This window comes from Rattus rattus, chromosome 2 (assembly GCF_011064425.1).
Source record: "Rattus rattus isolate New Zealand chromosome 2, Rrattus_CSIRO_v1, whole genome shotgun sequence".
NCBI classification, from domain to species: domain Eukaryota; kingdom Metazoa; phylum Chordata; class Mammalia; order Rodentia; family Muridae; genus Rattus; species Rattus rattus.
This window is the reverse complement of record NC_046155.1, coordinates 58,648,291-58,720,379: the sequence shown is the minus strand read 5'-3', so window position 1 is coordinate 58,720,379 and position 72,089 is coordinate 58,648,291. Positions and strand designations below refer to the sequence as shown.

The 72,089-nt window shown below is 45.8% G+C and overlaps 1 protein-coding gene across 2 annotated transcripts; it reads left to right on the top strand.

Moving 5' to 3' along the window:
• Nucleotides 1-22,798: 22,798 nt before the first annotated feature.
• On the top strand, nucleotides 22,799-60,592 carry Trub1 (TruB pseudouridine synthase family member 1). Of its 2 annotated transcripts, none has more exons than XM_032892248.1 (8): nucleotides 22,799-23,071; nucleotides 27,206-27,304; nucleotides 32,753-32,808; nucleotides 42,617-42,698; nucleotides 55,293-55,365; nucleotides 56,633-56,772; nucleotides 58,975-59,031; nucleotides 59,687-60,592. In XM_032892248.1, the coding sequence occupies exons 1-8, from the start codon at nucleotides 22,813-22,815 to the stop codon at nucleotides 59,944-59,946; spliced, it is 1,026 nt and encodes a 341-aa protein (XP_032748139.1). In that variant the 5' UTR covers nucleotides 22,799-22,812; the 3' UTR covers nucleotides 59,947-60,592. The 2 variants fall into 2 exon arrangements, with proteins under 2 accessions (XP_032748139.1, XP_032748138.1); XM_032892247.1 differs by having other exon boundaries at nucleotides 22,799-23,083.
• The last annotated feature ends 11,497 nt before the right edge of the window (nucleotides 60,593-72,089 follow it).

The window sequence follows — 72,089 nt, the reverse complement described above, 5'->3', positions numbered from 1 at the left end:
ATAACTGATCAATCATCTCATGCGGAACCGGATGTGCGTGTGGTTGAAATCGGAAGGGATATGCACAGCTGAAAAATAACTATGTTGCCTAAACTACTTTTACTAATATAAAGACCACCCAAAGTAAGCTTCTTCGTAACCAGGTCCCCCATCTCTCCTACCCCATGAAAGGCAACTCCAGACAGTATTCAGTGCTCTCGAAAATTCCTCACACACGTTGCCTGCAGTCTCCACAGCGTCCCTCTTTAATCTGCCCTTATCACTTTGTTCGAATTACCTTGCTTCTTTTGAGAATCTGTGTGAACCGTTATTTGCAATTCTTTGGATGAGAGGTCAAGAACCTCTGAGACATCCAGCCAACCGCGGGACGCACTTACAGAGCTGTAGCAGTTTGCCAGAGCAGGGAGCCAGCCGCTGAGGCCTCGCTGTGTGGAACACAGGGGAGAGGAAAAGGACACGCGGTTGGGTTATGCGACCGACTATGTGAAAACTTACTGAACATGCTCCTGTTCTGAAATCTTGTATCAGAACCAGAGGTCAGGAGAGGGTCGGTCACCAGGGACCCCGGGTATCTCCGCTTATTACACAATGAAAATCGACCTTGGGACGCAGCTTACTTCAGCAATTTAAGGAGCACATCTGGGACTCATCACGGTTTGAACGCAGAGCCAAATTCCGTCCCAGGTTTTTATAATGGACTGGGGATGAATTGTGTGAGTGTATGTCCGTGTAGGCCCTAATCTTTGTCACAGACAAAGGAGGATGACTGTAGGGGACATTTTCTCTCTCTCTCAAGTCTTGCCAGAACTCGGGAAGATTCATCACCGGCCCAGAATAACCAGTTGTTTTTACTGATAATTCTTTGAAACCTCTTGAAGTGCTACATTTCATTGTATCCCAGGACTTTCTTCCTCCCTTCTTAATTAGGGAGATTACTACTTGAAAAACGAGCGTGTTTTTATTGCAAGGGGAATTATAATAAATCTTATAAATTTAAACTAGGAATCAAAGCCCCACTGAGTTGGGAGGAAATCAAAGGACTATAAAATCTCTCTCATTCATTTTCCCCTGGGCAGCGCGACTCTTCTAATGTCAGCCTCAGCCTGCGCTCTGTCATAATGGGCTGAACTCTGCAGACTTGCAAAGCGAAACATTACATGTTCACTGCTAATGACACGTGCAGTGCCAATAGAGAAGAAGATTGTTATTAAACACCTTGGAGTTTATCAGCTTCCAGGGCTGAACGTCTTAGAAGGTTGTATCCAACTGAAGAATTTAATTTTTCAAAACTCCCAATTATAAGGGTGATAAGAAACTCCTAGAATTCAATATGATGGAAATTAGAATTTCATATAAAAACGAGGGCGGATTCCTCCATGCAGATGTAAGGCTGCATATTTTCTCTTACTCGTTCCTAGAAATAAAAGGGAATTATTTCAGAGAGCAGTGGTCATTCTCAATTCTATCCAGAGAAGTAATTACCATACTAAGTATTCTCATAGCATGGAACACGGTATCGTGATTGGGTGAATGTTTTGCTTCAACCTCAGCAAAAAGATGAGATTGTTCTTACTGGAAGTACTGAATCAAGTAGTTCCTTAAAAACCACAGAAACGCTTTCTGTGTAAATGCAAGAAAAGGTGATGGGGGGTGGGTGATGGGGGCGGGGGTGCATTGTAAATTTCTAGGGAATATTGAGAATGGCCAAGCCTGTGTCTTTCTTTAGACTCTAAAACAGAGCTTATCTGGTGGCCACTCCTTCCTACTAAAGGAGAGTGAAGAGAAGGCCATTGTTTTCATATAAGTCACTGGATACAGGTGCCTAGCTGTAGATTTTATTCCTTTAACTGCAAAGGACAGAGCCCAGTTTCATTCCCTATCACATCTGTGACCAGTTAACAGGGTTTGAGACAAGACCAAGTGTTCCAAGAATGCACACCCCATGCTCGAATAAACTACTCCTCCACCATCTCCACCAGCAGCCCAGAGCCATAATCAATAGCCTCGCTCGGCCAACAGGACCACTCTGTCTTCCGAGTCAGCTTGGCTCTGAGGTCCGACCTTGTGTGAGATCATTGATACTCTTTTTCAAAAAAGACTTACTTGTGTTTTTGTGCGTATGCATGTGTGTCTGAGTAAGACTGTGTGCACGGGAGCGCGGTTGCCTGCGAAGGCCAGAAGAGGCCTTGGATCCACCAGAGCTGGAATCGCAGGCAGTTACAATAGCCTGAGGTCGATGTGGGGAACTGAATCCAGGTCCTCTTAAGAGAGCTGTATACCTCCTCACTGAGCCACGTCTCCAGCCCCAAAAAGCCATGGACCGATTCTACCTTCTAAGGTGATAGCAAGCTATGGAATGGTTTTCTGTGGGGGTGCTCCCTGAGTTATGCTACACATGCTTCCTCTTCCTGATGTAATGCTGGCTTCATTACTAAGCACCTAGCCACAGACGGACCAATAGCTGCAGTGTGCTACCCAAGGCCAAATGGGAGAAAGTGGCCCCACTTCAACCTCTCATTGCCAGCCAAGGAATGAGCATCCCCTCTGCTCCTGCTTCTGTGCCTTACATAATGAAGCATTTCTGAGGATCATTAAGGAGAGCATTCTGTGCACGCTGCAACACATGCAGAGGCAAACACGTGGGTTTTCCCCACTACTGACTTAATGAGTTGTCATTTGTTTATACTTTTTAAAAGCTTGAGTCATTTGTTTACGCGTGCTTTTAACTTTTTTTGTGTGTATGTGTTGGGTGTGCGTGATGTGCGTATGTTTGGTGTATGTGCACGTGACTGTGTGATGTGTGCAGAAACCAGAGGAAGGCACCCAGTGTACTCTTTTATTGTTCTCTGCCTTCTTTCTTTGAGGCAGACTCTCTCCCTGAACCTGGAGTTCAAGTGTCGGTAGCTAGGCCGGAAGCCAGTGAGTTCCGATTCAGGAACAGGATTACCCGGCTGATGCGGGGCCACACCCAGCTTCTTATGAGCTGGGAGCTGAATTCTAGTCCTTGGGCTTGCATAGCAAGTGCTTTAAATCACTGAGCCCTATCTCCAACTCCTTTATTTGAGGTCTAGACTGTGATTGACCTTGAACTTCTGATCCTCCTGAGTCTTCGTCCCAAGTGCCGGAATTGCAGCTGTGCACCATCTGGCTAAGCTGCCATTTATAACAATGATAGTTCCACACCGTCCCGTTTACCTCATCCCATCTATATCATACGCACAATTACATTTAATCGTCATGGCAATCTTAAGAGGAAACGGCCCTGACCACGCTGCTTTCTGGAGTGGCTAACCAGCTTGCCAAAGGCAGCACGGCTAGTAAACAATAGGATGGGATTCAACTCAGGTCTGAACCAGAACCTATGTATATTAACCAACAATGTTCCAAGTCTATAATGGAAAAAATTGAGCTTGGGGTGAGTGGTGTTTACCATTCTTCTGCTGAGGAGAAAGTTCTGTAGGAAGGGTTTGCATCGTGTTAGTATGCTAAAGTTTGTACTTGAAATGCATGAGTACTTAAAGCAAAAAGACAGTAGTTTGGCTTGGTCAGTGCTGCTCAGAGCTGATCTGTAGAATGGTATCAATCTATGGTACTCCTGATATCAGTCTATGATGCGATGGAGGTAGACCCTGAGAATAAGCATTTGAGAACAGTTAAGGCAATACTTTGGAGAATAATGATAATAAATACAGCATTGTGTTTGGGCTTTACACCTTACATTTTCTGATAGTTCAAATATAGTGTATTTATAAAGTTATCATTTCTGGGGGTTCCAGGGATGACATAACAGTTAAGAGCATTCACTGCTCTTTCAGAGGACTGGAGTTCAGTTCCAGGCACCCACATCAGGAGGCTTACAAATGCCTGTAACTCCAGCTCTGGGAGATCTTATGCTGTCCGACGGCACCTGTACCAATGTGCACATAACCAGGAACATATATACACATACATTTAAGTAGAAGGATCAGTCAGTATTTTATCATGTTAGGCATTCTACACAAACACCCTTGGGTACATACATTGTCCAGGGTGTGTCTTCCAAGTACCAAATTTTACCTCTACATTCTGTCCCAAGAAGAGCCCTAAAAGAAATGCCACCTTGCTCTGTTCTCTGGCATACTCTGCCACGCCCTTCACTTGATAGTTAGAGAAGGATTGCTTTTGGTCATTTGGGGGTACACACACACACACACACACACACACACACACACACACACACACACTTTTAACAGGTTGTCAGTGTGATTTTCCAGTCACACTACTCTGCATCCCAGAATACATCATGTCTCTCTCCAGTCCTTTGACCACACCTGTGAGCATTGGACACACTGGAAGAACCCTTCCCTAGAGCTATATGTGCACAATGAAGTCTGCCTTCAGGAATGTTTGATAAATGTTGAGTGACCCATGGAGCTAGAAAAAGCATGTTTCCCAAGTTTTAATTTCTATTTTTCTTTCATGGAACAAAAGAAAAAAAAGTGTGGACATCCTGGCCAACCTGGCAACAGCGCTGACCACGGCACTCAGTGGAGAATGTTGGAGATATTTGGAGTGCTGTGATTTTTTTTTTTTTTAATTGCCTGTTGAGCGAGTATCATGGCTCCTCTTAGGGCAGAATACAGACATATAATCTGGTACTTGGAAGAGACATCCTGGACAATTTATGCACCCAGGAATCAGGATTGGCTTGTTCATGATTTCTCGGGGAAGCCATGCATTTAAAGAGTCAATTACTGTGACTGGTGATAAAATGCTGCCGCTGGCGGAAAATGTTCCTCTATGAAAGCTTTTAAAAGAATTCTTTCCCCACGCTCACAGGCTATTTCCTTATTTTCAGAGTTGTGTCCTGGCTGCAGAAACATCTGGGGACAGTGACACCTCCTCTGGAGTCGATAGAGTTGATTTTCTACTGGTTGGTGACAAGCATGAATGCTTTGTGACAAGAGTGGAGAGAATGCTGTCTTGCAGTTGGTCCTGTCTCCAGAAACCAGTATGAGAGCACAAGATGGGTCTTTTATGTGCACTGCAGGAGTTAACAGGATGGCTCAGGGGCCTAGGCAGAGGTCTCTAGGATGTCCTCCTTCAGAGTCTGAATGGGAGGAAGATGAATGGCTGGCGAAGTTACACTGCAGAGGATAATTCTCCCGGGGCAGGTTATAAAAGTCCACTGACAAACTCTGCAAGGTGTGGGGAGATGAGGACCTGGAAAGCAACGTGACTGCTTTCAAAGTCATTTATCAGGGGGAAAAGTACCACTTGGTGAAATGATGCTGTCCATTACATCTTGTGTGAAGTGTGCCTTCCCGACATGCGTGTGTGATAAGTAAACACTCGGCCCACATGTTTGATAAAGCAAGCTGGCTATGCATGCACTCAAGTGGATCAGGGCAAACGTTCATGTCTGAGGTTGTCTCTCTGTTGATGACTCACACGGATGGTTAATTAGTTCTTGTTTAAAGCAGGAAAGGGGGAAGTAACATTCATTTTGGACATAAGTTGTAGGTATAGTTCATATGTTATTTTTATGAATCCTATTGTACAGTCCATAAGGTAAATGTATATGACTCAGTGTTAAATTATAAACGCTAATTTTAGTATCCATATGCAAGCTTTGAGTTTATTTATTTTTTAATGAAAGGTGCCCATACTTAACAGCTCACTGCAAGAATCTAAAAACTAAGACATGCCTTGGCTCCGAACATGAGGACGTCTTCTTCCTTTCCAAACAGGCTCCAACGCTCAGATGGAATAGATACCAAGTGACAGAGCAGGAGAAACATCCAGCTCTCTCCCCATCCTCCCCCTAAGCCAACCTCACATTTTAAAATATGTAGAATATTAAAAAGGCGGATTATGCTTTTTCTAAATTCAATTAAGCAGTAATAGGGGAGGTTGAAGCCTTCAGGATCCGAGATAATGAATGGCGCAGGGCAGAGCCTCTCAGCCTCAGGCAGCCCGTGCTAAATAAGAGGTTTTCATTCAACCTGGTAACAGGAAGCATCCATCTCCCGTCTCAGAGCCCGGCCTGAAAATCTTCCTCAAGTGGAGAGCATTATTAAACGCTTAAAGAAGACTGAAGTCACAGAAAGACATTTCCCTGGCTCATGATAAAATAGATTAATCAATGGAGACAATTTGTACATTATCTTCAGAACGGGAATAGAGAGCGGCTTTAAACATCCCGGGTCCTCGGAGCCTACTTACAAATAATAGTTGTAGCACTGCCTCCGAGTTCTCCGTGAAAACGGCCCTGTGGGCATGCAGGAGTGATCCATATGTAAGCTATTTCATGTGCCGGTCAACAAGCATGTGTACAATAAATACACGAAAATGAGAAGACGAATACACATATGCAAATGAGAAGACGAATACATATATGCAAACAAGGTGATGAATACATATATGCAAATGAGGAGACAGATATACGCAAGTGAGGAGACAGAAGAATATTCACATGAAAGCCACCAAAAGGTAAAATACTGCTACATTTCACCAGCCCCATTAGTCTAACCAGAGGTATTTGTAATCTAACACATATATGTGGTTTATATTTAAAACTGTGTAGGAGCTGGGGAGATGGCTCAGTGGTTAAGAGAGAGCACGTGCTGCTCTTCCAGAGGAAGTGTTATTCCCAGCACTCACGCCAGGTAGCTCACAGTAACTTCTTTATCTGACTTTATCAAGCACGCTCACACCTGCCTGACACACAGAGAGAGACACAATACACACAATAAAAATAAAATTTAGAGACGTAAGTGCAAATGAATGAAAACTCAGCGTTTATAGTTGTTGTTGGATCTCTCAGGCCGTCCAAATATCCAGAGATTTGCTAATGCTGGACTGTTGGAGGGTTTCTGGAGGTTAAATACAAGTCAGCATTCCTTAGCTTGTGACATTGGCTCCCCACTGCCAAAAGGAGTCCTTCTCTTTATCTCGGAAGCGGGGAACATACATGGTGTCTATCAAAGCCCACCCCAGCTTCAGGCCCCTCACTATCCCAAAGTACCTGATATATCTCAAAGCCTCAGCCCTGGCACACTGGCTTCTCACATGCCAGGTATCCACTTGTTTACTATAAAGGCAACGTTTTCCCCCTCCCCAGGATATTGTTATTACCACCCTCTCTTCTTCCTCCCTCCCCCTCCTTCTACTTCCCTCTCTCCCTCTCTCTCTCCTTCCTTTTCCCTTCCTCCTTCTCTCATTCTTCCCCCTCTCCCTACTTCCCTCTCTCTCTCCTTCCCTCCATCTTTCTCCTTCCCTCCTCTCTCATTCCCTCCCTCTCTCTCCTTTCCTTTCCCTCCCTGTACCTTCTTTCCTCCCTCATTCTCTCCATCTGTCCCTCCCTCCTTCCCCACTTCTCTCTCTCCCTCCCTCCCTCCCTCCCTCCCTCCCTTTCTCTCTCATAGTCTCTTACTCCCTTTCCCTCTGGCTACAGGACTGAGCTCTGCTCTCTGTCTCTTGTTATCTTTCTACCTCTATTTCCCACTTTCCTAGCCTTGGCTGCATTCAGTCTGCTGACCGTGTTCAGTCTACTTTCTCTCTCTGCTCTGGACTTTTCCAGATGTCGCTGGTTTCTCTCCCTCTCCCTCTCCCTCCCCCTCTCCCCTTCCCCCTCCCTCCCCCCTCTCTCCCCTTCCCTCTCCCCCACCCTCTGCCTCCATTAATCTCCCCACAGAGCAATGAGAACCTTCATTGTGTCACTGAGTGGCTGGGTGTGCACTTTCTTTACTACACCCCCCTGGATACAGTAGTTGCATATATTTGTTTAATTGGAGACTTCTCTGTTACCTCTAACATCCTTTGATAGTGAAGTGTGCTTTGCTGGGAACTTATGGAGCCCTTCGGGTGAATGGTTTGGGAGCCTGGGAGTAATTATAGGTTTTCATCAAGGGCTCCCCAAGCTAAAACTTTAAGTACTCTTGTTTTATACATTATAAGAAGCTTTATGGCCCTAGACGTGTCTATGTTGTATGCTATCTGTTCTGCCTCTGTGCCCTTTAGAGTTCTCATCTCTGACTTAAGTGACTGGAGGTAAATAGTTATGGTTTGGTTAGGAAGCCTCCTCGCTAGTCTCAGTTTTTTGTCCCCAGCTGGCAGCACCATTTTGAGATGTCCCGGAAACTTTAGGAGGTGGGACCTAACTAGAGAAAGTAGGCCGCTGGAATTGGGACATTAAGTCCCTACCCTCTCTCCTGGTCTGCCATGAGGCGAAGGACACTTATGGTATCCTCCCAAGGCTCGCCACCTCATTCTACCCATTCCACAGAGTCAGGAGACTCCATTATCTGAAACTGTGAACCGAATCCATCTTTCCTTCCTAAAGCTGTTTGTGCCTTGAATTTTCTCCATAGCAATAAGATCCTCACCGCACAGGAGAAGGGACATGGCTCAGCTGGTAAAGCACTTGCTGCATACACAGGGGACCGGAGTTCAGAGTCCCAGAACTCATACATAGCTGGATACAGCAGCACACATGTGCAATCCCAGTCAGTGCTCCGTGGCGAGACACAAGGGAGGCAGAAAAGGAGAGTCCCAGGGGTTAAAACTCCACTCATCTGCAGCAAGGATCTCTGCTAGAAGGGTCTCTAGAAGACCAACAACTAAAGTCCTCTGACTTCCACATGTCTGTCTCTGTGGCACACAGGTGCATGCATGTGTGCTCTGACTTCCACATGTCTGTCTCTGTGGCACACAGGTGCATGCATGTGTGCTCTGACTTCCACATGTCTGTCTCTGTGGCACACAGGTGCATGCATGTGTGCTCTGACTTCCACATGTCTGTCTCTGTGGCACACAGGTGCATGCATGTGTGCTCTGACTTCCACATGTCTGTCTCTGTGGCACACAGGTGCATGCATGTGTGCTCTACTTCCACATGTCTGTCTCTGTGGCACACAGGTGCATGCATGTGTGCTCTGACTTCCACATGTCTGTCTCTGTGGTATACAGGTGCATGCATGTGTGCTCTGACTTCCACATGTCTGTCTCTGTGGCACACAGGTGCATGCATGTGTGCTCTGACTTCCACATGTCTGTCTCTGTGGCACACAGGTGCATGCATGTGCTCTGACTTCCACATGTCTGTCTCTGTGGCACACAGGTGCATGCATGTGTGCTCTGACTTCCACATGTCTGTCTCTGTGGCACACAGGTGCATGCATGTGTGCTCTGACTTCCACATGTCTGTCTCTGTGGCACACAGGTGCATGCATGTGCTCTACCCACATGTCTGTCTCTGTGGCACACAGGTGCATGCATGTGTGCTCTGACTTCCACATGTCTGTCTCTGTGGCACACAGGTGCATGCATGTGTGCTCTGACTTCCACATGTCTGTCTCTGTGGCATACAGGTGCATGCATGTGTGCTCTGACTTCCACATGTCTGTCTCTGTGGCATACAGGTGCATGCATGTGTGCTCTGACTTCCACATGTCTGTCTCTGTGGCACACAGGTACATGCATGTGTGCTCTGACTTCCACATGTCTGTCTCTGTGGCACACAGGTGCATGCATGTGTGCTCTGACTTCCACATGTCTGTCTCTGTGGCACACAGGTGCATGCACGTGCACACGCACATACAGAGAATTGTTTTTTCAAAGACTATCAAACTAGAGGGGCTATTATTTCTTTTTAATGCACAAATATGAAAACACGCTGTGTGCTTTCTGACAGGTGGGTTGTGGGAGCCAGCTGGTGCGCTGCTAAATGAGCTCTAAGCGCCAAAGAGTTGGCTGAGGCAGCAACACGACTTCATTTAATGGACGTGGACCAGACAAGCTGTAACTCGGTATTGTTATAACTTAATGGAACAAATTGTCAAGAAAATGTGGGTCAGGCCTGGTGAGGCTTGGCAAACAGCAGAGCGTCTCTGTGCTTACAAGCATCTCCCCTTGCCAATCTGGACGCTTGATGAGCTCTTGGCTTCCTGGACTAAAATGCAAATGCCTCAGCAGAGGAACCCATCGAACTTGTCACCGGTCTAAGCTCACTGGCATTCAAATGTTTTGACTTCACTTGGCTCACAAAATTCTTTACTGGGTGTCACACTGACTTATTGGGCTGAGGAAACAGGGCAGGAAACCTTCACAACAGGGAAAGAATACAAAAGATTACCTGGAGTCAGCCACATAGTCAGGGTCTAGTAACACCTCCCAGACAGACACGATTCTGTTATTGTTTCTAAGACTACAGTCAGACATAGTGGCTCACAGATGTAACCATGGTATGCAGTGGTTGAGGCGGGAAGATTGCTCTGAGTTCAAGGCCAGCTTGGGATATGTAGCACAATTCTGTTTCAAAAGCCAAGGAGGAAGGGGGGGGAGGGGAGAATGGGGGTAGAGTTGGGTGGGGAGGGAAAGCAGGTATGGGAGGAAAAAGGGGAGAAGGAAAGAAAAATCAAACTGGCGTTAGCTAATCTGATGACCCTTTTCTATTCAGATAAATCACTCATGAGCTCTTCATGATTGAAATTCCATTGTTTTATTTCATAGCTGATTCTAATCCATGCGTTCTATGGCCTGCCCCTGAAACCTAATTTTTCTCTTTTATATTCTAGAACCCTGTGGCTATCTCTATGTTCCATCTGACCAGGGCCTGACTGTTCAGTCTGTATGGGTAATGGAGCCTCGTGGACTTTGGACCCAGCACGCCCGGGTTCTACTAACTGTCATTCTCAGTCATTGTGCCGCCGGTGAGCGCTTAGCCCCTTTACACGTACATTTGCTTTGTCTTTACTTGACGATGCTATTTCCCGGGAGGTTGGATGAACTGCAAGGGGGTCCGCAGAGCTTTTGTGCTGATCACTCGGCACGGAATACGTGGTTTGTGCACAGAATTTATCTTCCTGTCTTCAAGTGCATTTCTTCTCTCTCCTCGCCTTCCTGTCAGAGACAAACCATGTACACATATCTTCTACATTCCTGTCCAAGTCAGCAATGCTCAACATTTGCATCATGACAGGACCCCTGATGCTGCCCGTTACACAACACTAGAGGTACCTTGTTTGGGTGGCATTGATCTATTAAGTGTCTCCATCTACCTCTTCTCACAATGCCCTCATTCACCGTGTCATTCTTGAGGATATTGTGACACGAGTCCACACAGCTTTCTTCAGCCTAAATAAAGCATGGTTACTGACTTCGTTCACTCTCCAGTCCCACGAGCCTCTCCAGCAGGAAGTGTGTTGTTAGTGTACCATGGCTTATTCAGAAGGAGCTCCGGATGCCTGGCAGCAGAAAGCCACTGAGTGTTTGCTGAATTGATATATTTGGTTTACTTGCTGGTGATCCCCACCGCCTTACCATCAGAGTCTGGATATGTTTGCTTATTGGATTGTTAAGGCCGCTCTGGATTTTCCTAATCGCTACTTCTTTTTCATATACCAGTATCTTCCTAGGAACCTCAATAATGTTACTAATGTCTATTTAATACTTTGCTGAATCTATCTTCAATTCATTCGGACATTTAAAGAAGATATTGTCCAAATTACATTACTGCAGCTTGTTTTGTTTTTTTGAAACAGAGTGTCACATGGTAGCCCAGGCTAGCTTTGACCTTGTGATCCTCCTGACTCTGCCTCTGGAGTGCTGGGATTATAGGGCGTGGTCCTCCCAGATCTTTGGTAATGGCCTATAGTGAGGCAGGCTCCAGGTCTCCTGTCAGCCTTTCTCCTGTGCAGTAAAGTGTTAACACAGCAAGCTTGGATTAACTCAAATCCTGAACATTCCAAGAAAAAACTGGCTGTTGGGAGAATCAGCCTTGGAGCTTTGTAATATCCTGCCTGACAAGACTATAATGGGGTGTCTCAGGCCTCAGGCCACTGCAGCATTGTTTTGACTTCTGGAGTCTAGAGACTGAGTAAAGTCAGTCACGCAGAAACCTTGTCTACATGACTGACTGCCAATAAAGACCGCTGGCACAAAGGCTCAGATGAGTTCCCACAACTGACTGATGTTTTAGGAGAGTGAAGCCCTGTGCTCGCACTGAAAGAAAAGGCTGGAAGCTTGACATAACTTCAGCCGTCTGCTTTGCCTCTGGCACATTTTGATGTGTACTTTTAAATACGTCAAACTTTAACTATGAGTATTAGAGGTTTCCTGAACCCCAAGTCCTTCTCATTAATTTGGCCTGAATTGCTTTTGGTGACTCCCAAAGTACCACTGACTCTATTCTAGTCACGGATCTTGGGTCAAATGAACTTCATTTAGGTTCATGTTCCTCATTTATAATAAGGGAATATAATTATCACCACCACCACCATCATCATTCTGTTTTGCGGCTGTTTTCTTCAAACTAAAGCATTCCCTATTAGAAATCAGAGGGAAGTTCATAAGATTCAGGAAGTAAATGAAACTTACAAGACCCAGGAAGCTTCAAAGACTTAAAGATCCACAAGGTTCTCTTTCCCAAAGGTTATCTAAGCGCTAGCAGTTGGTAAGGAGAGGAGACTCTCGCTGAATCCTAGATACTTGCAATTGTGCAGGGAACTCTAAGATGCAGCTTTCCTGATTCTTCACCCTTGCTGGAGTGGGCTGTCTAGTTCACTAAGCTCAACTTAAGTAGAATTGGTTTTAGGGCCTTATGTCTGAGATGAACTGACATCGTTCAGATGTCCCCAGGAAAAGTCACACAGCATCTGCTTTGCAGTGGAGTTGTGCTATCAAGTTATTTTTAGTGAGAATTATTATAGAAACGCCTGGAAAAAGCTAAGCGTCAGCACATAGCATGTGCAGCAGCTTTGGTATTCGACCAAAGCCTGTTTCCATAGCTGTCTCTCTCGTGGGCTCCATTCCCAGGACAGAAATGAAGTTATATTTGTTTGTCTGTCTGTATATTTATTTGTCTGAAGTTCTATTATTTATCTAGCTATCAATCATCTATCTATCTGAAGTTAATTCTATATCTATCAATCTATCAATCAATCATCTATCTGTCTATCTGAAGCTCATTCTATTATCTATCTATCTATCATCTATGTATCTGAAGTTCATTCTAATCATCTATTATCTATGTATCTGAAATTCATTCTGTTTATCTATCAATAAATCTATCGATCTATCGTCTATCTTCTATCTATCTATCTATCTATCTATCTATCTATCTATCTATCTATCTATCTATCTATGATCTGTCTACCTGAAGTTCATTCTATCTTATATTAATCTATCTATCTATCTACAGAGAGAGAGAGAGGGAGGAAGAGAGAGAGAGAGAGAGAGAGAGAGAGAGAGAGAGAGAGAGAGAGAGAGAGAATCTCATTAGAGCAGAGATCTTTTCAAGCCCCAGGACATTTCTCTCTCTTGCTCTTCCCATTTCTACCGTCTTCATCGTACACGGTACAACTCTCTCTTTCTCCATCTTTTTAAAAGTCCCCTTTGTTTTCACTGAACGTCCATCCTTGGGGTTTCTTCCTGTTCCCAAGTCAGTGGGCATCAGGTTTTTTTGTCTTTGCTTCAACATGTCTGTGATGCTTCTGATATTAGCCTTTTGTCACGGGTCTTTCTTTTTAAAAGAAAAAAACATTCTTTGCTTAATTCTAAGTCTTAGTCGTTGCAGTGGTTTTTCCTAATTGCAAAAAGAATGTGCAGTCAAAGTAAAACTCTTACCCATATTTATACCTTAGAAAGGTACGGGAAGCCAGGCGGCAAGCAGCAGGCTGACTCGGGATGCCAGAGCTTGACTCTTGAGCCACAAGCCACAATGCCTCATTGTATATCCCGACTGGCTTGGAACTCGCTCTGTAGACCAGGCTATCCTATATCCACAAAGAACTAACTTCCTTTGCCTCTGAGTACTGGGATTAAAAGTGTGTCACCACATCCCATAGAAAGAGCCCTCTTAAATGACACATATTCTTTTTCCCCCCTAAACTCTACACATATGAGAAGAGAGAAAGGCATTTGGACCCACAAATGGAGAGCTACACTTACAACACACATCTATTCTTTCCTATTCTTTTACTCTCATGGAAATTGTCCCCACCCTCCCTTTGCAGAGGTCTCTTTGGGAGCTGTCAGCAGATGCATTTGTTCATTTATGCAACCTGTTTATTGAGTGCCATATCTGATGTTACCCCAGGCCCTGGAGACTGAAATCCACAAAGAACTCTTGTACTCATGTATATTGTAACAAAGGAGGTCAGACATTGACAAGATTAGTAAAGTATGTGATATGTCAGTTGAGGAGGTACCAAGGGAAAAATTAAGCAGCAACATGAGCTGGTGTGGAAAGTCCTAAAACAAGAGGGCGAGGTGGGAGAGTATTGTCAAGATGGAGCGAAGGAGGCGCTGTGTTTAACAAGTGGTAGGGATCACTTCCTCCAGAAGATTTTGGAGGCTGGATCGAGACAGAAAGTTTAAGCCAACAGTGTGGAATGAGCTTTATTAGAAGCAGACTTTCTGAGTCAGTGCCCTGTTGCTCTGAAGAGACAGCACGGCCACAGCAACTCTTGTAAAGAAAACATTTAATTGGGGCTGACTTGCAGTTCAGAGGTTCAGTTCATTATAGTCGTGGTGGGAAGTATAGTAGCAGGCAGGCAGACGTGGTGCTGGAGAAGGGGCTGAGAGTTCAGATCAGCAGGCAGGAGGGAGAGCGAGAGGGAGAGCAAGAGCGAGAGAGACAGAGAGGCAGAGAGAGATGGATACTGGGCCTGGCTTGAGCATTTGAAACCCCCAGTGATACACTTCCTCTAACAAAGCCACACCTCCTAGTCCTTGTCAAATAGCACCACTCCCTAAATGACAAAGCATTCAAATCTATGAGCCTACAGGACCATTCCCATCCAAATTACCACACAGTTAGAGACTGAGGAAAATGGATTAGAGTGTAGCAGAAAAGAAATATGTGGGTGTCTTAGTTAGGGTCTTACTGCTGTGAACAGACACTATAACCAATGTAAGTCTTATTTTATTTTATTCTTTTAATTTTTTGTTAGACATATTTTTTACTTACATTTCAGATGTTATTCCCCTTCCCAGTTTCCTGCCCATAAGCCCTCATTCCCTCCCCTCCCCCTCCCCCCGTATGGGTATTCCCCTATACATCCCCCTTATTGCCCCTTCCCCATATTCCCTTGTACTGGGGATCCAACCTTGGCAGGACCAAGGGCTTCCCCCCTCCACTGGTGCCCCAACAAGGCTATTCTCTGCTACATATCCAGTTGGAGCCCTGGATCAGTCCATGTATAGTCTTTGGGTAGTGGTTTAGTCCCTGGAAGCTCTGGTTGGTTGGCATTGGTTTTTTTTATGGGGTTGCAAGCTCCTTCAACTCTTTCAATCCTTCCTCTAATTCCCCCCAAGAGGGTCCTGTTCTCAGTTCACTGGTTTGCTGTTAGCATTGACCTCTGTATTGGACATGCTCTGGCTGTGTGTCTCAGGAGAGATCTATATCCAGTTCCTTTCCACATGCATTTTCTAGCTTCATCAATCTTATCTAGTTTTGGTGGCTGTATATATATATATATATATATATATATATATATATATATATATATATATATATATATATATATATATATATAGGCCACATGTGGGGCAGGCTCTGAACAGCCATTCCTTGAGTAACTGCTCTAAACTTTACTTCCATATCCCCTCCTATGGATATATTTTTCCCCTTTTAAGAAGGCAGGGAACATCCGCATTTTGGTCATCCTTCTTGAGCTTCCTGTGGTCTGTGGATTGCATCTTGGGTAATTCAAACTTTTTGGCTGATATCCACTTATCAATGAGTGCATACCAAGCATGTTTTTCTGTGATTGAGTAACTTCACTCAGGGTGATATTTTCTAGTTCATTCCATTTGCCTATGAATTTCATGAAGTCATTGTTTTTGATAGCTGAGTAGTACTCCATTGTGTAGATGTACCACATTTTCTGTATCCATTCCTCTGTTGAAGGGCATCTGGGTTCTTTCCAGCTTCTGGCTATTATAAATAAGGCTGCTATGAACATAGTGGAGCATGTGTCTTTGTTGTATGTTGGAGCATCTTTTGGGTATATGCCCAAGAGAGGTATAGCTGGGTCCTCAGGTAGTGGAATGTCCAATTTTCTGAGGAACCTTCAGACTGATTTCCAGAGTGGTTGTACCAGTTTGCAATCCCATCAACAATGGAGGAGTGTTCCTCTTTCTCCACATCCTCGCCAGCATCTACTGTCACCTGAGTTTTTGATCTTAGCTAATCTGACTGGTGTGAGGTGGAATCTCAGGGTTGTTTTGATTTGCATTTCCCTGATGACTAAGGATGTTGAACATTTCTTTAGGTGCTTTTTGGCCATTCGATAATCCTCAGCTGAGAATGTTTTGTTTAGCTTTGTACCCCGTTTTTTAATAGGGTTATTTGGCTCTCTGGAGTCTAGCTTTTTGAGTTCTTTGTATATTTTGGATATTAGCCCTCTATCAGTTGTAGGATTGGTAAAGATCTTTTCCCAATCTGTTGGTTGCTGTTTTGTCCTAATGACAGTGTCTTTTGATTTACCAAAGCTTTGCAGTTTTATGAGGCCCGATTTGTCGATTCTTGGTCTTAGAGCATAAGCCATTGGTGTTTTGTTCAGGAAATTTCCCCCAGTGTCCATGTGTTTGAGACTCTTCCCCACTTTTTCTTCTATTAGTTTGAGTGTGTCTGGTTTGATGTGGAGGTCCTTGATCCACTTGGACTTTAGCTTTGTACATGGTGATAAGAATGGATCGATTTGCGTTCTTCTACATGCTGACCTCCAGTTGAACCAGCACCATTTGTTGAAAATGCTATCTTTCTTCCTTTGGATGGTTTTAGCTCCTTGGTCAAAGATCAAGTGACTATAGGTGTGTGGGTTCATTTCTCTATCTTCAATTTGTTCCACTGATCTGTCTGCCTGTCTCTGTACCAATACCATACAGTTTTTATCACTATTGCTCTGTAATACTGCTTGAAGTCAGGGATGGTGATTCCCCCAGAAATTCTTTTATTGTTGAGTATAGTTTTTGCTATCCTGGGATTTTGTTATTCCAAATGAATTTGCAAATGCTTTTTCTATGTCTATAACGAATTGAGTAGGAATTTTGATGGGGATTGCATTGAATCTGTAGATTGCTTTTGGCAAAATGGCCATCTTTACTATATTAATCCTGCCAATCCATGAGCATGGAAGATCTTTCCATCTTCTGAGATTTTCCTCAGTTTCTTTCTTCAGAGACTTGAAGTTCTTGTCATACAGATCTTTCACTTGCTTGGTTAAAGTCACAGCAAGATATTTTATGTTATTTGGGACTATTGTCAAGGGTGTCATTTCCTTAATTTCTTTCTCAGCCTGTTTATCCTGTGAGTAGAGGAAGGCTACTGATTTGTTTGAGTTAATTTTATACCCGAACACTTTGCTGAAGTTGTTTATCAGGTTAAGTCGTTCTCTGGTGGAACTTTTGGGGTCACTTAAGTACACTATCATATCATCTGCAAATAGTGATATTTTGATTTCTTCTCTTCCAATTTGTATCTCTTTGACCTCCTTTCACTGTCTGATTCCTCAGTCTAGGATTTCGAGTACTATATTGAGTAAGTAGGGAGAGAGTGGGCAGCCTTGTCTAGTCCCTGATTTTAGTGGGATTGCTTCAAGTTTCTCTCCATTTAGTTTGATGTTAGCTACTGGTTTGCTGTATATTGCTTTTACTATGTTTACATATGGGCCTTGAATTCCTGACCTTTCCAGGACTTTTATCATGAAGGGATGTTAAATTTTGTCAAATGCTTTCTCAGCATCTAATGAAATGACTATGTGGTTCTTATCTTTGAGTTTGTTTAAATAGTGGATTATATTGATGGATTTTTGTACACTAAACCATCCCTGCATCCCTGGGATGAAGCCTACTTGATCATGATGGATGATTGTTTTAATGTGTTCTTGGATTCGGTTTGCAAGAATTTTATTGAGTATTTTTGCATCAATATTCATAAGGGAAATTGGTCTGAAGTTCTCTTTCTTTGTTGGGTCTTTGTGTGGTTTCTGTGTAAGAGTAATTGTGGATTCATAAAAGGAATTTGGTAGTTCTCTGTCTGTTTCTATTTTTGTGGAATAGTTTGGACAGTATTGGTATGAGGTCTTCTATGAAGGTCTGATAGATTTCTGCACTTAACCCATCTGGTCTTGGGCTCTTTTTGGTTGGGAGACTTAATAACTGCTTCTATTTACATAGGAGTTATGGGGTTATTTAAATGGTTTATTTGTTCCTGATTTGGTACTTGGTATCTGTCTAGAAAATTGTCCATTTCCTCCAGATTTTCCAGTTTTGTTGAATATAAGCTTTTGTAGTAGGATCTCATGATTTTTTAAATTTCTTTAGATTCTGTTGTTATGTCTCCCTTTTCATTTCTGATTTTGTTAATTTGGATACACTCTCTGTGACCTCTGGTTAGTCTGGCTAAGGGTTTATCTATCTTGTTGATTTTCTCATAGAACCAGCTCCTGGTTTTGTTGATTCTTTGTACAGTCCTTTTCGTTTCTACTTGGATGATTTCAGCTCTGAGTTTGATTATTTCCTGCTTTCTACTCCTCTTGGGTTTATTTATTTCTTTTTGTTCTAGAGCTTTAAAGCGTGCTGTTGAGCTGCTGACATATGCTCCCCCCTGTTACTTTTTGCAGGCACTCAGAGCTATGAGTTTTCCTCTTAGTACCGCTTTCATAGTGTCCTATAAGTTTGCGAATATTGTATCTTCATTTTCATTTAATTCTAAGAAGTCTTTAATTTCTTTCTTTATTTCTTCCTTGACCAAGTTGTCATTGAGTAGAACATTGTTCCACTTCCATGTATATGTGGGCTTTCTGTCATTATTGTTGTTATTGAAGACCAATCTTAGTAAGTGGTGATCTGATAGGATGCATGGGATTATTTCTATCTTCCTGTATCTGTTGAGGCCTGTTTTGTGACCCATTATATGGTCAGTTTTGGAAAAGGTTCCAGGAGGTGCTGAGAAGAAGGTATATCCTTTTGTTTTAGGATGGAATATTCTATAAATATCTGTTAAATCTATTTGGTTCATAACTTCTGTTAGTTCTTTATGTCTCTTTTTAATTTCTGTTTCCATGATCTGTCCAGTGATGAGACTGGAGTGTTGAAATCTACTATTAGCGTGTGAGGTGCAATGTGTGCTTTGAGCTTTAGTAAGGTTTCTTTTATGAATGTAGGTGCCCTTGCATTTGGAGCATAGATATTTAGGATTGAGAGTTCATCTTGATGGATTTTTCCTTTGAGGAATATGAAGTGTCCTTCCTTGTCTTTTTTAATGACATTTGGTTGAAAGTCAATTTTATTTGATATTAGAATGGTAAATCCAGCTTGTTTCTTTGGGCCATTTGCTTCGAAAATTGCTTTCTATCTATCTTTACTCTGAGGTAGTGTCTGTCTTTGTCTCTGAGGTGTGTTTCCTGCATGCAGCAAAATGCTGGGTCCTCTTTACATATCCAGTCTGTTAGTCTATGTCTTTTTATTGGGGAATTGAGTCTTTTTATTAAGGAATAGTGATTGTTGCTTCCTGTTATTTTCATTGTTAGAGGTTGAATTATGTTTGTCTGTCTCTCTTTTGGTTTCATTGCAAGGAAATTGTATTCTTGCATTCTGTATGGTGTAGTTTCTCTCCTTGTGTTGGAGTTTTCCATCTATTATCCTTTGTAGGGCTGGATTTGTAGAAAGATATTGCATAAATTTGGTTTTGTCATGGAATATCTTGGTTTCTCCATCTATGTTAATTGAAAGTTTTGCTGGATATCAGTAACTTGGGCTGGCATTTGTGTTCTCTTAGGGTCTATATGACATCTGTCCAGGATCTTCTGGCTTTCATAGTCTCTGGTGAGAAAGTCTGGTGTAATTTTTATAGGTCTGCCTTTATATGTCACTTGCTGCTTTGTTTTATGCATTTGGTGTTTTAACTATTATGTGACGGGGAGGAGTTTCTTTTCTGGTCCAATCTATTTGGAGTTCTGTAGGCTTCTTGTATGTTTATGGGCATCTCTTTTTTTAGGTCAGGGAAGTTTCCTTCTATAATTTTGTTGAATATATTTACTGGCCCCTTAAGTTGGGAGTCTTCACTTTCTTCTATACCTATTATCCCTAGGTTTGATCTTCTCATTGTGTCCTGGATTTCCTGTATGTTTTGGGCTAGGAGCTTTTTGCATTTTACATTATCTTTGACAGTTGTGTCGATGTTTTCTTCTGCCCCCGAGATTCTCTCTTCTATCTCTTGTATTCTGTTGGTGATGCTTGTATCTATGGCTTTTTTTCTCTTCCTTAGGTTTTCTATATCCAGGGTTGTCTCACTTTGTGCTTTCTTTATTGTTTCTATTTCCACTTTCAATTCGTTCACCTGTTTGGTTGTGTTTTCCTGTAATTCTTTCAGGGATTTTTGTGTTTCCTCTCTAAGGGCTTCTACTTGTTTAGCTGTGCTTTCCTGCATTTCTCTAAGGGTCTTTAGGTCTTTCTTAAAGTCCTCCATCATTACCAAAAAATGTGATTTTAAATCTAAATCTTGCTTTTCCGGTGTGTTTGGATATCCAGTATTTTCTTTGGTGGGAGAACTGGGCTCTGATGATGCCATGTAGTCTTGGTTTCTGTTGCTTAGTTTCCTTCACTTTCCTCTAGCCATTGGGTTGTCTCTGGTGTTTGCTTGTCTTGCTGTTTCTGAGAGTAACTTGACCCTGCTGTAGGCCTCAGTGTAAGCACTCCTGTAGAACTGTTTTCCTGTTTTCTTTCAGCCTTTCCTGAGAACAGGTGCTCTGCTCTCAGCTGTGGTGGTGCTCCTGAAGACTGTCTTCCAGCTCTAGAAGCAGGCAGGAATCAAAGGGTCCTTCCCCTGATGGCTCGGGTAGGTCCTGGCACCCTGAGGACACAGTTGCCACTATGCGATTCCCTCTTGGGTCTGGACTGTTGGCAGAGGGTAGTCTCCTCTGACTTCTCAGGAGTATCCACACTTCTGAGGGTCCAGCTCTCTCCCCTATGGGATTTGGGTGCAGGGAGCTGTTTGGCCCTGTGCGTAGACCAGAACCGCAGGTACTTGTGGCTGTCTGTTCCTATATCCCTGTGTCCAGAGGCACTGTGCAGTTTCCCCTTAGACCAGCGATGTGGGCTGAGGTGTGTAGAGCTGGCAGTCCCTCCTGCGGCCTCAGGATGTCTGTGCTCCTGGGTGGTCGGCTCTCTTCCCCGCAGGATTTGGGCTCAATGTAAGTTTTATAAAGGACAACATTTAATTGGGTCTGGCTTACAGGTTGAGAGGTTCAGTCCATTATTATCAGGCGGGAGCATGGCAGCATCCAGGCAGGCATGGTGCAGGAGGAGCTGATAGTTCTACACGTTCATTGGAAAGAAGCCAGGAACAGTCTCAGCATCCTAGGAGGAGCTGGGAGGAGGGTCGCCAAGTCCACCCCACAGTGACACACTTCCTCTAACAAGGCCACACCTTCTAATAGTGCCACTCCCTGGGCCAAGCATATGCAAACCATCACAATGGGGATAGGGGAGAGAGAAGGAGAGAGATCTCAGACTATCTTAGTCCGTCTGAAATAAAATATTAAATAAAATGACCTGTGAGTTAAAGGCTTGCCCAATGTGTAAGATGTTGGCTACTTTAGAAAATCAGAGTTAGGTGCTTCTAATGCCCAGAACACTGTATTTGTTATAATTGTTTTGACATATATCTGTTGCATGAATGGTAGAAATGTGAATGGCATCTCCTGACCAGAATCATTAGGCAAGGAGGCATCATTAGGAAAGAATGCTAGTCTCAGGGAGAACTATGAGAAAGAATGGCTGAAAGGCAGTGTGGAGAAATGAGGAAGACAGAGTGGCTATCCCATAATAGCCACACTGCCATTTATTGTGTCTGAGGAAGAAGTAAGGTGTTCCCCCCCTCTATTTTGCTTTATTTTAGGATCAAACTTCTGCGGTGGATTGAACTACTCTTAGAGAGATGGTCTAACACCGGGTCTGCAAAGAGTTTAATTATTAATTAAAACCATAGGAGTTTTTGTTGTTGTTTTCGTTTGTTTGTTTGTTGAGATAGGGTCTCAGTATGTTACCCTGGCTGGCCTGGAACACATGGAAATCTGCCTGCCTCTGCCTCCTAAATACTTGGATGAAAGGCATGCACTGTGAGGGGTAGGGAGAGCCCATGCTAGGGTGAGTTGGTGAATCCTGATGGGATATGTTAGTCAAACAGTGAATTTTGCTTGTTGATTATTTTGTCTCATGAATGAGTCAGTGACTTAATGAGGGAATGGACCTTGGGGGCCAGCTTTAGAAATGTAACCTACAGTTTAGCAAGGGAGAAGGAAAAAGGGGGGAAAGGGCAAAACCTGTCAGTGACCTTCATGCACCATCACAAATGGCTCAATGACAGTTTTTGATACCCAACCAACGTCTATAAAGGAATAGAAACTCCAAAAGAACATTAACACTTTTTTAGAATCGTAAAGACTTCAGTCAAAAAAGTGGAGTTATCAAAATAAAGTATTTCAAAATCTATATATTCGTACACACACACACACACACACACACACACACACACACACACGTAGGGTTTTTAGGGGAGAGTGCGTTCTTTTACAGAAAGGAAGTGACTCCCTCACCTCAAATACACAAATTAGGTGTTTGCGTTGGGCGGTTTACAATGGCAACCCCAATGTACTTCTGCTTCAGGGAACTAAGAGCATTTGGAAATAGAGATATTTAGAGATTCCACCAGAATCCTGAGGTGCCCTAGCAAACTGTACCGAGCTTATGGACTACAATTCCCAGAAGGCCTTGTAACACAACTTGTGTCATCTCTGTGCGCCTCTTGGTCCAGGCCGTGAAAGCATGGCAGCTGAGGAGGCAGAGGTGGTTTCACCTCTGGTTGTGGACACAGCCCCAGACACTTCAGGAACAGCCGCGGCCTCTCTAGCCGCAGCGGTGTCTGCTGCTGCGGCAGCGGCCAGGACCGGATCGCAAGCCCAGATTTCCAAGGCCGCTCTGGCTGCTAAGCTCATGTCGCTCAGCGGCGTGTTCGCCGTGCACAAGCCCAAAGGGCCCACTTCAGCCGAGCTGCTGAACCGGCTGAAGGAGAAGCTGCTGGCAGGTACCCGCCCGGGTAGGGACCAGGCTAAGGCGTTCTCTGCCGCAGGGCTAGCACCCTGGGATTTTTTATCTTTAGTCTTTCTTTTTAACTTCCTGACTTAATTTGCGTGCCTATGGCTCAGGAGAGATAAAGAGTGACCACCAAATTAACTCTGGATAGAAACCCAGGGCATCTGGGCCTTGGACTTTTACCCAAGTGTAGACTCTTTCAACAGTGGCCATTTGAACTTCTCACGGGAAGTATGTGTGGAGTTAGGGGCCAGTCCGCACACACAAGTTTCCACCCTGATGCTTGCAGCCCCGTTTTCTGTAGTTTGATCCCTCCCAGGATTTTTATTTGGCTCTTGCAAATAAGTCCCACCAGAGGAAACGCTGACTCTGCACCCCCAAGTTGCAAACTTTGAAAAACACGTAGGCTGAGTTAGCTAGGACTAGAAAGGACACCACTTTCACCTTTTAGTGGGCACGGTAATTCATCTTCTATACAAATACAGGTTCCTAGTGCCCACACTTGCAGACGCTGAAGTTCTGAAGATCTCAGATGTATTTTGGAAATTGCACTCTATTGCTCCTGATTCTGCTGTTTTTTTGTTTTTTTTTGTTTTTTGTTTTTTTTTTAATGGAACATCTTTTGAGGAACATTAAAATAGAAGATGGCCATTTTTCAAACCATTCTTCCTGTTGATCATTTAAAACAATAGCATTAAAAAAACAAAACAAACCCTTTCATTTTGTTTTGCCTGTGAATGTGTATTTAGTGTATGTATTCCTTTGTGGGTATTTGTGTATTCCTCTCTGTCTCTGTCTCTCTGTATATATTCCCATGTCTGTGTTGTGTGTATGTATTCTTACCTCTCTCTCTCTCTCTCTCTCTCTCTCTCTCTCTCTCTCTCTCTCTCTCTGTGTGTGTGTGTGTGTGTGTGTGTGTGTGTGTGTGTGTGTGAGAGAGAGAGAGAGGTGATGTCCATTTTTAGAGATGGCTTTCCATCTTGCACATTGAGCTAGAGTGCTTCCCTCACTTGAACCCAGATCTTGCCAATTAGGCCAAGTCTGCCTACTGAGCTTGCTCTAGCTGGCACCCCAGCACGGGGAATCAGGTAGGCTTCAGTGTCACCCTCATGTTTAATGTGGGTACTGGGGATCCAAACTCTGGTCCTCAGGATTGCTTGGTGAGCACTTTACCCTGTGAACAGTCCCCACAGAGCCTTTCTTTTACTGGATTCTCATGTTACCCTGTCCCTGTGCTATCCTACAGGGACACAGGACGAACAGTGGCTGTCTCTCCCCTTAACTCGGCTTGTAGTCTTGTGGTCTCTGTTTTGGCTTAGCTTGTCCAGAGAGACCTCTTACACTGTTCAGTGTCTCCTGGAAGAGTTAATCTATTTTTGTTTGTTTCGAGATAGGTTTGCCTTGAACTCACTCAGTGATCCTCCTGCCTCAGCTCCTGAAGGTGAGATTTACAGGTGTGCACCCCCGCCCTGATTTAAATTGGTCTTTTAGTCAGGAGCCAAACTATTCTGATAGAAATTTGCTAATTGTAACGGGTAAAATGGAAGTTTTAATGCTTATTGACCAATACGTACATTCTTCCAGATGCTAAGTGCTGGTGTTGTACCTGCTCATCTGTTAACTTTGATTGCCATCTCAGAATCATCTGGGATTCCCTGGGTAGGGGATTTCAGTGAAGGATAGAGGTTGTCTCTATTGGCTCGGTCCGTGGGCATGTCTGTGAGGGATTGTTTTAATTGAGTTCATTGACTTAGGAAGACACAGCCTGCTTGGGTGGTGCCCTCCGCTAGATGGGATTTGAACTGTGTGAGAGTGGAGAACTTGAGCTAGGCACAAGCATGCAAGCCTTCATTCTCACTGTGATCCTGACTGGATGTGGTGACCAGCTCTCAAGCTCCACAGTGGTAGAGAGTAAGCTGGGATTATGAGCTAAAATGAACTCTCGTGAGTTACCTTTGTGGAGGTCTTTTATTACAGCGTTAACGACACTAGAGCATTGAGTTTTCCTTATATGCTACTGTCTGTCAGGACGTGTCATTTAGGGCATAGTGAACTGAGGGCTTGCATCAAAGGGAAGCATTGTGATATCTTAGGAATCTTGTTTTTTCCCTCACAGTTATGTTGTTTTCATTTGGCTTGGTTTTGGACCAAGGATTGCAGTTCTTAGAAAAGCTCTTCATAGGATCAAAACTCTGAAGTTTCTTGGATGCACTTTACTGGGACTGATGGTTTCAAGGTTGACACTAGGCTGCTTTCTGCAGAGCGCTCACTGAGATGCTGACATCTTCCTCTCCTACAGTGCCTGTGATTGAGCGATTCCGTATTCCTATTAGCTAACCCAGGTTCCCCAGTGCCTGTGATTGGGCGATTCCATATTCCTATTAGCAAGCCCAGGCTTCCCCAGTGCCTTGCTAACCCATCAGAATCACCCTGCAAGATTCTTAAAGATAGCAAGCAATTCTCTCTTGTCCCAGGCTTGACAAACACTGATTTACTCAGCCCGCAGGCATAGCCTCTTTGCAAACATTCCTTGCCTCCCTTGCATTGATTCCTCCTATTATAGAACCCCTCTCTTCCTCGACTTTGAACCCTTCAAGGCCTGAGGCATATAGATTTTCACAGTTAGGACTTTAAATGGTCATCCGTAAACAGTCATCTGAATATTCAGTTCAGAAGAGTGAACCCAATTTCAACAGTGTGAGTTATTGATAAATTTGGGCTCAGACAAGATGATTGCATTTATGGGATCTTTATACTAAGGCATATCAAGTAGAAAATACGGAGTTCCCCAATGTACTTTTGTAATTTCACTGACGAGATCCGTGATGCATTGCACGTGGAAGGTGGAGTATTTGAAGTCACCTAAGGGCAAGTAGAGGCCCATGGTGCTGGGGTCATGTCCTCCAAGTATGGTGATGTTAGAGCCCAAGTGTACACCCTATCCCGAGGTTCTGAACCATTGCGATGACAACTAATAAAGCTAGCTGAGAACTAGATGTAGGTAGAGATTGCCCTGTATGAGATGTGCTCCCAGTTAGCAGACACCAGAGAAGGACAGAGGAAATCACAGACATGTAGAGACCTTAGCTGAGGTCTTTTAAAACTAGCTGCACTTGTCAAAGCTAACTTTTTTCTTATTTTTCTATAGATATCATTAGAATTCACCGGGTTAGCTTGAATATTGACTCAGTTCTTTGGGGCTGGAAAGATAGCTCCACAGATAAGGACATTGACTAATATTCCAGCGATCCCAGGTTCCGTTCCCAGCATCCACTTGGTGGCTCATCTCCATCTGTAACTCTAGTTCCTCGGGCTCTGCTGCCCTCTTCTGGCCTCTTTGAACACTGTGCACAGGGTACACAGGCATACATGCAACCAGAATGTCCACACATACAGATAGATAGATAGATAGATAGATAGATAGATAGATAGATAGATAGATAGATAGATAGATACATAAATACATACAATACTACATATATACATACATAAGTTCTAGTTTCTAGTTCACTAATTTTGAAATACTGTTCTTTTGTAATTTTGGATCTGTCCCTCTCCCTCTGTGTGTGTGTGTGTGTGTGTGTGTGTGTGTGTGTGTGTGTGTACACATGTGTGTGGAGGCCAGAGGTCAACCTCAGGAGTCATTCCTCTGTCCACATTATTTTTTTGAGAGATGTTTCAATGTCCTGGAATTTACCAAGTAGATGCCAGCAAGCCCCTGCCTCAGGGATAAATTCATGTCACCACCCCCAACTTTTTCTTTACCATGGGCCTGGGGATTGGACTCAGTTCCTCATGCTTGAGTGGTAAACAGCTTGCCATCTGAGCAGTCTTCCTGGGTCTGGCTGTACAATTGCTCTGTGTTTTGAGACAGGGTCTCACCGTATATCCTTGGCCATCCCAGGACTCACTATGTGGTGGCCACTGTGGCCTCAAACTCATTGTTGAAAAGCATGCATAACCACACTGAGCCCACTACCTTTAACATCTGTTTTTTGTTTTTGTTTTTGCTAGTTATGCAGTCATAGCCTTACACATGTATTGAACCTTTCGTCTTGAATAGGTTATGTCTCCCATGCTCCGCCTGACTCGTAATTACCTTTTTTCATCCTGATTACTCCCGTAGAAGCTGGATTGCCATCTCCAGAATGGAACAAGAGGCAAAAGCAGACATTGAAAGTTGGACATGGAGGGACACTGGACAGCGCAGCGCAAGGTGTTCTGGGTAAGAGACACAAGGGAAGTTTAATGATGCTTTCCATTAATACCAGAAATGCTAGCTGAGCCCTGGTACCTCAGTGTACACTGGGATATTCTAGCTGTACTGTGGTTACAATCCTTCTTCCCTCAAGCCCTTGAATGGTGCCGGGCACACAGCACCACAGCACAAGCACCACAGAGCACACAGCACCTCAGAGCACACAGTACCATAGCACAGAACACACAGCACAAAACACGGCACCATAGCCCACAGCACCACAGCATACAACACCTCAGTACACAGAGCACACAGTGCCTCAGACCACACAGTACCATAGTACACAGCACACAGAGCACACAGCACCACAGAGCACATAGCACACAACACATAGCACCACAGAGCACACAACACACAGCACCACAGAGCACACAGCACACAGAGAATACAGCACACACAGCCCCACAGCACAAGCACACAGTACCATAGCACACAGCACACAGAGCACATAGCCCCCCGAGCACACAGCACACACCACCACACAGCACACAGCACACAGTACACAGCACCACAGCACAAGCACATAGCACACAGCACACAGCACCACAGAGCACATAGCACCACATAGCATACACCACACAGCACACAGCACACAGCACACAGCACACAGCACCACACAGCACACAGTACACAGCACCACAGAGCACACAGCATCACAGAGCACACAGCACCATTGCCTCTTCTATGTGTGCACAGAGCTTTGAGTGAAGGCTTGAATCCGAGCAGGACAGCAGTTAGCACAGCAGGAATGAAACCGCTCGCTGTGTCTTGCCTAGCACCTGTGAGCTTGGGTCCGAGGAGCTGTTCGACTCTCCCTGGGCCATAATCCTGGTTTGCTGTTCTTTGACTATGTGGACTGCTGTCCTCTTGTAGTAATCTGGAATTCTGGGCTACCGTACAGGCAGAGGGAGCCTGGGGCCAATTCCCAACCCCAAATAAAACTTGGGTACTGTGTGATATATTTCCTGGAGAGGAACATCGTATTCATTGTTGTATTTTATCACAGTTGATGAAAGACAAGCAAATGTCTCCTCTAACCAGGAAGTAGAAGGCTTGTCCCTGGTGACCCAGTGGTACACTCTTACCACGTCAGGCCATCTTACTGAGGCACAGATGTTCTGTGAATCATGAATCCTCGCTATTTATGAGTCTCTGCACGTGGGATAGTTGTGCAGCTACTGACAAGGTACAGCAAACAGTTTTGGAGGTGCCGCCACATCAATCTGATCTCATCTCATCTAATCTAATCATCTAATCTCATCTCATCTAATCTCAGTTTAATTTCTTTAGAACATAACCTGATAGGTTACTGGTTAGTTGCTTGTGTAGGAAAACTTGGTGTATTGATTAAGAGGAGAAATTTAAAACAAATTTTTTGTTTTAAAACTATGGTAGAGGTTCTAAGGGTTGTGTTGTCCCGGGACTGACGCTGGGTTGTGTTGTCCTGTGGTTCTTGTGCTGTTGTTTCCTTTGTGTCCTCGGCTTCCCCTTCCTCTGCAGCGAGTGTGAGATGGAGGCTGGGGCGGTGTTGGCGTTCCTCTTTCACTGAGTCACCATGCTGTGTCTCTGTGCTTTTCAGCTGCCCTGTCATTCCTGTCTGTTAGTGACTTCCTGTCTTCTTTCTCCCTCTTCCACTCGTGCCCATCCGGACTCTGCTCTTGCTGCGTGCCACACGGGGCAGCGTTTCATCCATCATCTTACTGCCAGAGCTCTGTCCATTTTATAAACCGTGTTCTCTGCAGTAATGGTTCAGGTCCAAGGTCTGAGGCAGGGCTCTCAACCTTCCTAGGCTGAGACCCTTCAGTACACTTCCTCACAGTGCAGTGACCACCCCCCCAACCATAAGATATCCCATTGCTACGCCATAACTAATTTTGCTACTGTTGTGAATTGTAAAATGTCTCTTATGCAGGATATCTGATATGCGACCCCTGTGAGAGGGTCATTTGACCCTAAAGGGGCTGTGACCTACAGATTGAGAACTATTGATCTAAGGTGACAATTTAAGAATAAAATAAGAATTTTCATTCTATTTTATATAAAAATATATATTACTTGAGAGCCTGGAAAATGAACTAAGAGTGGTTTCCTGGAGTTACATCATCTTCCTCTCTAACTCTCCCCTCTCCCCAGCATGCTAGGCCATGTCCCAGGGGCAGCCAGGGTTAATGCTGCTGAGCAGATGACGTAATAACCTGGAGTTTCCAGGTTAGCCCAGTGAGCATCCTTAGAAGTGGAAGAGGCACAAGAAAGCCAGGACGTTAGGCTGCAGGGATGCGATCACTGGCTGTGATCGATGGCTTCGAAGGTGAAAGGGACCACAGCCAAGAACGTGGGCAGCCCCTGGGAGCTGGAAAAGGGAAGACTTGAACGTGGGGCTGTGTTTAGCTGAGCCCAGGACTGCAGAAGGAGCACAGCCACGCCAGTCCCCACAGTTCTTTTAAAATTGATATTAATCATTGTCGTGGCCCATGACCGCCTGCTTTAGATTTGACCTGGGAACTATATGCCAGGGACGGTGGGGTCTCCTTAAACCACAGGGACAGTTTGTTACAGCAGCCATAGGAAAATAACTCTTACCGTCAGCCCCTTAAGATGGAAACAAGTTTCTATAACCACTTTAACTCGACGTGTTTAACTTTACAGGTTATAAAAGCACAGTGAAAGTTTCAGAAGCATCACAAAGCTGATAAGTAATTATGATTGCGCCTTCTACCAAACGACCATTCTTAATTCTGTTTGCGTGTTTCTTCTTAGTTCTGTTCACCCTCACTTTTTACTTTACTTTGTGTCTCTGAGTGATGCCAGAGGAGGGGGTTGGGTCCCCTGGAGATCAGAGTTATGGTTGGTTATAGTCTGCCGCATGCGTGCCGGGAACTGAACCCCAGTCCTGCGGGAGAGCAGTCAGAGCCGTGCGCAGGCGCAGAGCTGTGTCTCCATCTCTCTCCACGCCTGTTCCGAAACGGAGCTCTCTTTGCGGTTTCCTGCTCCGGCTCACACCTAACAGGAATATTTTCCATGTTAGTTTTTTAAGACCTTGAAAAATGTCGTAAACATTATTTTTTTTCTTGTCTATGTAACAGCAAAAGTTCAATGGTGTGATTGGTCCTCTGTGAGGCCATGGGGGTCATTACCAGAGCACTGTTCAAAGGCTGACTGGTTAGGATCAGCCTTCTGTGGACTGTCAGTTACTTTAGCGTACTAAGGAGATTCCTCCAACTGTGATGGAGGTGTTAGAGACTTTAACAAACGTCAGCGAGAGGTGCCCTCCCTCACCTGTGGGCACCTTGTGGAGACCCCTTATACCTAGGAACTGGTGTCCTGGTGGGACCTGACATAGGTTTTTTTTTTTTTTTTTTTTTTAAAGTCATAGGCAATTTGGAAAACAAAATAGTGATTGTGAGGAGACCCTTATTTTATCCACCGTGTGCTCCACGTTTCCCAGGTCAGGCACCTCCTTTCCTGGGACTGCAGTTTCTCTCGTCTCCTATGCTGCCTTTTCCAGGTTTCCCTGGGACGCTCTCTTCCGCTTATACATGGGAGGGCTGCCCTCTTAACTTTTGTGTCCCTGTTAGACTGTGGCTCGGATGGCTAGGCCAAGTCTTATTCAGTTCTGCGCCTATACAGTTAAGTACAGAGTAGGATTTTGATGATCAAGGACAGCAGAGCTGGGAATGGGTGGAGAGTCACCAAGTAAAACTGCAGAACCCAGCCCTCGACCCTGCCCTTCATAGAAAAGCCGCTGATTGGCAGGATCCCAGCTGTAGATACTCTTCCTAAGACCCCACTGTTGGACGAGCGTTCTCCAAATTCTACTTCCGCTAACCATCCCGCCTCTCCCGCCTTGTCTCTTCTCCAACACACGGTGAGAGGGCTTTTCTGGGTGACTCTCAAGTGCCTGCTTCACAGTTCATCACTCTGGACCACCTAGCTGGGCTGGAAGCCACCGTCCCAGCGGAGCACGCGACTGAGTCAAAATCCCAGGTCAGGGCTTGTGAGGTTGACGAACGCACTGCCCCCACTCTGGTCCCGAGACCGAGTGCGGTTTTCTCCTTCAGAGCTTGCGTTTCTCTTCGTGTGCGAGCCCATCAACTTCCTCCCTTTGCAGTGCCGATGGATGAAGCCTTCTCGGGCCTCAGACTTCCGGGTGTTCCTCTCTGGACCTCTCCCAGCGGCTCCTCCCTCGGTTCATATTGACGCTTCCATGCACCATCGCACGACTGTTAGCAGTGTCCACCCACTCACTGGGACAACAGTTTTGAGCACTTTGATTTCTCCCTGTCTATCACTTGCTTCCCCCACTGAGAATCCTTAAGCTTCAAAGTCAGGAAATGATTCTCCTGCTCTGTGTTGTCCTCTCAGGACTACATAGAGCAGCCGTTCAAAAGCTATTGATTCATCTGCATGTGATCAAATTACATCAGGTCTTTGCTGCTGTTACACAAAGTTTTTGCCTCATCATCAGCATTAACAAGTTGCTGCCGCTTGAAGACTGTCAAGCTCTTCAGAGCTACTGAAGGCAAACGACCTTTGATCTTAGTTCTCGAACGATTGGGATTCTACTTAGGGATGGAGGATTGGCCGCCGCGGTGTCAGGGAACTCGGGGTAGACCTTATGAATGAGCTGAGGCTTGAGCCGGACTTTGAAGGTTAAGCTCTGAGTATTAAGGAGCTGGGACTTAGGAATTGGGTTTGCTGTGGACTTTGTAGTGTGCACAGTGAGGTTCCAGAAACAGTTACGAAGTGGTCTGAGCTGGAAAAGGAAGATGGGTGCAGACGCGCAGTGGCCAGACTTTTATATAAAGAGATGATTAAATGCACTCGACTGTCCCTGGTGAGCCACGTTTGAAGCAGGAAGACAGCGGCGACTGCTGTGGTTGGCTGGTCTGGTTAAAGCAGTTCTGTTGGCCCTCATTCCAGCTGCAGCTTTCTCTCTGTTGGGCTGATCACCCCTGTTTCTCTCTTCTTGATTGTGTACTGCGTGCTACTAATCATCTCTAATGGTTCGTTAGCTACGATGATGGCTTTTGCTTTGTTTAGTGATGAAGCCTGTCAGGGTCTCCTCAGGCTGAACATGGCTAATTGTACCATGTATTGTTTTTATGGCACCCATATAAAATCCCAGTGCATCCTTTGAGACCGCTCTCAATCTTCATCCTCTAATTGGCTGGGTTGAGGTATTTGCTGTGTTTAATATTTGGGAACAGGAAAATATTCTTTTCTTCCTTTCCATATTCAGAATTTCTTAGTTGTCTGACATCATCTAACTGGAGTAATGGCGGCCCCAAATTCTGTTAAGTGTTTTCTTTACAACTGTGCACTGTATTGGCCAGTAAATTATGACCAAGATATGCAGACGTTTGAAAAAACCTCACTTTCAGAATACATTGTCAAAATATTTTTTTTCTTTCACAGTGGTTGGGATTGGAAGAGGAACAAAAATGTTGACCAGTATGTTGTCGGGGTCCAAGGTAAGACTGAGAGAGCGCACTTCTTTCTTGGATGTTTTTCTCAGTGACTGTCTTGCTTTCCTATTGCCGGGACAAACCACCATGACCTCCCAACCTACAGAAGAGTGTAAACCATCCCCGGTTAGAGTCTGCGATGCTGAGGAAAGTCTTGGTGACAGGTGGTTGGCACAGCCACTGAGAGCTCACATCTCAAACCACAAGCAGGAGGCATGGAGCACACTGGGAATAGCAGGAGTTTTCTGAAACCACAAAGCCCACCTCCAGTGGCCACACCACCTAATGGCTCCCAAACAGACCCAGCACCCGCGGGCCAAGTCCCCAGATGTATGGGGCTCTCTCAGCAGCGGTAAAATGGAGGCACTGAGGGTTGCCGGGAAGATGATTCAGATCTTGGCACTCAACATAAGAGGGCAGGCATGCTGGCACGGCCTTGACCTACTGTTGAGGAGTGCAGACCAGAGGATCCAGGAGCTGGTCACCCAGTGTAGGCAGAAAGCTGAGCTCTAGGCTCAGTGACGGACCCAACCTAAAACAGAACGAAGAGGCATTCATGGGAGATATTCCAATGTTGATCTGTCTCCACACATGCATATACTCCACACACATCCTCACATGTCTCCACCCACTGCACACGCGCGCGCGCACACACACACAGGCACACACACACACAAACACACACACAGGTATACACACATAGGCACACACACAGACACACACACACACACACACACACACGCGCATATATACTCTACATACACATCCCCACATATGCCTCCTCCCCCACTACACGTGTGCACACACACACACACACTGTATACACAGACATACACACACATGTATACACACATATCACACACAAGTGTGCACACACACGGGCACACACACACACACGGGCACACACAGGGACACACAGACACATACACATACACACAGGCACACATACAGACACATACACACACACACACATATACTTTACACACACAGGCACCCACAAATGCACCACAGAAGACAGCAGGACCCCTATAAGATGATGAATGGTGCTGTTTGTCTGTGAAGGTAACCCTGACTAAATCCAAGTGTACTTTCTAGGCACTTGGGAGGGGAGGAGGAGGTTGGAAGCCTCTGGGGTGATTTGGGGCATTGAGCATGGTAGGAGTACTGAAGAGAAGGTCAGGATGTGAAAGTTGTCTACCTCCCTGGGCTAACACCTCCCACGCCATCCTTGCCATGTGCATAAACCCACACACACATGCAAAATAAAATGTGTTTGAACTGTTAAGTCATCGATTTCAGGTAGATGAATATATTGTTCTCAAACATTCTGCTTTTTTTTTTTTTTGGTTCTTTTTTTCGGAGCTGGGGACCGAACCCAGGGCCTTGCACTTCCTAGGCAAGCGCTCTAACCACTGAGCTAAATCCCCAACCCCAAACATTCTGTTTTCGACACAAGTTTTTGCCAGTTGATTTGTTTCTTAACTAGAAAGTGTAAATTATGGCTATTCAGTAGGGGAATTAGGATATTTACTTTATTTTTTATACTATCTGGTATTTTCTAAAGGTTTTACAATAAACAAATCACTTTTGTGTCAGTAACAAAAAGGCATACTTACATTAATAATTTGTTCAAACGTTTCCCCCAAGCTAAGATTGGTGGAGGTCGCTGTAAATTCCAGGCATATTTTCAGAATAAAAATGATGATTGAAGATATAAACACATCTGGTCCAGGTTTTATTTGGTACAAACCGTTTTGGTGTTCAGCTAGAAAAGTTGGATGTCACACACAGAGAAATCAGGGATCCTCAGATGACTGTAACGGAGATAGAACACCCCAGGTGGTTCTTGTCACAGGAGCCTGGCTCCGTGTTTCACGGATTGTGGATCAGGCATCGAGGTGTGGCTTTTCTTAAACTTTCTGTTTTATGTTGAGCATTTGTTAAAAGGATGAAGTCCTCTCATTTTGACTTGTGTTGAAGATCACATTTTGTTAGAAAGTAATTAGTAACTATTAGTAGATACTGTTCTGATGGACTGTGTTTCTACTTTGTATGTTGCTGTGATCAGATACATAACAAAAGTAACCTAAGGGTTTCTTTGGGCCCACAGCTCCTGGGTTCAGTCCATTATGGTGGGGAGGGCATTGTGGTCGGAGCAGAGGCTCCAGCCACACTGTGTAAGTGAGGAAGCAGAGGGTGATGGATGCTTATGCTCAGCTGGTCTGGGAACTCAGCCCATGAACCATCCAGCCGACATTAGGGTGAATCTTCTGGGACCCCAGCTTGTGGACCAGTCCTGCCTACAGTAGGATAGATCTTCCCACCTTATGTATACTTGCTTCCACAATTCCTAACTAGTAGGTTCAAAGATTTGTTTCCAATGTGCTTCCAAATCCATCAAGTTGACAGTAGAGATTAGCTATCATATAGACTGTAGTAAATTCACCTTATTGTGAGGACACACACACACACCCATGCACGCGCACACACACACTCACACGTACACACTCATACACATACTCACATGCACGCACACACTAACACACACACGCACACATGCACACACACACTCATACACATACACGCACACACACATTAACACACACCCATGCACATACTCACACTCACACACGCACACACACACACACACACACACGCACACACACACACGCACACACACACTCACACACACACACACACACACACACACACACACACACTCACACACCCCAACTTCTGTATAAGCAAACAGCTTCAATGAATAACTCCTGTCCTATACATGGAGTACCTTTGTCTGAGGCAGGGTCTCATGTGGCCAAGACTGGCCTTGAACTCCTGATTGTCCTGCCAGGACCCCTCAAGTGCTTAGGGGCATGTACCACCACGTGACTGTGACGCATAGTCCCTGGTGTACATTTGACATTTTGTTTCTAGTTCACTTAAAAAAGATTTCAGTGACTGTAGCCCCCTAACCTGACACAGACTTAATGATTGAGCCATTGTTCACTCTTTCTCTACTTAAATGCACAGGTGGATTTTCACTTGTATCACACACTGCTTGAAACATTACACTTGTGTGCAGGGTTGTGTAGGGTGCAGTTGCACTATTTCAATCTACGTTACCATGTATCATCATGGAAGCTCTCCTGGTGAGCTAGGCTGGCCTGCAGGCTTGCCCTTCTAGTTGCATGTCTCTTTGCAGTCGGGGACATCATTAGAAGTCTTCTCTCTTGGCCCCCTTTCATGCAGTCACTCAAGATCAACAGGCAGAGTGCCGTATTTTATTTTATTACTTGGTTTGCTTATTAGAGGTCTCTCTACCTAGCCCCAGCTGTCCTGGAACTCACTGCTTCCCGAGTGCTAGGATTAAAAGTTGTGCCACCACGGAACTCTTAAAATCTTCAGGCCGTCTACTATGACTAATGTCTGTGAAGAGACTGCAGGGACTCCCAGCTCTTTCCCTGTAGTCTCTTATGTCAGCCCTGTAGGCTCGGGTCCTTGCTGGGCTCCCCCGTGGTCCTCTTCCCCCAGTCTTGCATTTCTCACTGTTCTGTCGAAGTTATGTGTGTAACGTGTGTGAAACGAATCTAGAGTCTCCTTGCAGTTCTTCAGAGCACATAAGTTACTGTTCCCAGGTGTTTCATGGGTCATCAACTCCCTTCTCTTCTCAATTCCAGGCCTGCTTGATTGCTCTAGCTGCACGTTCTGAATACACCTGAAGTCAATTTTATCCAAACAAGTTCCGGTGGTAATCTTGAATACAGTTGATTTTTCTCCTTTTTAAAAATTCCTGTAATTTCTCACATTGTAGAGAAAACAGCAGTCATCAGAAAGAAAAAGCTTTTCTTAAAAAAAAAAAAAAGAACAAGAATGGGAGGAGAGGGAGGAGAAGAAGGAGGGGGAGCAGGGGAAGGAGGAAGAAGAGGGTGGAGGAGGGGGAAGAGAGAGGAGGAGGGGGATGGAGGGGGAGGAGGACGAGGCTATTTCTTTAGACAGACATTTCACATAGTAAAGGATTTGGAGTATGGATAGGTGTGGGTCTTAAACATAGTTTACAAGCCAGGCATGTTGGTACCTGCGTTTAATCCCAGCATCCTATTCAGGAGGCAGAGGCAGTAGCTATCGAGACCAGCCTGGTCAACATAGAAGCATCAGCTAGAGCTACACATTGAGACCCCGTTTCAGGAGAAAAAAAAAGTTTGGAACCATGTAGAAATGGGTCTGCATAAAATATAATTTAGACAAATTTATTCTGGGAGAGTGAACTGATGTCTGGTGGTGTGTAATGTGTGGTGTGAAAGGAAGCCAGTGCCTCCCCACTCTCCCTAAATTAACTCTTTGAAGCAGTTAATTCAGCAAAAGCTGGGTAGCACATGTCCTTTGAAGTCTCAGTCTTTGATGGGGTTCTGGAGACCGCCTTTACAAGCGTTCTAAATGATGATTAAAGTTGGCTACTCTGTAATGTCTTAGAGTCCAGATGAGCAAGTGAGAGAGTCGACCCGCGGTGGAACGTGAGTGTTATTAGTATTGCACAGATACGAGGCTACCCGTACCTACAAGGAGGCAGAGCGCAGTGGTATCTCAGGCAAAGGCTGGCACGTCCCAAAACAAGCATCACTGGCTACGGTTCCCACCTGGATGTGGTCAGAGGGCAGAGGTTTCTCCAAGAATGCCAGTCTTTCTGGGTTCAGCAGTCATGGCGCGCCCGTGAAATTTAGCCAGTTCTTTAAGATTTCAGCAACCATCGGTCTTCAGAGGCCTATGCAACTTGTTCCTTTTCCGTATCCTCTTAATTTTCAAATATGTGATCGCCGCCGCCGCCACCGCCGCCCCTCCCCTCTCGTGCAGTCTCGAATTGTGAACTTCCAAGTCAAGCTTGAAATGAGAGAGGGCAAAGTTCTCTTAGCCAGAAATCCCAAGCCCTGAAGAACACAGACACTTGGGTGGGGTTTTCTGCAGGTTTCTGTGTAGTACAGTGTGCTGTCATAAATCCATGAGCACAGCGCGTTCACAGGGCCCAGGTGTCACCCCGGAGAATAAACAACTCCAGAGCCCAGTTCTGTGTGCAGCTTAGGCGGTGAGAAGAAGCACTTCACACCCCACAGTGGACGCTCGGCTGTGTGTGTCTGTGTCCTGTTTCTTCTTTCCTGTATCTTTTTGGGGGGTGGGCTGGAGGTTTGCTTTGTCTGCATGGCTTTCCCAAGTGGCTTATCGATAACTGAGAGGAACATAAGATTTATTCTCCTTAGATGCCAGTGGGAGATAAAGAGAAAGCAGCCGCCTTTTAGACAATCGGTTTGAAAGGTGCAGTCACGGCACTCCTCAGAGGCTCCATGGAAATCGCAACCATGCCGATAATTTTGCCTTTTTTCCCCTTTGCAATCTCAGAACGTAAAATCACACAAAACAGGATTCCTACCTGATGTGCACTGTGATGGCTGTGGTGGTGAATACATGCAGGAGGTAGTGAAACTTACACTATATATTTTTGAAATTTTATCAACAGGACTGGAGCAGTGGCTCAGTGATTAAGAACATTAAGACCTGGGCCCGTCCCCAGCGCCCGCATCATGGCTCCCACCCATCTGTAACTCCAGGTCCAGGGATCTGATGCCCTTCTCTGACTTCTGTGGGCACCAGCACTCAAATGGTGCACATACACGTGTGCACACAAAACACTCAGGCACATAAAATACAAGTAAATAATTCTCAATTTTAAAAATTAAGGTGTCTCAGGGGCAGCAGGCAGGCAGGCATGGTGCAGGAGGAGCTGAGAGTTCTACACCTTCATCTGAAGGCTGCTGGCAGAATATGGGTTTCCAGGCAGCTAAGATGTGTATCTTAAAGCCTACGCCCACAGTGACACACCCACTCCAACAGAGCCACACCTCCGAATGGTGCCACTTGATGGGCTAGGCATACTCAAACCACCACACTAGGCTTTTAAGTAAGTCTTAATAAGTACATGTAGAGATTCTGAGACCAAAATGTTTGAGAACCACTGATGTAGATATCATATCCTCTAAAAAAAAAAAAAAAAACAAAAAAAAAACAAAAAACAAACCACTCATGTTCTAGGACAGAAGGACGACCCAGGAGTCCTTTGAGAGTTGCCATTGATAGCCTAAATATCTAATGTTATGACAGAGGTGTGAAGAATTGCACACACAGACACTCTTCTAGTCTGTGTGTAAGTCTACCAACTTTTTGTCAGGCTGATATCATTTCCATTCGGTAGGGAAAGAGCAGATAACAGTGTAAAATCCTAACTGTTTATAATTTGGAAAAGTGCGGATAAGGTTGTGAAACACGGGAAACAGTGGATGTGCACAGGCGGTCATGTGCTGAGCATTGTGGTGCGAGAGCCCAGGAAGGTGAGCATCGAGTGTCCCTTTCCCTCCGCACAGTTCTTTCTAATGTCTTTCCTTCATAGTAACTTCCTAGAGGTGTAGAGTCCCTGAGGCCTGTTTAACTTGTATCTGGGAATTTCACACACTGAGGACAGTATCTTGTCCTTTCATGGTTCTTTGGAAGTACGGTGACATCTGGGTTTGAGACAGCCCTCCACCTGTTTCTATGTTTCACAGTTTATATTGGACCACCTACTATTGTCCATCTTTCGGAGGGGAGGGTTTGAAACCTCTGGGGAAGGGGAGATTAACAGGGCAGCCTTGAGAAATGAAAGGCTTTGATGTTCAGTGAGGAGAAGAAAATGGAGATCATTCTCTTGGCTTGTTCCAAGGACATCCAGAATCTGGAGACCAAAATGGACACCGGACACTTGGCAAGCGTAGGACACCCAGTTCAAACATGTTATATATCAGTCTACTGTAGATGTATTCAGAGGCACAGTATATAAAACATTATTAAGGTTTTCTTGTAAGTATAGACAGTGGGTTACCCCTCACCCACACCCCTCCTTGAGCCTGTGCTGGTCTGCATATGTAATGGAGGCCAGAGGTCAACCTTGGGTGCTTTCCTGGAGAGCCACTGACCTTAGTTTTGAGACAGGGTCTCTTATTAGGACCAGGGCTTGCTGATGAGGTTGGCCTGGCTGGCCAGTGAGCCCTAGGGATCCACTCATCTCTGTCTACCAAGCCCTGGTTTTACAAACACACACCACTGTGCCTGGCTTTTTCTGGGTTCTCCTGGTGTAGCAAGCGCTGAGCCATCTCCCCAGCCTGCCTCTATGTCACCTGTGAGAACTTAGGCTGCGTGGATCACAGTGACCACTGCTAACTCTGTATCAGCCTGTGCTTCTGTGTGGTAGTGACTGTTAGCCATTGCTTACTGGGGACAGAAACTGTTGTTTTAATTCTTCACTGCTCCTCAGGAGGCACATAGCATTTTCCCTGCCTTAGGATGAGCTGGTTCTGGAGCAGTTAAGATGTGCTTAAGCACTTCGCCATCTGTGATGGAGCTGTAATTGCCTCCCACGAGCCTGAGCCTGAGTCTCCGCTCCTGCTACTTATCCTCCTGTGCCCTCCCCGAGGGACGCTGACTCAAGGTTGCCTGCTCTTAGCTGAAGGGAAAAGCCACGTGTCCCAGATGATGGGACTGAGTTAAAATTAAGACAAACTAATTTTACTTGGATGTTTTATTTATCTGCATTTCAAATGTTATCCCCTTTCCCAGTTTCCCCCCTGGAAACCCCCATCCCATCCCCTGACTCCCTGCCTCCATGACGGTACTCCCCACCCACCCACCCCTCCTGCCTCCCTGCCCTGGCATTCCCTACACTGGGGCATTGAACCTTCACAGGACCAAGGGCCTCCCCTCCCACTGATGCCCAACAAGGCCATCCTCTGCTACATATGCGGATGGAGCCATGGATCCTTCCATGTGTACTCATTGGTTGGTGGTTTAGTCCCTGGGATCTCTGGGAGGTCAGGTTGGTTGATATTGTTGTTCTTCCTATGGGGTTGCAAACCCCTTCAGCTCCTTCAGTCCTTTCTCTAACTCCTCCATTGGGGACCCCATGCTCAGTCCAATGGATGGCTGTGAACATCTACCTCTTTTTGCAGTCCTAATGAAACTTTCAAAACAATGAGTCAAATATATCAGGGAATTTTCTCCTGCATTGCATCTGAGCTAAGGAATCTGATGTGATGTGAAGGTGGCCCCAGCCAAGGCCATTTGCTGTTAGGTCTCTGCACATTTATGGACGTCAACAGTCACAATTTTAATTTTCTTTTTCTCGTTTTACGTCTTTTACTACCACAAGTTTATCATTAATAACTTTGCATTTCTATAAAATACTTTGAGATTTTGTCCCCAGACAGGGTCTCATTAATGTAGTCTATCTGGAACTCTCTCTGTAGCCCTGGATGGTCCAATCAGAGACATCTGACCTCCACTGTGTCTTACATGCTGGGGTTAAAGGGTGCAGCACCACACCTTTGAGGGACATCACTGTAAGACTCACACAAGTACAGATTCCTTTCTCCAAGAAATGATAGCACTTCATGTCAAACCCAACAAAACCAGAATTGGTCCAGAAGAGTGGAGGAAAGATGGTATCCCGCAGGCGTGGCTTAAGAGAAGACATGGCCTGCCCCAGCCAAGACGTCTTCGTTTCACGAGGGCAGAGCAGGATCAGTTCTGACGCCAGCTTCCTTCAGAGAGCTTTAGTATTAGTCCTCGTATGAGAAAGCACATTGCTGGGTAAGGGTGCTTCTGCTGTATTGGCGATCCAGCCTAGTGCTCCCATAGGTTTCTCTATGTGAGGGATCGGGTCACTAGGAAAGGTGTTGGTATTTCATGGGGAGGTGGCAGGTCATTCGACTTGAAGTCACTTTCATTGCTTGCCGCCGAAATGACTGATTCTCAGGATGCCGGGTCGCGGTCTGTCACTCATTCTTTGCACTGGCACATCATGTTCCCACCCTCTGCAGATCCTTAGTTCCAGGGCCTCTGTGGGCACCGACGTCCATGGCTCCTCACCCCCTGCTAAGCCATGATGTGATGTATACAGCTTTGCTCTTCCCCTCACGGGGCATCCCGAGACTTGTTCTCCCCTCACACGCTAACTATCCCATACTTGTTCTCCCCTCACACGCTAACTATCCTGAGACTCGTTCTTCCCTCACACGCCAACTATCCCAGACTTGTTCTTCCCTCACACGCTAACTATCCCAGACTTGTTCTCCCCTCACACACTAACTATCCCAGACTTGTTCTCCCCTCACACGCTAACTATCCCAGACTCGTTCTTCCCTCACACACTAACTACACACTAACTATCCCAGACTTGTTCTCCCCTCACACGCTAACTATCCCAGACTCGTTCTTCCCTCACACGCTAACTATCCCAGACTTGTAGCACAGGCACCTCCCACAAAGGAAACGCTGTGTAAGCAGTTTTTAAGCTGAGTTATTTAGGGGATAACGACAAGTCTGTACATAATTAGCACAGATCCTTTTTATTTTTAGGATATTTCAGATCTATGGTTGATTGAAAGTGCGTATGTGGAACTCATGATGCTGAGAATTGACTGTGTTTGCAGTTTCTTTAAAAACCAGAGTGCCTAGTATAAAATGGTTTTGGAAATTTACAATCAAAGTATACCTATAAGCCATAAAGCCATCCAGGGGGCTTTACTCTTCTTTCCCTGGTTGGCTGCCGTGGGGTGTTTGTGAGTGTTTCTGGGCTCGCAGGTGCTTCCCACAGAGCAGAGAGAAACAGTGACATGGTCTCAGTGCGGTGTCCTGCCTTCACTTTGTCTCAGGTGGGCAGTGCTCATAATTCTCTCCATTAGGAGGGAGACTGACAGTCCTGTGTTACTCAGGGCCACTTTTGTCATTTCTTTCCTAGAGGTATATCGCCACCGGAGAACTGGGGAAGGCCACGGACACACTGGATTCTACCGGGAAGGTAACAGAGGAGAAGCCATATGGTAAGGAGCCCCTAAGGCCACTCCCCTCTGCTGATAAGAAAGTTCCTGCGATTGCAGGATGCAGAACTTAAGGTTTAGTAAAGACTTTGGAAGTACCTTCCCCCACCCCGAGAGGAGTGTTTGTAATGTTCAGAACTACGTGTAAGTATAGCTGGGATTCAGGCTGGTTTCCCCCGTGAACGGGTAACAAGACACAGTTATTGTCATGTTGGATTTGACCCGTGTCACGCCTCTATTTTTTTTTTTTTAAGTGACTTCCCAGCTGTTGGAATGAATGTGCCTGAGTGAGTGCTGTGAAAGTCACCACGTGCCTGTGTTTTGGCGTGAAAAGATCCAACAGGGGAGAAGTAATTCTCTGAAATGGAGGGAACTCCCCAGGGCCCACCTGCGTTTGTGTGCCTTTCATACTCTAAGAAGGGTACATAAATGACCTGGTCTCCTAGCAACCCACAGCGCCCGGGGTATTTATAACGCAGCACTCGCGGCATTGCCAGTGAGTTCACCTGTGTGGTGTGTCGCCGATGGTGAAGTATTCGTAAGCATTCTGGCTTTCCCCCATGTCTGACACTAACTCCCCTCGGTTTGGCTGCAGACAGCGTAGTGTCCGCTTCCCCGTGCCTGTATGTTGATTGCCCTCATGACATATTCCACATCATGCCAGTAGCGAGACCAGGCTTTTCTTGCTGACGCAGCTTCTCTTGCCCTGCTGACACCCCTGTGGCACTTGGTATGTGGTTCAGTTAGTCAAGCAATGTAATGAAAATTAAAAACACTCACTTATTTCCACACTTTGGATGTTGAATTACCCTTGACATTGGTATTAGAATTAGTAAACGCTAGCAGACCCTTACCCGGCTGAAGTCCAGCTATGACTTGGAGCTAGTGGAGTTGAAAGGGAAGACAGGCACCTGACAAGAAGCGACGCAGACTCTCGGGGTTTGCCAGGGGGCTGCCCTCCAGTCAGTGCACATAGACAAGTAAGCCTCCTGTGTCCTTATCCCCACTGGCCAAGCATAGCGGGGAAGGGAGCTTCAGAGCTGTGGTGGAACAGGAAGCACGGCCGGAGGAAGCTTTAACTTCCGTCTGCCATGACCTAGCCTGGGCTGTGAGCATTTCCTACCTCTTTATCTGCCATCTCCTAAGTAGTGATGCTTTAGCTTCCTGTTGTACTGAAAGGTGTCTGGGCGCCACACAGACACGTCATGACCCCGAGGCTGGAGCAGTAGCTGAGGCAGAACTGATAGCAACTGGACTAGGGAGCTGGGGGTTGAGCCAGAGACTTCTGTAGTTAGCCTTGAGTATCAGGCGATACTCCCTGATTCCCGATGCCTTGTGAGGACAGTAAGGAGGTGGTCAGCGGTGACCCAAGCTTGAGGTTATAAAACTGGCTGGGGAATGCTGCCGCCCAGGGGAACACTTTCTTTTTAACAAAGAAGCATTTGTTAATTTGTACCTTTGTTTATGCTAAAGAAAGCTCAGAGTTAGAGAGAGACTTGGTGGGTGAAGTGATTTGCTGCTCAAGTGTGAACCCCTGAGTTCTAATCCCCAGGACCCAGGTAGGTCTGCATCCATACTCGGATCTCGAGATCCAGCACAGGAGACTCCAGTATCATGGGCCTGCTTCTTTGGCATCTGCAGCAGCAAGCATGGTGGCGGGCAAGGACTCGAGGTTCTGACCTCTACATGTGTGCATGGATGGGCACTCCCCCACAGACACACACATGCATTCTCAAACACACACTTACACATGCACATGTCCTCTCTCTCACACACACAGATACTCACATACACACACAGACATTCACATGTACATGTACACACACACAGATCCTCACATGTACATGCACAGACACACATACACACTCGCACAGACACATGCATGCCTTCTCAGACACACACTTACACATGCACATGCCCTCTTTCTCACACACACATACTCACATATACACTCACACAGAACCCATTCACATGTACATGCATACACACACACAGAGATACATGTACGTGCACAGACACACTCACATACACACTCACAGACATTCACATGTACATGCATACACACACAGAGATACATGTACATGCACAGACACTCACATACACACACAGACACTCACATGTATATACACACTCAGACACTCACATGCACACACACATTCACATACACACATACATGCACTCACACACATACACACTCACACACACACTCACATGTACACACACACTCACATACACACTCACAGACACTCACATGCACACACACACTCACATGTACACTCACACAGACACTCACATGCACAGGCACACGCACACACACACACATTTTTAAAAGCTAAAGAGTAGCTTTCATGGGACGCCAGAGAGGCACGCCCGTCACACTGTTTGCCGAGCAGTATTTGAGACTGGAGGATGACAGCTCCAGATGTTCTTAGCAGATTGGCAGGATTTTTTCATTTCCCTCAGTAAATCATCAAATATTTGCTATCTGAAGCCACAGTGGTGAAGCCACCAAGGACAAGAAAAGGGGGGTTAAAGTCTAGCTTCTGCCCTAAGGGGGAATTGCTTACAGTCCTCTGAGGCAAGTGTTTCATGTGCCTTTGTAGTGTTATCCTGAAATAAAATCGGAGCCTGGACCTGTCTGCAGACACATACACTTAAAATCAACACAGTGCAGTCCACGCACTGTAAAGAAGGAATAATTTGCACCAAGTAACCGCTGTGTAGATGCAGATGCTAGGACACTGCAGCTCTGGAAGCAGCAGCTATGAACCACCGACTGTGGTGACAGGCCTTGTGTCAGTGACTCAGTACGTGGAACGCTAGGAAGAATGACTTGCTTTGAGATGTACGGTGAAGTTCTAGCATCTCCTCATGCTGGGTCCTCGTCTTACCGGTGTTAAAGCTTTGTTATCAGCTTTTATAGAGTGAGCACAGATAAATCCACAGTCCAGGTCTTTGTCACGAAGAGAACTCCCAACTACGGTTCTGGAACCCTCCCTCCCTGCCCAACGGGAGCCACGGCCCTTCTGCCTTTTCCCAGTGTAGACTAACTTCCGAGTTACGGTGAGAAGCCTTACACAGCGTGTGTCCTTCTATGTCTGGATTCTCCCTGTGTTCATGTGAGATTTATCCACGAAATTACATGCCACCATCTTGAAGTCTTTTTATTTGCTGTGCTTGCTTGTACATACCACTTCACATGCACATACCACTTCTCATGCACATACCACTTCTCATGCACATACCACTTCACATGTACATACCACTTCACATGCACATACCACTTCACATGCACATACCACTTCACATGCACATACCACTTCACATGCACATACCACTTCACATGCACATACCACTTCACATGCACATACCACTTCACATGCACATACCACTTCACATGCACATGTAATGTACACAGCACGTTCTCTTTTAAAAAAGATCTACATATTTATTTCATGTGTTTATGTGAGTTCCTGTGTGGGCATGTGTGCACATGCACATGTCTACACTTCATGTATGGCATTTGATCCCCTGGGACTGGAGTTATAGGCGGTTGTGAGCCACCATGTGGGTTCTGGGAAAGAAACCCAGGTCCTCTGCAACAGCAGCCAGTGCTCTCATCTACCGAGCATCTCTCCTGCCTGCACGTTTGTCTGGCTTTGCTGGGTGCTGGATCCAGTACCTCATGCATAGCGACAGGTGCTGTATATCACTGAGCATTGGACCTAGGCCTCTTCAGTTAGTAGACATGCGGGTTGTTCTCAGTTTGGAATTTCACAGAACAAAACTACACTTTGAGCTCATTTCTCTTGTGTTTGGACTCTTAGAGCTGGGTTCCAGTGTGCTCAGGTGTTTAACTGCGCTGGAAATGTACAATGGTTTTTCAAAGTCGTGTTTCCTCAACATTATGCAAGTTCCATGTGGCCCAAACCTTGAACAGCCCGTCATGTCAATTCATGTGATTTACTTCATGCGTTCCAGTGAGTGGGCAGCAATCCGCTGACCTGTGGTGGCTTTTGGCAGGGGCAGGGCAGGACAGTGCCTTAGCATTCTGTTGCCCACTTCCTTCTCTGGCGAGTTGTCTCACTGAGTGTTTGAGTAAAGAGCTCACATCCGCCTGCCTGTGCGTGCGCGCGCGCGCACGCACACACACACACACACACACACACACGACTTTGTTAAACAAGAAAATATTTTTCTGTGTTCTAGAGATTTTTATTGCTTTGCCTCTGGCATTACATGTCCAGTCCTTTTTTTTAACCTTCGAGGATATCCAGTTGGCCTACTTTCTCCACGATTCTGCACGCCACAAATCAGGAGCCTCAGTAGGTGTGGGTTTGTCTGGAATCTGCATTATCAGTTCAGCGAGCTGGTCCCTCCTTGTCTCAGCACCAAAGGATCTGCTGTCGTAGAGAAAAAATAGATCTGCCCACCTTGGGTATTACAGACCCTCCCCCCCTTAAAAATAGCTATTTTATTGAAAGAGCTCACCTTTTCTCTTTTGCAGAAATTTGATATCTTTTAAATCATGAACAGGAAGTGGGTTTGCAGAGGGGTGGGAGGCAAGTCTTGTGCAGGAAACCGTGGCTGCCCTGGGTTCATGAATGGGGGATTAGCCATGTCGTGTCCAGAAGACAGCGTTAACAAACGTTTTCTTTGAATTCTTTCATTTTGTTTTCTCCATATTCAAATGTAAACTAACTGCACGTTTCTGGAGTTGATCCAGCATGGTCAGCATGTATTATGTACTGTACGTCACAGGTGAAGATTTGGCGGGGGGTGGGGGGGGCTGGGTCTGTGGGGTTTATATTTGTTTTCTCTCCCCTGGCCCTGGGCCTAAGAATTAGGTTGATGTGAGATCTCTCTCTCTCTCTCTCTCTCTCTCTCTCTCTCTCTCTCTCTCTCTAAGATTTATTTTATGAATGTTGAGTACACTGTCACTGTCTTCAGACACACCAGAAGAGGACATCTGATCCCGTTACAGATGGTTGTGATGTGGTTGCTGGGAATTGAACTCAGGACCTCTGGAAGAGCAGTCAGTGCTTTTAGCCGCTCAGCCATCCCTCCAGCCCGATGTCACTGTTTAAATCTGGTGTTGGCTTTGTGGTGCTTGCGCGCATAAACCCAGGCCTCCACGGTGGCCTCGCCTCTGAGCTGTGCTCTTGCCCTGCTTTTCTTGGCTTTTAACAGCTTTCCCATTTTCTGTCCAGTTGAAATTACTTCTTTTTCTACTTTTCGTAGTGCCTACTGGTAACACCAGATGTGCTTTTATAAGGAAAGTTTCGGATTACAAACTTTTAAACTCGCTGTTTTAAACTCCTGTCTGCTGTTCTGTTGCACACTTCATTGTACGGGTGTTTCTCCCCACGGTCCTGTCTAGTGGATCTGAAATTCCAAACTTAGTCGGCGTGAAGTCGTTCCTAGTGTTCCCTTATGATTCTTTTGATGAATATGGAACTTTATAAAACTATAAGAAAAGACAAAGTAACTTTTCCCCATCAGCTAAGTCTGCCTGCTGTTCCCCTGGGGCCCTTTGTTAGCTTTCTCACTGGGAGTTAATTTCTGTGTATGATCTCAGAGGGGTGTGTGAGCGTATGAGTGTGCGCATGCAACTGGGTATTAAGCTATTTCAGTGCCAGGTTTTCAAAACCTGCTCCTTCTTTCTATACCTTTGAGCATCTGTCAAACACCAGGGGCCTCATACACTTGCTTTATTCTGCAGTCCCCTCTGTCCTTCTGTCTGTCTGCCTGTTTTTTTTTTTTTTTGTTGTTGTTGTTGTTGGTTTTTTTTTTTTTTTTTTTTTGGTTCTTTTTTTTTGTTTCGGAGCTGGGGACCGAACCCAGGGCCTTGCGCTTGCTAGACAAGTGCTCTACCACTGAGCTAAATCCCCAACCCTTGTCTGCCTGGTTTTATGCCCGTTGCTCTGTCTGATGACGAGAACATTGAGCCATAGGTTGTTAGTACTCTGACTGACTTTCCATGATTTCTGTACAAGTTTTGAGTACCCCCCCCTCTGTATCTCTCCATCTCTCTCTGTGTTTCACTCTCCTGCTCTGTACACATCTCTGTCTCTGTCTCTCCCTCTCCCTCTCTATCCCTCTGTACCTTACTCTTCCCCTCACACACACAGACTGGATGTGTGGGGTGTGTGTGTATGTGCATGTGCATGTGTGTGTATGTGCACACGTGCGCGCATGCATGCTTGCTGAGATTTCTACCTTTAGTTGATCCTATCTCTCTGTAGAGTCTCCCAACCCAGGAAACAAGATTAGCTCTCCCTATGTAGGCCATTAGTTTGGGCAGCCATACTCCTAGATTTCAGGGTGCTCATTCATGTCTTAGGATATGAAATTGTTGTGTGTTTCATATTTTGGTGCTCTTCTGACTATTCATTTCTCCTGTATAGAATGGGATGGTTTTACATATTAATCTTTCACTGTTCAACCTTGTTTAACACATCTGTACAAATTGCTTTTTATTTCAATTCTTGGGATACGTCTAGGCTGATTTTCAGACCTATGCTAGTGGCTTCTAGCTTTTTTGGAGTCTATGGTGAGTGTCTAAGGTGTACAACAGGTCCTTCTGTGTGCAGATCTTTGTAACAGCTTTTGACAGTGATTATGTTTGTAATTTATACTGATTCACTATATGTATGTATAGCTTAGAACTCAGCCAGGTCTCATAAATCAATCTCTCTCTCTCTCTCTCTCTCTCTCTCTCTCTCTCTCTCTCTCTCTCTGTGTGTGTGTGTGTGTGTGTGTGTGTGTGTGTGTGTGTGTGTGTACTTGCCTCAAATCCTGGCTCTCCCTGACTCCCCACCCACTAACCTGCTCATTGGAATCCTGATCTTTACCTGAGAGTCGCTCTCTACCATTCCATGCAGAAGCACATTCTAAGGGTGTTGCCTTTCCCTTCTCCTCTCAGAGAGTACAGCCCTCACTAGATGGAATAGCCAGGAATGGTGGTTGACTGGTCAGTCCTTTTCTGGCTTAGCAGCTGCTGTGGTCACAGGACTGTCCAGTTATGACTTCTTGTGGTACAACATTGAGCTTCACTCTGTCCTTCTGATTTTCGCTCTGTTGTTCAGGTATCAACCCCTGTGCTGTGTGCATGGAAGGACGGGTGCATTGTAAGCAATCAGTGATTGTATAGCTTGTTCACGTACATGTTAATTTCATGGGGATGAAGTGTGTGTGTGTGTGTGTGTGTGTGTGTGTGTGTGTGTGTGGTGTGCATGTGTCCGTGTGTCAGTGTGTGCAGTGTGTGTGTGTGTGTGTCTCTGTGTGTGTGTGGTGTGTGGTGTGTGTGTGTGTGTGAGTGTGTGTCTGTGGTGTGCATGTGTTCATGTGTCCGTGTGTGCAGTGTGTGTGGTGTGTGTCTGTGTATGTTCGTGTGTATGTGTGTGAATGTGTCTCTCTGTGTATGGTGTGTGTCTGTATATGTCCATGTGTATGTGTGTGAGTATATCTCTGTGTGTGTTTCGTGTGTCTGTGTGTGTATGTGTCTGTGTGCATGTGTCCCTGTGTGTGTGTATGAGTGTGTGTCTGTGTGTGCATGTGCATGTTTAGTGTTGGAGATTGAACTTGGGACATTTTTTTCTTGTTAGGCAGTTGATTTACCGTGGAGCTACAACCCAAGCCTAGAGAAATACTTTTTAAAATGCAATTCAAATGAATGCTTTCACACTGATGGCTCCTTATTTACTGAACAAAGAGTGAGATACCCAGGCCCCTTTGCACCTGAGCTATGCCTCTCTTCTCTAAGTTCATCACTGGGTATCTCTGATGTGGAGAATTTTCTTCTGCATTTTTTTATGTAGAGGCATCTGATTGGACGAATGCTGGGCTTCAGACACAGCCGGCAGGCTTCACTGCATGCACATGTGCCACAGGCTTGGGTTTTATTATCAAGTAACCTGTTCTTTGGGCTTCCATCTGGTCGTCCTAACATTGGATAAATTATTGGCCTTGGTGACTTCTAAATGTCCTTCAACCTGGAGATTCTATTACCCTGAGCAAATTAAATTTCAGCAAGAACGTCTTGAGTACCATCTTTATAGCGTATGTTACCTCAGAGGAAAAACGGGCTTTGTCTTCAAAGCCCAAGATCTCGTTGGTGAGCTAATAGCTTAGCATGCTATGGAAAATGGTAGAACGATCAGCACGTATCACAGATGCCTGAGCTAGAAAGTATGATGAGAAGGAGCATGTCTCGGTGTCTGTCTGTCTGTGTATGTGCCTCTGTGTGTGTGTGTGTCTATGTATATGTCTATGTGTGTGTATATGTGGTTCTGTGTGCTTGTGTGTGGTGTCTGTATATGTCTTTGTGTGTGGTGTCTACATGTATATATGTCTGTGTGTGTGTGTGTGTGTATCTGTGTGTCTGTATATGTCTATGTGTGTGTATATGTGGTGTCTGTATGCTTGTGTGTGGTGTCTGTATATGTCTGTGTGTGGTATCTGCATGTAGTATATATGTCTCTGTGTGTGTGTGTATGGTATGTCTCTGTGTGTGTGTCTGTATATATATCTGTGTGTGTATGTGTGTGTGTCTATGTATATATCTGTGTATCTGTGTGTCTGTGTATATGTCTGTGTGTGTGTCTATATATCTCTGTGTGTGTATCTGTGTGTCTGTGTATATGTCTGCGTGTGTGTGTGTGTATGTGTGTCTGTGTCTGTGTATATGTCTGTCTGTGTGTGTGTATCTGTGTGTCTGTGTATATGTCTGCATGTGTGTGTATGTGTGTATGTGTGTCTGTGTCTGTGTATATGTCTGTGTGTGTGTGTATCTGTGTATATGTCTGTGTGTGTGTCTGTATATATATCTGTGTGTGTATCTGTGTGTCTGTATATATGTCTGCGTGTGTGTGTATGTGTGTATGTGTGTCTGTGTCTGTGTATATGTCTGTGTGTGTGTGTATCTGTGTATATATCTGTGTGTGTGTGTATCTGTGTGTCTGTGTATATATCTGTGTGTGTATCTATGTATATGTCTGTGTGTGTGTCCAGGTGCACACACACGCATCAGTGAGAGAGTCACTGAAGCAGCACAGAAGCGAGCACACTGGCAGAACAGGGATGTCAGGGAGGAGCAGAGCCGGGCAGGAACAGAAAGCTGTCTGGTCTGGCTTTGAACCGCCCGGCTGAGTTCACACACCGTAGCAATTTTACCAGCCATGGCATCTTGTTAGCGAGTTCAGCCTGGTGGTGGCAGAGGCTGTTCCGTTTAGCCTAACTAAGGTGCCCCTGCAGTCACTTCCTAGTGTCACAGTAGAGTGGGACCCAGCCTCTGAGCCCCATGGCTGAGCAGGGAACAGGGCAGAGCTCTGTGCTGGGGGCTGCAGCGCCTCACTGAGTCTTGTTCGTGTTTAGTTACAAGGTCATAGTGAGGCCAAGACCGTCTTGCTGGGTGCTCACAGTATTCCCCTGATGCCCTTTTTTATCATGGGTTTGGAACAATTCAGAGCACAATAATTTTTGATTAATATTTAAAAAAAAAATCAAATATACATTTACCCTAAAGTTTAAATTTTCTGAAAAATAAGAACATTGGCTGTGATCTAAATGAGTTATAGAATGTTTCCAAGGCCTGGTTCTTTCCTGAAGCAGATGTAAAGACTCTTCTACAAGTATGGAAACCCAGATCCTGAGCTCGCGTGCTGCGCTTTTGACCATCTGCAGGCAGAGAGTGATTTCAGCACCGCGTCCTTCTGTCAAATGCACCGAACAGACCTGAGAATGTGTCTGACACGCGGAGAGCGTTATAAGTCTTTAAATCTTCTAAAATCCACCTTTGAAAATGCTTACGGAGCATGCCAACGTCCTTGCTGCGTGGATTCCTTCTCCGTGCTGGTTTGTCTTTAAGCTGACTAAGAGTGATCGTTTAAAAGCAGAGGGGAGTCCCAAGAGCAGAGCAGGGTCGGGAGACAGATCAATAGCTCTGCTTGGAGACGGAGGCGAATGTGCGTGTATGAAATTTATTCCACAGCATAGAACAGTTTTAAATTCTATCAAGCGAAACTGACGGCACAGCTGTGCCCGCTGTCCTCTCTGCTGTGACAGACACTGGACAGAGGGCCCAGAGGCAGGGAGCTCAGCCGCGCGGGTGTTATCCGCCTGCCCTGTCATCACCCTGTATTGATCGCCATAGGACCGCGTCTGTAGCTAATTTCATATCTTTCTTGGAGTTTTCTAAAGACACCGTCAGAATCACCCGTGCATATATGATGCATTCTTTTAAAGCAAGGAGTAACTGGGGTAGGGTGGGAATCCAACCGGGGGAATTAAGTGTCTATAAAAATTAACATTCGTTGTTTTCATCTCACTGATGCTTATTTTATTCTCTTCATCGAAGGCAGCATTTGGCCTATGGGACTTGCACTGCAGTTTCACTGTTTTTATTCATTCATTCTTTTAAAATTAATCTTAATTTTTTACATGTCTAATTACACCACATGTGAACTAAATGGTGGGATCAAGGCTAAAGCAAGGGCCCTGGAGAGTCTGGGGTTCATGATAGGGCAGAAGGCAGGTCCAGACATTTCATTTGTGAGGCTGTGCAGAGAGCTCGCCACATGGCAAACTCAAGTTTTGCTTTTTGGAATGTTTAGATTTTTATTTTATTTATTTTTAGTTTTTGCTATTGTTTTTAACTTGCTATTGATTCTTTGTGAGTTTCGCATCATGTACCCCATCCCCTCCTATCCAGTCTGCCCTTGCAACATCCCCCCAAAATAAAAAGCACACACACAAACAAAACAAAAATAAAAAGCCCAAGTCATAGGCAGCTTCTCATTGCAGAAGCACTAGTGTGCCCCACAGTCTATCCCTCTGTCCACATATCTTCACTTGCAAATGCTTACTGAGTCACTGGTCTGTTTCAGGGTCCCTGGTTTCTGTGAAACCATCAACACTGGATCCTCACCGGGACTCCTCCCGGTTCTTGTTGCCCAGTGTCATGGAGATCCTGCAGCTTTGATCAACAAAACTGGCTGGCATTTCCGTGTGCCCCATCAGTTCACAGATGGTGTAGATTTTGGGGTGGACCACTTCAGAGCCCTGGATTGGTCTTGGTGGCAGCTAAACTGGGCAGCTCACTGGCTCTCCCTTACAGGTGCCCCCAGGGCAAGCTCTCCTGCACTGCTCTGGCTTGGCCACCCATCAGCAGGAGGCAGGGTCAGATCTCCTGCTTCCCTTGGGACCGACTCACCCACTCCCACATTTCTCAGGCAAGGCACAAGGCCCTCTCCCAAGTAATGCAGATAAGGAGGGGCAAGACTAGCTCTCCTGCTCTCAGATGTTGGGGCCAGTTCCCCTGACTGCCGCAGGTGGTGAGCAGAGAGTTGGGAGAGGGCATCACCCCCTTGTCCACCCCACCTCATGGCAGATGAGAGGTGGGAGCAGCTCTCTGGTGCTCATGCCCATGGGGCCAGCTCACCTGCACCTGCCCCACCAGGGTCACCTCTACTGTGCTGCCCAGGTGAGGTGTAGGGTACACTCTCCTGAGTGTGGCAGCTGGCAAGGGGCAGAGTGAGTTCATTCCCTCTCATGACCCTGGGACCAGCTCTCCTGACTTCTGCAAGTGGTGAAGGACCAGGGAGGGAGAGCATCATTGCTGCACCCACACTGCCTCCCAGCAGAGAAGTGGTGGGGTCAGATCTACAGCCATGCCCTGAGCCATGCCCCTGCTACCCAGGCCAGCTCCACTGTGCTGCCTAGGTGAGGCTCAGGGCCTGCTCTCCCAAGTGCTGCTGCCAGTTAGAGATGGGGCTAGCTCTGCAGAGTCCCTCAGTCTGAGGGGGAGAGCCAGTTCTGCACAGCCCTCGAACATCTACAAGGTCCCAGGTAGCTTTCTCTAGTGGTAGCAAGAGCTGTGGACATTGACACCGACCCCTGACCCTGCATAGCCACAGATCCAGACCTGGCTCTTAGTGGTAGGTTGGGCAGCATGGCCTCAGATGGTTACTGGCTACACACAGAAGGCTGTTCCTTCCATACCTCCAGTTCGACCTCTCTCCATAATTCTCACACTGTTCTGTTTCTCTTTCTCTCCTGTCTGTCCACCACGTGCGTGTACATTGTAGTGGTTCCCACTGCAGGTGTGTCTCTGGGTGACCTCCTCTGTCCACACTGCATGTCACGGAGCAATGTGCCCTTAAGTGGCATGGTGGCAGGCAGGTCTGTGGACATCCTCCTGTGTTGGACTCTGTGTCCTCCACCCCGCCCAGTCCTCTGTGGAGCGGAGGGCGGGTCTCTCTTTCCTCAGCAGCACCTTGAGGCATGCATGGCGGTTGGCAGATCTCCAGATGTCTTCTGCTTATTTATTTGTGTAGCTGTTACCTACGAACATCTATACTACCGTGTACCTGGTGCCTTGTCAGGCCAGACAGGGCGTCAGAATCATAGAGGGTTGTGAGCCACTGGGTGATTGCTGAGTGTTAAACTCAGGGTCTCAGGAAGAACAGCCAGTGCTCTTAACCACTGAGCCATCTCTCCAGCCCCTGTAATTCCTGTTTTATTAGAAAAAAATGACTTCACAGTTGGGGCTGTTGCCTCTGTGGCCATTGTCATCTTCCCTTGGTTCATTTTTGGCAGATAAAATAACACAAGAAGATATCGAAGGCATTCTGCAGAAGTTTACTGGGAATATAATGCAAGTACCCCCCCTGTAAGTGCAGTTATTGAATTTATGTTTAATTGTATCATCTGTTGGTTAACCATTAATTAGAATAAGGTGGGCCTCCTTCTGCCATGTTTGATTCTGGACATTGTGTATTAGAACAAAGAGATGAGCCCACCCAGCTCGGATGCAAAGCCTGACCCCAGGGCAAAGCTGTGTTTCCCTCTGCTGGATGTCAGCGCAGCCTGGCCTCTGTGCACCGTGCTTCACTGGCTTTTCAGGTCTATCTGTAGACAGAGGCCAGAGAGGCCACTGTCCCGCAATTACAGTGTAAGAACCGTGCAGGAGTGACAAAATGGTGACTCACGGTCCCAAGTGTTTCCTGTTTGGCCCCAGAATATTTTAATTTTTTAAATAATCTTTTTAAAGATTTTTTTATCTTACATGAGTGCCCTATCCACATGTACACCTGCACACCAGAAGAGGGCATCAGATCCCAGGATCGATGGTTGCAAACCACCGTGTGGTTGCTGGGAATTGAACTCAGGACATAGAACAAAACACCACAGCCCAGGAAGCTATTTCTCATGGTGAACACCTGTTTTCATGAGGTGTGTCGCATGGCAAAGGGATGAAGGCATTTGTCTGGGGTAACATCCCTGCCACGAGGGCTGTTTCTGACCTGGATGCCCTCCGAAAGGCCTCTCCCCTTGATGCCATCATCTTGGTACTTGGGATTTCAGCAGGTGACTGGGAGGTGGAAGCACCACTCCGCCATGTCCGTGTGAACATCACTGTTTGACACAAAGGCCTGCGTGCCTACAGGATGCACCAGGACATGTTACTGACAGTTCTTTTAGGATTTAGGTTTCTTCAAGATTTTTCTCAAATATAAAGCTTTTACATTTTTTCAGCAGAACCTGCATTAAATGTTTGAATCATTTGTTAAACTAAGTTAAATATAAGTCTATCATACATGAACTGCTTTAGCATTCTCTGTGGTTATCCACAAGTTTGTGATGTTTACCGTGTGAGACTTTCCGGGAGAAACTGTCCCTGAGCTGGGGACTAGTGAAGGGCGCTGATAAGGTTGCCTATAGGAACATTAAAGAAGAAAATGGATGCTGTTCACTGCTTACATCTGTCTCAGATGCACAGGGACTTGGTCCTGAGCCAGCGGCAGGCCCTGAGCAAAGACTAGTTGATTTCAGGAATGCTCCCAGTGTGAGAGGCTCATCATCCTTCGCTCCCTGCTGCCTAGGACTCCTCCCTCAGCCTCTTACCGTCTCATTCCCACTCTCTCCTTATGCACAAGCTATTCTGCACTGAAGAAGGATGGACAGAGACTCTCAACGTTAATGAAGAGAGGCGAGACTGTTGAGGCCAGGCCGGCCAGGCCAGTGACTGTTCACAGCATCTCCCTCCTGAAGTTCCAGCCACCATTCTTCACGCTAGGTAAGACGTGAGACAGTCTGCTTCGCCTGTATACATTTGTGCTTTGTGTGGGGCTATTTTTACATGGTTGGAACGGATCTCTGTGGTCTTGGAATTGTTTTGAATGTCAGAAAAGTTATGGTTTGATTTCACAGGAGGCAAATGTAACTAGCCTCTTAGAGGTTCAGAGACAACAGGACTAGACTGGCTTTCGCATGTTTTATGATCATCTTACTATAAACCTGGGAGTAATATACCTAGGATCTCTTTAGTGGAGTAAGGAGAGGATGTGTATTTTCAAGATTTTAGAGTTGGGGCCTGGAGCGATAACTCAGCGGTTAGAAGCACTGACTGTTCTTCCAGAGGACCTGGCTTTGATTCCCAGCACTCATGTGGTGGCTTACAACTGTCCACAACTCCAGTCTCAGGATCTCTGACCTCTGACCTCTTTGGGAAGGAGGTGAGGCACACGATATTCAGACCTACATGCAAATAAATACTACACATGTAACAAAGTAAACATATATGTAAAATTTTTAGTTTTATCTTACAGACACTTTTCCTTACATTTCTCACACTTAACTATGTCTCATTTTAGAGTAAATATTGATTTTTTTTTTCTTTTTTTTCAGAGCTGGGGACCAAACCCAGGGCCTCGCGCTTGCTAGGCAAGCGCTCTACCACTGAGCTAAATCCCCAACCCCAAATATTGATCTTTTAAACAAAGCATTTTTAGTTAATTGGGGCTAAAAGGCAGACTGGTTTTTATCAGCCCCCTTCTCTGTGAACGGCAAGTTACTGATGTGAAAATATCTAAGACAAAAGTGTTCTTGGACACCTGGTTACAGTTTCAGTTCAGGCTGTCAGTTTGAATATGTGATACATACTCCAAGGAAATTAAAAAGCCAAAACACTTGTTTATACAGTTTTAAAATAATACAAGGCTGTATAGTTGTTTGTCCTCAGGCTCCTGAAATTGATCCAACGAATAATTTCACAGTAACTGTGAGTAGAATCCCTTTCCCATGGGACATCCCAAAGCCTTCCCTTGGGATACACAGGAAGTTCCTGCAGACGGTGGTGTCGTTACAACAGGGCTCTGCCTTATGTTTCCTGACTCTGAATGGCTTGACAAATGAACAAAAACAAACAAACAAACAAACAAACAAACAAAAAGCCCAGTTCTACCAAGTCGTCAGTCATATGTTCCATTTGCTCCATGAAAGCGCAGGCCCCACTGCACTGAGAGCAATAAAACGAGAAGGATCGGGTTTCCTGACTGCCCTGAGTCAGAGAAGTGCTGCACTCTATTGACTGGAGAGTGTGGAAGAGCCCGTGTGCCTGGCCCCTGCAAAGGGGTGTCACATATGTCACCAGCACACACGTCACACACACACACACACACACACACACACACACACACACACACACGCACGCACCTGTCTCTTATACACATCTAGATGTGTATAAGAGACAGCATATACACATACACACACACATACACACACGCACACACACACACGCATGCACGCACACACACCAGCTCTGCCCCCCCTTCCTGTCTCAGTTGTCTCAGATGCGAGATGTAGAAAAGCATTTGGATGCAACTAGAGACAAAGGTGGATGCCCCACTCAGGGTGCTGATGAGCTCCTACTGCACGCCCTGCTTTCTGCCAAGCGTGCACCAGGAGACGGCTGTCAGCTCGACGGCACCGTGTGGCTTAGATTTGTTTCATGTTTTGGTTATGTTTTTCTCAGAAATAATTCTGAGGAAACACTCAAGAACACAGGACTCTCCATGTAGTTGGTGTTTGGTTATATATTTTTTCCCCCAAATGCTATAAAATCTGATTTCTGACCACTTCAAGCATAGTAAATGAACTAAGTATACAAATCTGAAAATACTTTTAGCATCCCCAGCTCGTGAGAGCAGAGCTGGGGTTTCTCTTTCAAGTCTATTAAATGAACAAGGCCAAGGTATTAGGTGGCTTGGCTTGCCAGTTAATTTAAAATGTGTTCATGACTTTCTGCCGACTCCACACTCAGACTTTTGAATCTCACAAACACATATGCTGCCAGATGAATAATTTATGGTTTAGCACATAAATATTTTATGGCTCCATTGTTTGCATAGTCGTTTTTACATGTGTTGAAGAGCATCGTTTTTATGTAAAGTGGGGCTCTCTGAGGTCAGCCTCTCACCCAGCGCTGTTAACCTTCCAGATGTTGAATGTGGAGGAGGCTTTTACATCCGAAGCTTGGTCAGTGACATTGGCAAAGGTAAGCAGGGAGTGAATTGTGAACCGTCATGCAGAGAGTAACACTCCTCTCTGGCGGGAGAGGGAAATCTCTGTTCTCCATTTTCCCCGAGTAGTGGCTGAGGAACTGAGCGAACGGCTGTTCTTAGCTCAGATGCATTGTGGGTTTATGATGTGCATTTCTGAGCCCTGGTGGCTGCCATGAGGCGCTGGTAATGGAGGAGGAGCACAGAGACGAGCAGACGAGGAACACAGAGAGAGCGGGTAGAAAGCCTACATTTTTCCAAGTAAAAAGCATTTTAACTGAAAGTAGAGGTCAGGAAAAAAATTTATCCATCTAAAAATTATTTACATTGATTCAAGTCAATTAAAAAAACCTGGAAGCCACAATCTTAAGCACCCAGAAAGGGCAGGCTCTGCCTCCACTGTTCCCTGGTCACAGGACGGTGGGCCGGTCACATTATCCTATTTGCAGAGTATTGGGAATGTTCATGTCCTGGGCTTGCTTCATATGCCAAGTGTGACAAACAAGTGTAAGTTTAAATCCCTGCGTAAGCATTGACTTACCTCAGGCTCTGGGCTCTTGTGCTGGGCTGGCACCCTGAGAGGTCAGAGGTGAGCTCTGTTAACTGGAAGACTCGTGGCTGACCTTGCATTCTTACTTTTGGGTGCCGTAGAACTCTCTTCCTGCGCCACCGTGCTGGAGCTGACCCGCACCAAACAGGGGCCCTTTACACTGGCACAGCATGCGCTCCCCGAAGACAGATGGACCATCGATGACATCGCACGGTCCCTCAAGCGCTGCACGTCCCTTCTGCCAGAGGAGCTGACGTTTAAAAAATCCAAATCCGAGCCGTCCAGTGACCAGGCCTTAAGCTGTGGGTACATAACTCTAAGGGAGACAAAGAGAGAAGACGACACAGTTAAGACGCTTTGAGCCCGGCCGGGGAGGATCATTTCCGGGTTGGTGTATATCCTGACCTGACCCAGGAATGCCCACACACTTCTTCAGGTCTTTGCAAGATGTTGTAATGTCTCTGAATGATGGATCTGACTGGATTCAGATAAATAAGTTTTCTGAATTTGATCTTCCCTTAGTCTTTTTCCTGTGAAAAAGTTGAACAGAATTCTGATCACAGAGGACTGAGGTCTGAGCTGCAGGTCCCACAGAGGTATCATATCCGCTCTGTCAGACTCGGGGAGGGCGCTCATTGTTCTGAAATCCTCTGAATATTCGAAGTGCTCAGTGCTGAGCCGTCCGTGTGCTTGCAGAGCTGTGGCTGCTGGGAAGTGCCGGTGGGCTGAAGTCATCTGTGACTGTGTTTCTTAGATCTTGAAATGAAACGTTTCCCTAATAAATATTTGTGAGTGCACAAACTCCTGCTTCGACCACTGGCAGAGTGGAAATAGCCGAAGAGGTGATTCATTCCATCCCTATTTTCAGCAGAGTTCGGCTCCTGGAGCTGTGTACTCTGTGGCAGCTATTTCTGTGGTCAGCCACATGGTGTCAAGTTACTAAAAAGGGATCTTTCAGAATATAAACTAAAGGGTGTATCTTGAATTAAAATTCTCTGCTGCCCGTTCTTTAGTGCCTCTCCATGACTGCGGAACCTGATCCAGTGACGTGGCTTCTGGAGTCACTAGGAACATGATCACATTTTAAAACAAATTCTTATGAGTGCGTCATTGTTTTGTCATGGGAATGTCTATTCTTTCATTGTGTGTTTTGGGTTCTTGTCTGCAGGACGCTGGAGCTGGAGAGGCGAGGACTCGTCTCTGCACCCCCCCCCCAGCAGGTGGCCCTTGTTACTTCAGCTACCGGAGACACAACACCCACCTCCGGCCTCTGGGCCCCGTGAACACCCAGGCCTCCACACACATAAATAAAATAATTACTTTAAGAGGTATAGAGACTTAGTGCAGGATGCCCCCTCATGTAGCCAGGCTTCCTTCTCTTTCTACCTCCCAAGTGTGGAGACTACAGGCATCACCGCTGTCTCCTGCAGAACTGTAATGCGGTCTACACTGTAGTGAGATCCAGGTCTCCTTCATTTACTAAAGTGTGCTGGAAAGCAGATTTATTAACCTTTCATCAAACACAAGTTTTTATATTCCATACCTTTTCTTTTCAGAGGTTGTTGCCTCTAAAATATTTTAAATAGGTAGGCTGATGGTTTTATTGTGGTTAATGTAATGTAAACCTAATGTAAGACGTTAGGTGCTTCAACAGGGCATTCTCATATACTGGCTACATTCTTAATAAAAATATCAAAGGTAACTCTGGGAGGCAAGAAGGCTCAGCGGGTGACCCCAGGACTGATGACTTGAGTTTTGATCCTGGGCGACCTATGTGAGAGCCTACTCCCCACAAGTTGTCCACAGACACCCTGCAGTGTGCACACACCCATGCCCATCCCGACACACACTAAACAAAAGAATGGAATGTTTTTACATTTAAAGACTAATTATTCGTAAGAGACAAAACAAAACAAAAACAAAACCAACCCCCCCCCCAGTGTTGTATTATGGTAAATTCATAAACTAGAAGTTTTGTAGTTTTGAACCTGGTGTCACGGTGAATCTTTAATCCCAGCATGCAGGAGGCATGGGCTTGTGGCTCTCTGTGGGTTCAAGGTCAGCCAGGACCACAGAGTGAGACCCTGCATGATTATATTTTTTCTTACTCCTTCCTAGTGTCCTGTAATTTGTGTAACCAAAGGTGATGTTAGATCCTGCTGCCCGTTAGAACAACTCAGTCTGCACATAGTGTGTCTTCATGAACAGCTCAAATCTGAATAGACCACACAGCTTAGGGGCTGCTTTTTTCCTTTTTTCAATTTAAAATTTATGTCTACACTCTTCTCATAGAAGAGAGTAGAATTTATGAAAAAGCAAGCAAGTTCTAGAAACAGTAGCCTGTCTTTTCCTTTTGTTTGAAAATCTGGAGAAATTATGTAGATTTTTAAAATGCCCATAATGTTCACATCTTATTGCATTCATTTTGGATTTTATTTTTATATTATATTTTCCTCTTTATTTAGGTGTGCTCTAAAAACTTTCCATATGATTTTATCTGAGTGTGTTTAGTCCTGATGAGTATACCAGTCCTCGGTTCATTTAAACTACTTTCCTGGGGCTGCACACAGGAGCAGCCATTTTCTTAGGACACATTCTTGTAGTGTTATTTTAGGGAAAGCAATGAGAACAGTTCTGTGGCCCCCGGGCTGCAACATTTCATACCACCATTGTTCGGGGATTTCATACAGTGTTATTAAAGTTCTCTGCCTTTGCATGACCTACCTTCACTCCCTGTTCATTTGTATAAATAAACATCTCGGTGGTTTCTTTGTATATTTCTTTGTAAGTTACAAAGTTATTTGCAGTAAGCACTCAGCAGAAGTAGTTTTCCTGGCCTGCCTTAGTGTCTTTCCCAGGACCTGTGATTAAGTGCTCTGACAAAAGGGACCTAAAGAGGAGTGCTTTTCTGGCTGCAGCAGAGGATCCCAGAGCAGGGAGGTCCAGACCCTAGTCACACGCATCTGCAGTGGGGAATAGCAAGCAGCAAATGGTGCTGCTCTGCTGCCTCACTCCATCTTCCGCAGTCTAGGACCCCTGCCCAGGGAACGGCCCTGCACACTGTAGACATAGGCCTCCCTCTTCAATTAACCTGTCAGGATCATCCTCCCAGGCGTGCCCAGGGCCATCTCCCGGAGCACTTGAGAGCCCAGGGCTGGCAGCACCAACAACCTGTGTCTCGCTTTGTAAACGTCTTAGGTTTTGCTGACTCAGTTTCCTCATTCTCCCCCCTTTGCTACCATCAGATGTGTAAATATGAATAATTAAAATTGATTAAAAATTTTAAGTATTCTTAACTTTCACAGGTAGCTGAAACCAAGACCCGAGGTCTGGAATAGCTCAAGATCCATCCTTCTTAAATTTAATCAAAACATCAGAGAAATACATGTGACTTGTGTATTCTAGGCCTTAATATACTTGGCACGACAAAGTCATTTTGCTTACGGGCAAAAAGGAAGTTAGAGTTTTCTGCAGATAGCCCAGCCTGTAACATAGCAAGTCACCTTGCTGTGATTATTTAACTCTTAGGTTTCTGAGAAATGTTGGGCTCGTGTGAATGTTGTTTGGCCTTAAAATCTTCAGGAATTAAAACGACAGGAATTTGTTCTTTTCGGATTCAAAGCTGTGGTTGGTGAACAAGGGATACAATGACATTTCCCCAACTCACGGGGTCCTTCTCTCATGAGTTAACTCAAGGTTCCTGACTCCTCGGGAACCGCCCGCCTATGGGATGCTGGTAAGGTTTATACCCCTCCCCTGACCAGTCGAAATCCATACCAAACTTACAGCAAACATTTTGAGGTTCCATTGGATGGTGAGGAAGAAGGTAATTCAAATCGTATCGTGATCTGGATGGTGCAAAAATGTAGTCCAAGGACAACGTAAAGCAGGGATGCATTTATTAAGACAAAGATAACGTGCAGTTTGGCCACGGAAATTACTGTAACAGCCTTAAAAGTTAAGAAGAGGGACTGCTGTAAGCTATTTTGTTCTCGAGGAGTTGTGTGAGCAGCTGTAGCTTGCCCTGTCCAGCTGTTAAATCCAGATGTCAATCCAGACTCCACGGCCCTCCATTCGGAAATACTGTCACTTACTGTCAAGTAAGTCGAGCTCTCCAATCAGATGTCTTCAGAGTGACATTAAAAACGCTGAGGCCAGTCAGAAAGTTGTTAGGAATTGTTTTCTATTTCATCTCAGAAAGCACACGGCTTCTGTGTCTGTCACTAACCAGCTCTCTGATCGGAGACCAGTCTCTGTCTTTGAGGGACTCCATTTACTCACCTTTGAAGACAAAGGAGATGGTCTGGCTGGTTTCTGGAGCCTTCCACCGTCGAGCATTAGGCTTCCAGCCATAGGTCACTGTGTCCCCGGGACTTGAGATTTACCACATTCATTGGCTCTGAGGATTTTCACCCTTCACCGCTTTGCCTATTACACATCTTCTAGTTACCAGTTCTCTTGCTGTCCTGACCCAGGCTCCCACAGCAAGTACTACCGGTGGGCTGGTCAGCCAGCATGGCCTTGCTCCTGACTAAGTCTCTCTTCTGACTCTGAGTTATCTCTGCAGGGAGAGGACATTCTCTCTCATCCCCACACCTAGCACAAATCTCATCTTGGGACTCTAGCCTCTTGGGTCATCAAAGCTTGAATCGGTTCCTAGAGGCTCCACTCACTAAATGACCATGTTGGGGGTTGGGCTAGTGTGGCATTTGAATGAGAATGCCCCCTACAGGCTCAGGTAGGTGAAGGAATTCTTGGCCCTGGGTGGTGGCACTGTCTGGAGACACTGCCTTGCTGGAGGAAGTCCATCAGTGCTTTGAGATGAAAAGCTCTCTCTCATCGCCTGCCTCGCCCTCCTCTTAGTGTTCATAATTGATGATGTGAGCGCTTAGCTTCCTGCCTCAGTCCCCATGCCTGACTGCTGTGGTGGATCATGACCCCTCTCCGACCACAAACACAAATAAACCTCCCTTCTAAAAGCTGCCTGTGGTCATGGTGTTTATCATAGCACTAATACAAAACCAACGTTCAAACGTCGGGGGTCAGAAACAGGTCCTGGCTGCCACCAGTGGCCATTGCATCCCCTTCCTGTTTCAGGTTAGTATCCACTGTGCTTAGCATTGCCCCTTCACTGTGGTTCCAGGCTGCTCCAGGGCTCTAAGAACCATCCGGACTTGACTCCAACAGTGGAGTCCAGGTCATGAGGTATATGCACGTGAAGTTTTGTTAGCTTCCGGAAACGGCTTTCCAAAGCTTAGCAGCAGTACCCAGGAGCTCTGGCACCTAGGCCCTGGCAGTTCCACATAGCGTTGGTATTAAATATCCTGTTTCTTCTTAGCCACTTAGATGGGTACCTGTGTCATCACAGCCTAGCTTGAATAGCCGCCGCCCCGCCCACTACCCACAACCTCTCCAGTTATGTTTGGCCTGATTGCCTAGTCTCTTTCCTAGTTAATTCTGTTGAGAGGCTTCTAGTTGTTCATTTACTTGAAATTCTGGTTGTTATTTTTTTTTTAGATTTACATTTATTATTTTTAAATCGAAGTACGGGATTTGCATTGGTGTGCGTGTGTGCGCGTGTACATGTGCGTGCACCTGCCTGCCTGCCTGCCTGTCTGCCTGTCTGTCTGTCTGTCTGAATGTGAGTATGTACACAAGTACAGGTGCTCACAGAGGCCAGAGGCATGGGATTCCCTGGAGCCTGAGTTAGACGCTCTAAGCCACCTGACCTGGGTGCCGGGAACCAAACTGTGGTCCCCTGGAAGAGCAGCAAGTGCTCTAGGCCACTGAGCCTTCTCTCCGGCCTTCACCTGAAATTCTTACAGCATGCGCTGTAAAACTGTTTGCTGATTCTCAGTCAAGGCAAACTGTGTCCTCTGCGTTGTGAAGTGGGGTCCTGGGTTCGTCCCACGAATCTTTATCCGTGTGGACAGTTGGCTGCTACAGACATCTCTGCGAGGTGTGGAGATTTGTTCTGCCAGGCACGCCAGAGTCACCTCTGCTCCACGTGTGACATGTGCACGGGGCTCATAAAACAGCTCCAGATACACAGCAAGAGTGGGGAGCCGAAGAGAGACACTAAGGAGCCACTGTTAGAACCGGGGACATCAGCTCTCCCTGTGACTTACAGACAAAGTAGGTAAAACTCAGCAAAACACAAAACCAGACTTGGCTGTGCAGTGGGGACTTTAAACACTAGCAGTCATGTGACCTAAGTAACTTTTACAGAATGCTCCGCCAGCAACAGCGGAAATGCGGTTGTAAAGAATGAACTTAAGTCGCTACGGGATCAACCATTCAGTCTCCTAGAACAACCTGTAGCAGACTCACAAGATTAAAGTCATGCATTTTACAGTCACATACTGCGTGATCTCCAACCACAATAAAATGAAGACACCAATCAGAGAACTCCAGTATTTGGGTGAAAGACATCACAATGGAAATAATTATGAGTGGAATCACCACCGGGTAAAGCTACAAAATACCCAGAGCTAACAACATGGGTGTTTGTGTCCTGATCACTAAATCTCTGAAAATCTTTTTTGTTTGTTTTTGTTTGCTGAGACAGGGTTTCTCTGTGTAACAGTCCTGGCTGGCCTGGATCTCCCTTTGTGGACCAGGCAGGCCCAGAACTCACAGAGAACCGTTGGCTTCCGCTGCCCTGCACATCCCTGAAAATCCTATAGCCAGTATTATATTAGTTAAAGAAGCAAAAAAAATAAATGCTCTCACTCAAAGACCAGGAACAAGGAGTGGTTGTTTGTATTCCCATCTGTCTTCTGTCCTCCTGTCCATCCCTCCACCCCATCTACTCTTAGTTCTACTGCAGTCAGGGTGACACCCGCACTTCATGGTGCCTGCCAGCTCTGTGTGCTGCCCACAGCGTGTCTGTTCCTGGAATTTGTCACCCTTTGAACTTAATTTACCTTTGACCTTCAGTCCCTGCGACTCAAAGCACTATCCAACATTTTGTTACTATTAGCGTGGATTGGTACTCTCCTGAGGTTTTCTGTACACTTAAATTATGGCTCCCCCATGCTAGGTGAAAAGATTTGGAGATTATTTGGTCTATTTTTGCTTTAAAAGATGGAATCTGCTGCATCCTGAAAATGTTTAAGACAAACTAATTTGCGAAACCAATGTTGACGTTAATTTCAGTTCCTTAGAAGACAGTCAAGGGCTCAGGAGAGAATGCTTGCTGTGCAGACATGAGGACCTGTGTTTGTAGAAAAGCACATGCTTCTGATCCCAGAACTAGGGCGGCAGAGAGAAGAGTCCCTTGGTGCTCCCTGGCTGCCTGGTACTCCCTGTCTTTCTGGTGCTCCCTGACTCCTGGTGCTCCCTGGCTTCCTGGTGCTCCCTGGCTTCCTGGTGCTCCTTGGCTTCCTGGTGCTCCCTGGCTTCCTGGTGCTCCCTGGCTTCCTGGTGCTCCCTGGCTTCCTGGTGCTCCTTAGCTGCCTGGTGATCCTTGGCTGCTGGTGCTCCCTGGCCGGGCAGTCTGCAAAGCCACTCAGGTTGATGTGTGTCCTCCACCCATGCACAGCCCACACCTGCACACTAAAAACCACAATATGTCTAGCAGCAGGCTAATGAAAACATGTAACTTTTCATGTATTGAAGTGCTTTGAAATATCTCATTTCTCATTCTTCCGTCATAAGAGAAGACAGTACAGAAAAATGGCTTCCAACTCCAAATTGTTGCATTAGCGGGGACAGCGCTGAGAGGCTAGGTATCAAGTCACTGATGTGCTCTGGGTTCACAGAGCCGGCAATATGACTGGAGGCTGACTGCTGGTTCGTTTTATTCTGTGTAATTTGCATCAGTGGTCAAAATAGTCACAAGGGACTTCCCTCTGAGGCAATCAGGTGCGGCATACAAAACACGGTCCACACACACAGATAAATAGCAGTGGAGGGCAATACAATGTCATCAGTGTGTTTGCCAAAAAGGGTTTAATGGTCACATCCAACCAGAGGACTGAGAAGGGGTCCCCAATGGAGGAGTTAGAAAAAGGACTGAAGGAGCTGAAGGGGTTTGCAACTCCATAGAAAGAACAACCACCAAACCACCAACCAAAGAGTACACATGGAGCAACCCATGGCTCTAGCCACATGTAGCAGAGGATGGCCTTGTTGGGCATCAATGGGAAGAAGGTCCCTTGGTCCTGTGAAGGCTCGATGCCACAATGTAGGGTAATGCTAGGGCAGGGAGGCAGGAGGGAGTGGTTGGGTGGGGGAGCACCTTCATGGAGGCAGGGGGTTTGGGGATGGGACAGAAACTTTCCAGAGGGGAAACGGGGAAAGGGGATAACATTTGAAATATAAAGAAAATATCCAATAAAAAAAGAGAGAGAGAGAGAGAGAAGGGTTTAACGGAACAACAATTCACTCCTCAGAACACAGGTCCCACTCCTGCGTGTCAGCGTGAAGAGAGAGCAGATGAGGGAGGGAGGGAAACTAGTCCTGTGAAGACAGCAGAGGACACGGCGTGGTCCGCGGCTCCGTAGAGTCTAGTCCGAAGGGAAAATGATCTCCATCATTTGGGATGATGTCGTTTGGAGCCTTGAAGGCCAGGATCCAGTGATGCTTCAAGGGGAGACCGGATCATGTGGCCACTTTATCTTGAGATTTCATGAGCACAGCCAAAGAGGTGAAGCAGGAGGCAGGTACCACGTTAGAAATGGGAGCAGTGCAGAAACGGCACATTGAGGTCAAACGATAAACTGGACTCTCATTAGGTGATGGGCATTTAAATGAATGGCAAAGGAGAAACTGATGTTCCCTTAGTGGTTTGCTTTGTAACAGAGGGTTACGGAATTGGGGGACAAAATGATTAGCATTCGTTCTCTTAAAGGAAATGAAGCCGAAGTTTTGTGTGAGCAGCGTTTTCTTAGCACTGGGTGTATGGTAACAGTTGCCTGTGATGGGATTCCACCACACATACTCAGAGCATGTGGTGTGCAGGGGTCTGTTGACATAGTCCATACTTAACGGCTCCCTAACTGTGATCGATCAGAAACAATAAGTCTTGCTAGTGGTTGAACGTGTGGGCTCTGGGTGACACATTTTCCCAGCCTGCCTGCTGTCATCAGCTGTTACTGATCTTTGGCAAGTTAATTTACTTTCCTGTCTTAAGGTTTTACTGCGGTGAACAGACACCATGACCAAGGCAACTCTTTTAAGGACAACATTTAATTGGGGCTGGCTTATAGGTTCAGTCCAGTATCATCAAGGTGGGAGCATGGCAGCATCCAGGCAGGCACTGTGCAGACAGAGCTGAGAGTTCTACATGTTCATCTGAAGGCTGCTAGCAGAATACTGGCTTCCAGGCAGCTAGGATGAGAGTCTTAAAGCCCATACCCACAGTGACACACCTACTCCAACAAGGCCACACCTCCAAGTAGTGCCACTCCCTGGGCCAAGCATATTCAAACCATGACATTTCCTGATGCCCATTTTCATCACTTTTAAAGCAGGGGTGGATAGGGGGGAGATGGGGAGGAGGTGGGGTGCATGTGTGAGGGGGATATTAATACTCTTCATCACAAAGTCCTGAACCCTGAATTAGATAATCCACTTAAGGTGCTTAGCGTGGTTCTGGGGCCCAGGAACTAGTAAGCAGTGAGTAGCTATCCATACACCTCCTGACCATGCAGAGGGTGACACGCTCCTGGGTTATGGTTCTAATCGTGTTTTTCAGAAGCGCTTTCTCTTATTTGAGCAACAAGATGTGAACTGCGACTATTTCTGGGCAGAAGAGACGATTGGATGGGGAGATGGGCTATCAGTGCAAGTAGAAATGACTTTAGGGAACAGAGATGTCTGAATCTGCACAGTAGGCGTGTTAAGCGCCCTTAACCGTGTGTGTGTGTGTGTGTGTGTGTGTGTGTGTGTGTGTACACATACATGCCACATGTTTAATTCATTTACTCTTTGATTATAAATTCATCCCATCAGCTCCTCCATCATCTGAGACTTTGTCTTTGAACCATGCCCAGCTGTTTTCTATAAAATGTGTGTACCAAGCAGTGCTGGGCCAGATTTGCCTATACATGTATAGACGCGGTATTAAGGGGAGTCCAGCGGCTCCCCTTCTCTGCGGTTTCACAGCCTAGGTTCATTCATCTGTAGCCAACCACTGTCTGAAATTATAAAACGGAAAATTGTAGCAGTGAACGTTTCGTAAGCTCTACATAACGTTCCCGGTGGCCGTTCTCTTACTGCCTCGTGCGCATCATAAACAAGGGCGTAGGGGAGGCGGCTAGCATGCGTTTTGTACTATCTGCAGTTTGAGGCATTTCCTGGGGACCCTAGAACGTGCCCCCGCCAATGACCTTAAAACCCCTTCGCTCACAGTGTTTAACCAGTCCCCTCCTGCTAATCTTGTGACATCAGGATCTGTCTTTATACGCTATCCAGGTGAAGAACTTAAAAATGTCGCCGTGGGTGTGGCGACTAACCAGGAGTTACACTGATAGTGTGACAGAGTTAGGGCTCTCCACACTCTTCTTATTGCATTGCATCTGGGGACAAGTGCTCAGAGGCACAGAGGTTTAGAGAAGGGTGGAACACATCATGTAGGGCAAAAATAAAGGAGAGAAAGAGATACAAAGAAGGAAGGAAGGAAGGGAAGGAAAAGAAAAAAAATTACGGGGTTGGGGATTTAGCTCAGTGGTAGAGCGCTTGCCTAGCAAGCGCAAGGCCCTGAGTTCGGTCCACAGCTCTGAAAAAAAGAAAAACGAAAAAAAGAAAAAAGAAAAAAGAAAAAAAATACATAAAATCTGGGACTAAAAGCAGAGAACCAGGCATTTGCCTCCATTGTAGCACAGCAGAAAATTAGATGCTTCTGGTCCGAGCCCGAGCACTGGCTGGAACCGGCAGTGGTTTTACTAGGTGAGAACACTCTTGGACCGCATCTGGTTTGGGACTGCTCGGCACGGTTTTATAGAAACCAGATGGGCACGGTTCAAAGACAAGCCTCAATATGACGGAGGAGCTGGTGGGTGGATTTATTAGTACGGACTAGCAGATTTAAATATGTGCAGCTCAGCTAAGCGATGAGGAGGAGGGAGGATGATGTATAGAAGTACCTGAAGTGTGTAAACCCTGAAAAGGAAGATGATTCACTTAACAGAACACACAGGGGCACAGTGTATGGAAATAGGATGAAAACTTAAGCTAAGCATATATTTTTTTTCTCCTGATAATGAATCTATTAAGGCTGGCTGTGGCATAGCCTTTCTCTAGAGAACCAATAATAGAAATTTCAAGCCTTATGGTTTTTAAAACTTTCTTGGGAGCCAGGTATTAGATGTTAGAGAATTGTTATTCATTTGGTCAGTGTGATAATGGCGTCATGGTTGTATAAGGAAATGTCAGGGCTGGGGATACAGCTCAGTTGGTGTCGTGCCTGCCTGGCATGCGTGAAGCCCTAAATCCAGTCTCCCAGCACTCATATAACTGATCATAGTGGTGGACACTGGTAATCCAGCATTAAGGAGGTGGAGGAAGGGGAATTAGAAATTCTAGATCTGTGTAGCAAGTTTGAGGCCAGGGTAGGAAAATGAGACCCTTTCCCAAAAACTAAAAGGGGAGGAGGCAGTGAGACAGACCAACAAGTAAGGGCATTGCCACTAAGCCACATGACCTACGTTTTCCCCCCAGAACTCCTGTGGTAGAAAGGGACAGGACTCCTGTAGGTTGCCCTCTGACCTTCACATACGATGCTGGGAGACAGATGCCAACATCTGTGGCAATTCATTATAATTAAAAAAACCATCTCTTACGTCCTACGGGATTTGGACGTTAGGTAGACCACCCAGCCAGAGTTAATAATACACCTTGGGGTCACTGAGGACTGCTATCCTACTGTGTGTGCAGCCTGTTTGCTTCACCTGCCTTTACCGAAACAATGTAACAACCTTATTTGCCTTGAAGTTCATTTAACAACTTCAGCTAATGTATGGCTGTAATCTGAAAACTGTCTTCTCCTGTGCCCCGACCCAGAGTACTGCATGTGTGTTAGGATAATTCTGTGCTGGGAATCTCAAATAAGAGGAAAGCCCTCATAAAACGAACATCCACCATACACTCTGAGAGCAGAATCCAGGTATTACTTTAAGGTAGTGTCTGTCTGTCTGCCTGTAATCTGGGTCAGGTGGAGTCAGTTGAAGTCAGCGACTTTGTGCCACATAAAAATCTGTTAAATATGTGCAGATAATCCTTCATTCCTTCCCCATGTGACTCTTTCTTTGTTGTTCAATAAAAGAGAGAGTAAAACCCTCTGTAGGACACAGACCAACAGACAGACCAACACAATACACACGCATGCACATGCACAGACACACAGACATAGACACACACACACACACACACACACACACACACAGGGACAGTCAGATTCACAAGACAGCATTCAGACTCAGACTCATACAACAGACAGAGTAAATGGATGTAAGCCATTTAAGTCTTTTCCCCAGTGTTACATCCACTGGATTAATAACA

Coding starts and splice junctions, on each gene's coding strand:
- Trub1 (XM_032892247.1), top strand. CDS start 22,813: ATGGCAGCTGAGGAGGCAGAGGTGGTTTCACCTCTGGTTGTGGACACA. Junction 27,305..32,752: donor CGCAGCGCAAGGTGTTCTGG/GTAAGAGACACA, acceptor TTTCTTTCACAG/TGGTTGGGATTGGAAGAGGA. Junction 55,366..56,632: donor ATAATGCAAGTACCCCCCCT/GTAAGTGCAGTT, acceptor CTTATGCACAAG/CTATTCTGCACTGAAGAAGG.